At 34.2% G+C, this 72,089-nt stretch overlaps 1 protein-coding gene across 1 annotated transcript; it reads left to right on the top strand.

The window, feature by feature from the left end:
• The first annotated feature begins 14,315 nt into the window (after window positions 1-14,315).
• Window positions 14,316-64,047, top strand: Smc2 (structural maintenance of chromosomes 2). Its single transcript, XM_076843232.2, has 25 exons — window positions 14,316-14,420; window positions 15,233-15,462; window positions 16,044-16,193; window positions 18,761-18,883; window positions 20,272-20,310; window positions 21,683-21,793; window positions 21,977-22,021; window positions 22,853-23,086; window positions 23,388-23,537; window positions 31,977-32,210; window positions 33,024-33,183; window positions 33,658-33,775; window positions 34,375-34,513; window positions 35,935-36,054; window positions 37,655-37,859; window positions 40,540-40,675; window positions 42,852-42,976; window positions 44,787-44,980; window positions 45,911-46,054; window positions 49,357-49,551; window positions 51,780-51,980; window positions 53,787-53,903; window positions 58,792-58,952; window positions 61,186-61,333; window positions 62,239-64,047. The coding sequence occupies exons 2-25, from the start codon at window positions 15,295-15,297 to the stop codon at window positions 62,395-62,397; spliced, it is 3,576 nt and encodes a 1,191-aa protein (XP_076699347.1). The 5' UTR covers window positions 14,316-14,420; window positions 15,233-15,294; the 3' UTR covers window positions 62,398-64,047.
• The last annotated feature ends 8,042 nt before the right edge of the window (window positions 64,048-72,089 follow it).

Below are 72,089 nucleotides of genomic sequence, written 5' to 3'. Positions count from 1 at the left end.
CTATTTTTAGGACCCATTATAGCTTGAACATATATTCGTCATAATCCTGAAACATTTTTCCATGATACATGAAAAAAGATACATACTTTTCCATGTGTGCAACTGTACCATGAGATTAGAGGCTCTGTCTTATTGTCTTTGTTTAACCACTACTGAATAAATAGGTGCTCTGTGAATACATATTGCAGATAAAAAGGAGGGAGAGAGAGAAAGAGGAAAGGCAAGAAGGGAGTGGGGGCAGTTAGGGGGAAGCTAGGAAGGAAAGGAGGGAGGTAGTAGGAAAGTAAGGGAGGGGAACTGGAAAGTTGGAGGAAATAACCAAGTGAATGTTTGGTGTTGTATAAATAATACATCCATCTCATGTAGATTTGAAGCAACCCTTGGAAATTATGTGGAGCAAGTTTACCAATATTTTTCTATTTATAGACATAATTGCACAAAAAGCTGAAAAATTAGAATTAAGAAAAAACAGGCCAAATCCAAAACATTGTGAAACTAATTGTGGCCCCTTTGTCCTAATATAATTAGTAGCATCAGTGTAGCATTTTGAAATGTCATATTGATACCTCTGGCAAGTTCTGTTTCCTCACATGTTGAAGTCTGAACATTAGAGAAGCACGCGGAGGCAAGCATTAAAGCAGGGTTTATTTTAAAAAGGGGTGACAGACTTCACCCAGGAAGGAGAAGGGGGCCATAGCTGGTACCCTAGTATCCCAAGAGACTGGTATTCTGCCCTTTTTATAAGTCTTAGGCTTCCTTTGTTCTGCCCTCTTCTCCTTATCTCTCTCCTTCCTGCATAGTAGGCCTAAGAAATGCTCCTGGGATGGCTTTCAGATTTTGATGCATGTTGGTGCCATTTAATATGGAAACCAAAGGGTTTCATAAAAGCACCCAAATCAAGTGTTTGCTTTTAGAAAAGAAAATTCTTTAGATGCTGACAAGATATTGATGGAAATGTGGATTAGGTAGTTGGACTCAGTAGTCTGAGCTTGATAGATAAGTTGGAGCACAGTAATGAGTCTCCATTACAACAAGCACTGAACTGGGGATAGGGATATTGATAGTACTGCCTGGAATAAAAATAAAAGCAGGCAGCCAGTGATTGCCTGAGTTGATTTTCAGTACATATACCCCATCTCTTAGATATTACTGCTGGTGTTTAAGGGCAGGCTGCTCTGAAAGAAACTAGAATTGTTGAAAAAGAATCGGAGAACTTGAAGCTAGCAAGAGTTGAATACTAATGTTGATGTGATTTCATTGATACTACCTATGAATTAGTAAGGTCTGAGATGTTTGGATAACAGATGCACAAGCAAAATGCTATAAGATTGCTTAATAGTGTCCCAATGTGATTATTGATAATTTTCAATTTGTAATTTCACAATTAAAACTTGTTGAGTTCTAAGGATTTGTGGATACAGTAAGGTATAACGGAGCGCACTGGATTTAGAACTAAGGGTGGTGATCCTACTTCAATGAAGATCTTATTGCTTCAAGGGCTAGAACAACCTTCAGCTGTCAGTGCCCCCAGGATTGATGTAACTGTAGAGATTCATCTTTCCAAGGTCACATCCCTTCTGGAGGGGCCCCACATCCAATGATGGATCTATGTGGAAATGCAAATCCTGGGGCATGCAGGTCTAATCTGAGATCACTCTGCAGGGTTGATTGTCATTAGGCCTGGATTAAAGCTCAGCTTGTCCTTCTGCTCAGGCCTGCTGCCATGCTCACCTTCACAGGTGTTGATGCCAAGGGCAGTCCTTAATAAACATCCTGCATTCCAAGTTCTGTCTCGGTACCTGCTGTCAGGGAGCACAACTCACAATATGAAAACCAGAATTCTCAGTTTCATTATTGATTGCTTGTAAACAGGTGAGCAAACTTTTTGACACTTCTTCTATCAAAAGGTAGAGTCTCCATCCCCACCTGTAAAATTAGTGGGGCTTTGTTATTGATTCAATGAACAAAAAAATGTGGCAGAAAAGGATTCTATGTGGTATTCGATCTCTGAGGCTAGGGAATAAAGGGCATGTGACTTTTGCTGGGCCCTTTTGGAAACTCACTCTGGAAGACTTTTGCTACCATGTAAGAAACCCAGCTGCCATGTAGCCTGAAGCTTTCACATAGACCATGTTGTGAGACCATAAAGAGGGCTGTGCCTGAGGAGCTCCAGCTGTTCTAGCTCCCAGATGTTTGCATTATTCTGGGCCACATACCAAATATGTGAATGGAGCCTTTGAGGAACCCTCAGCATTAGCCAGCACCTGCTTTCAACTACATAAGAGACCCTAAGCAAGAATTGACTAACCAGACCAGGCAATCCTCAGGTGAGTAAAATAAATAAGTTATTTTTTAAAGCCCTTATTTTAGGGTGATTTGTTCGTGGCTTTAAATAACTGCAGCAATGATTAAATTAGTTTACTTCTTTCTGTCTCAATTTCTCTATGATATGGAAATATTTTACCAAAACCTCCTGAACTCCTCTTACTAGCATATTATGGAAATAACATTAATAGTATATGTAAACTTGCTTTATAAGCTGCAAGAGGCATTAGAGGTGCAATTTATTATAATTACTGCCATAAATCCTCATTAGCTTGAACAGATTGTATAGAATACCAAAAAGCACAGTTGCTAATCTCAAGGAATAACGATATTATCTCTCAGTTTATAATAATTTATCCTAACTACAAAATGTAAATAGAAGGGTCTAGGATGGGAATGGGAAAATGGAAAACAAGTGGATTTAAAAGCAATAATGTAATACTTATCTTTCTTGATCTATCTTTTCTGTACAGCTCATATCAAGTGGATATGAGTATATTTGTAGAAGTATATTTGTAGAAGGCATAACTTGGTCCTTTCTCATTCAAACATAGAAACTTGGTTCTTAACAATGCTCTCTTTTACACGCATTAAACATTGTCCCTACCCTCTCTTCTCTTTGTTCTCTACTTTATATATTTTGAGTATCTGTATCTCCAACTAGTATAAATGTCATTAAACAAACAGTTCAGGAATTCTTCATAGTTATGCCTTAAGAGTAACCATTACAATACTTTGTAAATAGAAGATAATCAACACATGTTTATAAAATAAACTCCAAAGAGAACAAATAAGTCTTGAAAGATATCAGAGGACCAATGATTATATATTATTAAGCTATTTTTTAATTTAATTGAATATTGAAAACTTCACTACCAATTTAACCTGATTTTTCTCTTTATTTTTTTTCTAAGTTCCAAGATTTTCCCTTGGTCTTTATTAGTGCAATCTGTCACATATTCCAGTTCCCTCTGCCCTTGTAGACACATATTGGGATTAAACTTTCTGAGCCCCTTGTGATGAACAGTTGTGGTAAATTATGAGTTTAAGTGACTGTCACTTTGGGTGGAGCATTAAAATTACAGTTTTAAGCCCTCCCAAAATTCTTGTTCTTTATGGAAGAGATTTGCAAGATTCTAAGTAGTAGTGGTTCCTTAGTCTGGCTTCCTTCATGACTATAAGCAAAATTACCTTTTCCCTCTTCTGACCTGAAACAGACATTTGGCATCAATAAGAAAAATAAACTATGATTACTTTTACAACCTTCAGATATGTTCATGCCCCCTAAAGCATAACTTTCTGAAATAGCCTTACTGATAAGGCTATTTAGTGGCCAGAATGGCCGGAACTGATGGAGAAGTTTGACAAGCTTGAGAACAATTTCTCTCCTTTCCAGCCCTTTCTCAGTAGAATCTAAATTGCTTTAGTAATTCAGCACTTAAGTTGAGATACCAAATTGTTACCATAGAAACCACAAGCCAGCACTTCTAATGACTAAATCATATGCACTCTTTAAGCTCTTCAAATTCCACAGTAAGTTCTGTTAAAATTGTGTCTCAAGTTACATTCTAGAGTTGTCATAGGTAAATTCCTCAGAGAAAAGATTTTGATGCAGACATTAGTATGTACAAAGTTTAATTGGAGTACCATCCAGAATACTTGTGATCTAGTTCAGAAAACATAATTTGTCAGAGGGGAAAGCTGAAGCATGATGCAGTCAGAACAAAGGCCTCAGTTGATGGTGTAGGGAGCTGTTAGGAGAACCTTGTATAGCTGTCCTTGTTGAAGGTAAAGGCTTAGGCTTTTGTGTCTCTGCTTTAACCAGTTATTGGATATGGGTTACCATAGGAGAGCCATGAAACTCATATAGGCAGCCTTCTTCAGTGGAGGGCAATGCCTGGGAAGGGAGTCACTGGTGAGTGACATCAGCAGCCAACACACCTGCTGCCTAGAGGACACTTATTTCTGTCCTGAGGATGATTCTGCCTAAGGGAACACGGCATCTATTATATAAGTAATATACATTTCCAAATAAAATTATGGGCAACTTTCGGTTGAAACCATTATTTCAGTTTTTGTTTGCCATGATCTGTCCACTTGAACTGCTGTTTCTGTTTCCAACTATTAAAAGCATATTTCACCTTAAGGATTCAGCTCAAACATCATCTAAGAAAATCCTCCCAGGGTGTTTCTTCTGTGGACATTCTTGACACTATACACTGATTCTGTTTTATAGGCTGCTTTCCGTGAGGACAAGACCCTCTAAGTGGGTGGCTGTGGGGCTGCTCCTCAAAACTGAGGCACAGAGAAGCTAAGATGGAAGATGGTAGGGTCAGAGAAAGGGTAACCTGAAGGATGAAGATAGGGACACTATAGGTCTCTTTTGTTTTTCTGGAGTCCCACATGGATAACACTAGGATTCTGAGTCCCAGAGTATTTTATCGCCCCATTAATGTCTTCTAAGCCAGATTCTTCCTCTATTCACAATACTTTATAGATTATTTCCCCACTATTATTCTTGAAGCTTTAGTAGTTTTTAAGAATCCTATTCTTGTCATGACATTGCTTCAGAACTTTATCAGGTCATTTCAGTTTCTTCTCAGAGCTTTTGTCTCCTGCCCTTGACTCTATCCTCATTCATGGCTGAAGTCTGCATGGTAGTCATAGTATTAGTTTTTGAGGAACCTGACCTAAGGAGAAGGCAATTTTAGGTAGTCAGAGTCTGGGTTGTCAAGTCTTACTGTTATTTTCCTACAGAGTTAACCTCGACTATTTCACTTTTCATTTTTCAGGGAAGCAATTTCTTTATTCATTCCATTAAAATTATTTGTACACAAATTTTATTTCTCATTAGACCTTTAGTTACTAGAGATAAAACGTAAATTTAGGAAAATCACAAGAAACCTTAATTTGCCCATTTGCAAATTGAGTGGCCATTAATTCTGCCAGGGCCCCTTCATCTGCAGAACTTGATAATTTTATGGGATGTCTCAATTTTATAAAGGTTGAGAATACCTTATCTCTGGTTTCCATATTAGTTTGCTGTCAGACATGCTAAAATACTTTTTTTGCTACCATCAAATAAAATAACTACTCTGACAGACCAGAATAACTCAAAGTAAAACAAAGAAATTTCACAAAGGCAATCATAAGGAACTCAGGGGCAATTTGACTTAAAGCAGCTTGAAATTTTAAGAGAAAAACAAAAATGTACTCTGTTTTCTCATTTGCTTCCTGTTTCCTCTTTAAGCAAGTGTACTCTATCTCCCCAAAGATTTCCCTCTAAACAGAAAAACACATTACACAGCTTGACCTGTAATTTAAATCCCAATTAAGCTTCCAGTTAGGATATGTCTTCATCATAAATCTGTTATGAGTCCCCTAGTGTTTTGCTAAATTCCCTTATCCTCTTAAACAGCATGATCCCAGTTTTCTTTCCCCTACACATAAATGCTGAATTATAGCTTATTTATTAGTTTCATGAATAAGACTAATTTGATTGCCATTTGCAGAGAAATTCTCACCAGGTTATTATACTCCTAGATCCCATTAACAAATAAAAAATATAGAAAATAAAAATTACCTCAAATTAGTCTTCCAAGTAGCATTGTTGGCAACAGTTCTTTGTATTAAAAAAAAAGATGCCACTAAACAGAACTACAAGAGTGCATTATAGTTATACATAATATTGGGGTTCATTTTGACCTAATCATATATGACTGACATATAATTTGCTATACTTTAGTCCCCAGTACTTCCTCTTTCCCTCCTCTCATACCTCCCTATGTTTTTCCTCAACTCTACTGGTCTTCTATTTATTTATAGTTCTTTTTAAATTTGTGCTTTACAGATATACTTAAAGGTGAACTTCACTATGATGCATGCACTCTTTCTGTTCCCCCTGCTCAGCACTGCAACTTATGCTTAATCCAATCTGTTTTAATAAATATTTGCAAATCTGCCTTTTTTTCCTATTTACTCCTAATGGACATTGGTTTTTCACTAAGCATTCACTCCTTATGAGTAGTACTTATAGTGGTTCAAATTTCATGTTTTTGCCTGAAACCTGAATACCTACTAAAAATCCAAGCTTGACTGAGAATATCTAAACATCTGTGAAATGGGTCAGCTGGGGTTTCAATGACTTGAGGGCTTCAGGAATCACATGGAGAGGACAGTTACTTCAGGTATCAAGACTGATAGCTACTCCTATACAATTATTGTATATGATTACTGTAAAAATATGCTTCATACAACAAGAGCTGATATCTACTATAATATAAGCTACATACAGCAGAAATTTGAGGTGTTGTCCACTAACATTTTAAAGACTCAATGATTTGTTGAATGGATGGACTTTTGTCCTACCTCTGCTTTATGCTTAAAGTCTAGTGTCAAGATCCAACTTATTTATCTATAATAATAACAAACTTGTATTTCATGAAGTAACTCAGGGAAAAATGTGGAATTTGGTATAGCATATGTCAATATTTTAAGCAATAAAATCATTACTATTAATAATAATCTCAAATAAGATAACTCAAGTTAAGTTTAAAATAAAACATTATTTTAGATCCTTGAAGAGCAATAAAAGGGAAACTGTTTAAAATATGTGTGCATTGTTCTTTCCCCTAAATTGTAAAATGCATTGTTCTTTTCCCCCTAACTTTTAGGCACAAAAAGCCTTGTTTTCACAAAGTCATCTGAATGGATACTCAAGTTTATACAAACATACAGAAATAGTTCTCTGTTGCAGTAGAAATATTCTAGACATGTAGCAGCAAAGAAACCACTTAATATTATAATATATTGGTTTTAGTGTAAATAGTTGTAGTCTATTTGTTTTAAAATCACATTTCTTTCTAATCATTTTTTTTAAAGCAGTGCAATTCACAAAAGCGACATTATGGAACCAGCCCAGATACCTGTCAACAGATGAATGTATAAAGAAAATGTGGTATATATACACAATGGAGTTTCATTCAGCCATAGAGAATAAAGAAATTATGCATTTTGCTGGTAAATGGATGGAATTGGAAGAACTTCATGCTAAGTGAGATAAGCCAGACTCAGTCAAGGGTTGAATGTTTTCTTTTGTCTGTAGAAGATAGACCAAAATAAGATGGTGTGTGTGCGTGTGTGTGCGTGTGTGTGTGTGTGTGTGTGTGTGCGCGCACTCTCGCATAAATCCCATGAAAATTGAAGGGAGATCAGTAGAGTAGAGGAAGGACCTTAAGGAAAAGGAAAGATGGATAGGAAAAGGGAGAAAGGGTGAAATGAAATTGTCCAAATTATTCTGTGTGCATATGTGAATATGCCACAGTGAATTTCATCTTTATATCTATAAAGCACTAATTTAAACAAACCGTAAATAAATAGCAGGAAGACCAGTAAGTTAAAGGAAGGGGACCAGGGGAAGGGACAAGGGAAGTGAAAGAGGAAATACTTGATATTAAAGTGGAATGACTTGTATTCAATGTGTTATAATTATGTCAAAATGGACCCAAATATTATATATAACTATAATGCACTAATAAAAACATCTAAAAATCACTTGTTTCTTATGTATGTATCTAGACCATACTGTGCTTATATATTATTACTTATCTTTATAAAGTATGTATTTTCCTTATAAATTGCCCATGGGAGATTGGGAGAAGGTACCTGAAAATGGCAGAAATGTCTTTGACACGTTATCTTCATCTCCTATAGATAAGATACATAAAGAGAATCAGACTTGGATTGCTGAAATCCCACCTGAACTCCACAGTGAACATCCCATAAATGCCAGTTAAGAAAAAAACAAAATCCTCAATCTCTTGGATATGTATAGATGCCATCTATTATGGTCTATAAGACCCTTGGGACTCAAAGGAAAAATCAAAGCCTTAGGGATTTCCAAGTATAGGCAGACTGGAAAGCAAAAAGTAACAGACAGCAATTTATGAATTTCCCATTGCTCACCTACCCATAGTGAAGTGGAAATCAATGTTTGGAGAGGACAGAAAGGAAAAGGGAAGGGAGTTAGTAATCAAGGTAATCCTTGAGTTTCTATTCATGTTAATATATTTGATGGAGTATGCAAGTAATTACTTAGGAATTTAAATAAACAACAAAAACTAAATAACAACAAAACGATTATCAACTTTTATCTGAAAAACAATTTCTGAAAAAAATCGGAGAATGGGTGTCTTCTGTTTTGGAAAGAAAAACCATCTCTATATTTGAATGTTCTTGTAGTCATTCATCCTTTTAATAACATTGATGGAGCACAGCTGTGTTGGGAACTGGACTTGATGCTAGGTCTCCAGATACTAGGAAGTGTTGAGTAATGATGTCAAGATGCCTGCGGTGCAGACAGGCAAAAATGAATGAGTGTGTGTATGTAATAAAGGAGCACAAAGGACATTGACAGCAACTAAGGGAATGATACCTGAATTCTAGTTTTTTCAACTTGAAACTAAAGTTGCTCCTATATAATATCAGAAGTTTGTTTGTACTTTATAGTCCAACAACAAAACAAACAACAACAACAAAACATGAAACACAAATGAAAAAAACATGACCTAAGAAAAATTACATGGTGCTGAGAACCCTCTGAAGCATAGACTTGAAGATGTATTTCATTGTACATTCTTCAGCCTTATGAATTTCACAGTAGTGATGGTATTAGACACAAACATTATTTTTCTCCAAATTGACTTCTATTGTCATGTATAACTAAAAAGAATTAATAAAAATATTTTTCTGGCAGTTGTTTTTAAAGTCTTTAATGTTAGACTAGTGAGAAATGATCACTCCCATCAATTTGCTGAACCTGAAAATATTGAATATTTCTGGAATATATTGTGCATTCTAGCATTCAGCATTTTTAAGTCTTTTTTTTTTCACTTCTATACTGTTTTTTTCTTCAACTTAATGAGAAAGTAGCAAATGAACCCACTGAGCTTATTCATATTCAACTAATATTTATTGTCTGCTATGTGAGGCACTGAAGTGTATCACAAAGATATGTCACAATAGGAATAGAGGTCAGAAGAATGTGGATAAAGGGTTAAAGAATTACAGAAGAGACTATAATTTTTTTCAGAATGGGTCAGACTTTGGGGTTAAAATAGAAATAGAAATACACATGGGTGATGTGGAAGAATGGATGAACATTTCAAAGTGCAGAATGTCCAAAGGCAGAGATAAATGTTTCAGGTGTAACAAAGTTACACCTTAGAAGGTTAAGATGGTAAAGTTTAGATGACTTCTGTGCATCTCTTGGACAAAATTTTGCTAATTCTTGCTTCATTAAATGTTATTTTCTATTCCATTTTCTGTGCAATCTAGGCTAGACTGCCTTTCACTTTTCTCTTTCTCTGGTTATTGTCTTCATATGTCTTTTACATTCTACTATAAACTGCTTGGAGACAGGTTCAAATAGTATTCCTCTATTTGTCTTTGTGTTAAGAGTGAAGCATTTATTTATCTGGTAAAAGCTGGATTAGGTGAAAAAAGTAAACAATTAGAGGAGGATCAGACATGCATACATGTTTTTTAAATAAAAAATAATTAGGAAACACTATGACAGTGTGGACAACAACATGAGAATAACACTTGAATGAGGAGCTAATAATCATTCCCATAAAAAAAAAAAAAAGGATAAGACAAAGCAAAAGAGAGAGAAAATGGTTTACTTTGGCTGTAAGCCAAGGATAGCTGGAACTGAAAGAATAAATACTATATACATAATAATATGAAGATGTTTCATGAATAGTGTACAAAAATATTTTAAGAGCTGGTACTAGACTTCTTTAGAGAAGTAATTACTGGTTTTTAGAAAAAGCTACTTTGAATATAGAATGTGAGAAGTGTAAGCAAGAATCAGCAGGAACAAAACAAAGATCATTGATACTCTATGAAAAAAATGAGAAGACCTCCTCTAATGTGGTTGATTCCACCTCCCTTTATAAACTCAATAATGCTGGAATAAATGTAACTATTGTTATGTAAACTATAAACCTAAACTACTAAAAAAAAAACAATAAAAAGGGAATTGTCAGTGACAGAAGAAAATAAAAAAATTGGAGTAGAAAACAGAAATTGACACTATGGTGGCTTTCTAAAACATTTCTCACTATGTTATGAGCCTCAGGAGCTACCAGGTGAGTACTGACATTTTTATTGCTGCTGTTGTTTTGGTGTTGAGGATTGAACCCAGAGCTTCTTGCTTTTATAGCTCAAGTACACTCTCAACAGCTAGTAGCTAGGCTTTATGTTCAAACACAAGTCCTTGAGCATTGATGAGGCAGAGGAATTGCAACCAGGCCCTAAAGAAGTGTCAGCTACTGATATTATAGATATGCTACCTATTTAGCTGAGATAAAAGGCAAAGGACTTTGTTACTTGCTTGGAGCTTCAGATAGGGAGAATATCCTCTAAAATGTACCTGTGAGAATACAAAACTTCAAAACTCTTGCAACACATCTCAATTTATAACATCTGCATAATTCAGAAATCCTGAGCTGAGAACTTATAATTTAAAAATGTTTCAGGATCTTTAAGAGCCAAAGAACCTTGGCAGAAATAAATGTACAATTTCTCAAAAGGGATTCTTTCACAGCTCAAGGCATAAGAGATTTCCATAAACAAAACAACCCCACTGAAGATCACCACATGAAGAAATAAATCACTATGAAAAAGATTCAGAAAATGTTGTAAAAGGGAGATTTAGGAATTCAAAAGCCAGGAATAACAGAACCACCTGAAAAAGAAGACTAAGTATTTAAACCTGGTTAAAGAGGCAAAATAGGCAGCTTCACAAAGACCAGAACACATAGTTTTATTGAGAATAGTATTGTCACTGAAATTAATATGCATGGTTCTAATCAGATCCCATGTGTTAGCAGATACAATCTCCTCCTTTCCTATTCCTTATTTTAAATTATGCTTCATTGTGTTTCTTTAAAAAGTTTGTCAGGTTATTTTTGAAGAACCAAAGGTCAGACAACATAGTAGTAGAAATGAAATATTCAAAATGTGATAATCATTTCACTTTAAAAATATGAACTTTCTATCATTTAGCAATTCGTCCCCTTGAATTTAAATATTCTCTCCACAAATGCAGCAACCTTTCCTTTTTCTGCAAGTTCTTTCATTTTTTTTCTTCTGGGTTAAGTTTCAGGCGGAGAGTATTGACTCCTGACCATATAAGAGCTACTTCAGCACTCTGAAATTATAAAAACGTATTCAGGGAAGAAGGGAATCCCTCCTAATGCCCTGGAGTAGAAGACCAAATTTTTCTCTGAGGTCCTGATTTATAGCTTTATCCAAGTCCTTTTTATTGCTGCTGACTCCCACATAACAACTAAGGCTCCACTAGCTGCCCAGATTTCTTGACAGTTTAACTACTGCCTGTGTTGAGGCTTCCAAAACTTTTTATCCATGATAATGAAACAAGAACTGCATCTATTTTACAGTCTGTTTCTACCCTCACTCCAGCAGGTAGCACTGGCTTTGTGCCTTTGTGTTCTTTACTTACCTGTAGATATCTGAGGATCCAGTCATAAGTCAGCTATTAGTGATTTCCTCAAGTACCTCTGTACCATATTTAGCAGAAATTCCTTAGCATATCTAGCATGTACTATATGTAAAACAAATAGATATCTCTTTATTTTAAGCAATTTTAATAGTTTTGATGGGAGCATTTAGATGTGTGCATTCTTAAAATACACAAAAGTCCTTATCCACCAAAAGTGCATTTCAGTATAAATCTTCATCCATTTGACTTAAGGAGATCAGTTACTATTAATCTATCAAAATAGTTGTAAAGGCTAATAATGTTTGTCTTGATTTATATTTTTATCTCAAAGGATAGTTTATTTCACAATATTAAAATCTACATTAGGATATGCTAGTAGGTTTAAATTCTTTATTCAGAAAAGTAATGAAAAGGTACAGAGCTGAAAGTAGATGTATAAGATTCAATAGAGCCAATATAAGTGAATAGGTGTGGAGATGCAAGAATCAGGGAGGACAAAGTGTATTAAATTGATATTAGGCCAATATCCATTGTTGACATTCTAGCACAAGTGGGTAGTACATCAAATTACATAAACGAGTTCTTTCTTTCTATTTTTTTGTAGTTGTTGGTGCATAAAACGCCTTTGTTTTGTTTATTTTTATATGGTGCTAGGGATGGAATCCAGCACCTCACACATTGGTAGGCAAGTGCTCTGCCACGGAGGCCCCAGTTCCATAAGTTCTTTTTTTAAACAAAACAAAACAAAAAAATCATAAAAATCTTATTCTACTTCTTTAAACTGAAAAACAATTTCAAAACATAGACTCATTTTGGGTAGTTTGAAACTGGTTGAGATTATTGCAAAGCCATTTCAGGGCTGAGAAGGCAATTTAATTCATGTTCTAAAATACATGGTCTAAATAAATGTGTTATCCCTCCCCCCACAAGTCCATATATGGAAATTCTGACTTCCAAAATAACAGTGGAAAGTGCACCAGTAAAAAAGACTGGAAAGCATTCCTCACCACACACTGACTACAAGCTCCTAGTTCTTGACTTCCCAAGCTTCCAGAACTGTGGGGAAATCAATTTCTGTTGTTCATAAAGTAGCTAATTTTGTTATACCAGCTCAAAAGAACTAAGGCACTCAAAAATAGTATGTTGGCCATTTTTTCTGTACCTTGCCTTGAATAGCACCATAACCATTTTTAATCTAAGCCCTTTCTAATTCGTTAGCGTCAATGTGCTCAAGTGAGTACAGCTGAAAACCATGCCTTTTGTTTTTAGTAAAGAACAGTATACACTTGTAACAGTATCATTTACCAGTAGTACTGGATTCTGTAAATATTTAAGAACACTTGCTCTGCAGCTAGACTGCCTGGGAACAAATCCATTTCTCGGTTAACAGTTGCCTAACCATTCTGCGACTGTTTACACATCTGCAAAATGAGAACAGTGTCAAGCTGGCATCTTGGTGCAGGCCTCTAATCCTAGCCATCGCGGAAGGTGCAGCAGGACCAGCCGCAACAATTGGGACCCTCAGCATCTTAGCGAAATACTGTCGAAAATGCGCCCTGGGGTTCAATTAAAACAGTTTCAGGAATTTCATAGAGTCGCTAATTCGTGTTTTTAAACGCGGAGGATCACGGCCTGACACACTGAACTCAGTAAGCGCCAGCTGTACTGAAGGACCTCCAATAAAACTTTCAGAAATGCTAGGCCTTCCATTGTTTATGATGACATAGTTTTTCAGGGTAAGGAGTTGAACAGTAGGCCTAGCACCTACTGCCACCTCATACAATTTTTCCGGGCTCAGATCGAGTCCGTGAGCACTGGATTCCCCAGGAGACATGGAAACTTCAGGTGAAAAGGCTCGCCATTCAGAAGTCAACCAGGGGCGGAGCCAGAGGCCCGAAAAGACCAGCGCCTCCGTGGCCCAACAAAGTACAGCTTCCATCTTCCCAGAAGCTGAGCAATCCGAGGAGAAACTAAGGCTTCTAACAGAATGATAACAGACGATTCACTCCCGGCGCCGCAGCTCTCAGACTTAAGCACTACAGAATCCCGCTAAACTCCGCTCGCAGAAGGCGGAGTCTGCAAGAGGCAACTTTGGAGCGGAAGGGGCCTGAGGCGGGGCGGGGCGGGAGAAGCATGAGGCCCCAGGCAGAGGCTTGGGGCTGCCCAAAGTGCGCCGGACGCCGGTGTGAATATACACCTCCTTGTCCTGTAGTTCCCGGGCTCAACGACTTTGACACGCCATGAATTCTACTGTCGAGATTCTCTTTCCTATCGCCCTGTCACTTTGATCATTCGAGTGGAGGGAAAAGGTGAAACTCCAAACTCAGGCAGATCCTAGCCGCCAGCAGAGGAAATAAGCCGCAGAGATGGGGTCCTTTGCTCGCGCCGAAATTCAAAGGCTTAAATAGTTCCGGCGCGGGTGCTGTAAAAGGCTTTGGGATAGTACCTGCTATGGTAGAGTTTGCCTCTTAGCATCCAAAGCCTGGTGCGGTTATCTCCTTTCTCCGTCTTCGTGACCCGAGGGAGCTTGGTGGCGCCCCAAGCACAGGCGGCCTGAGGCTGTGCCGAGGTAGGTGCGTATGCGCGGCCGGTTGGGCCCGGCCTGGTATCCTGGGGGAGATGGAGCAGGAGGAGGGCGAGTGGCCAGAAGGGACCACAGCGATAATTAGGGGTAAAGACTGGTTCCTATCTAGGCTTGGAATGGGGTTAGGAGGTGCAGAAAAAAGCTGTCGGGAGGAGAGAAAACCATCTGAGTAAAAGCAAGAAGCTAGAAGATGCGAGATTTATCTACCCTGTTAAAGTAAATACTTGCTGATTTTCCCGACCCTCAGAGTCAGACACTATTCGGGTATGCAGTGATGGACTTAGGCGAACATGCTACAGAACCTTGAATTGTGATTAGTTGGGTAAACAAATGCTGTTTTAATTGTTAACTGTAAGTGCTATGAAGGAAAAAGAAAGCCTAAACAGGATGGGTAGAGGTGCTCTTTTACATAGGAAGAACTCCACCCAGTAAGGTGATATTTGTGCATGATGGCAGTAAAGGGCAGAGTGAACCATGCCGCCATCAGAGAAGTATGTTGTGGGTAAAGAGAATAGGATGTGAAGGATGTGAATCAGTAGTCCTTGTTAGAAAGAATATGATGAAAGTGGAAGGCAAGCTGTAAAAGTAAGTACTAGTGGTCATTAACAGCTTAAATGGTTTAATTTCCAAGTAGAGACTAACCATCTTTTAAAGTAGGAAATGATACCTTTATCAGATAGGGTGGTTTGACAGCTGTTTTATTTCTGTTACCCTGTTATACCTGTTTTAGTTTCTCTTACACATTATAATTCTAGGTTTGCGGTTCACTTAAGTGGTGTTATTTCTGTTTTGTACAGACCTGGTTTTGTGGTTTGTTTGATGCATCACAGAAGTTTACTGGCGCAAGACGGTATTGAAAATGCATATTAAATCAATCATTCTCGAGGGATTTAAATCCTATGCTCAGAGGACTGAAGTTAATGGTTTTGACCCCCTCTTCAATGCTATCACTGGTTTAAATGGTAGTGGTAAGTCCAACATATTGGACTCCATCTGCTTTTTGCTGGGAATCTCCAACCTGTCTCAGGTAAAGTGCAAACTTTCTGATTTATGTGAATTTAAGTTTGGCAAGGGAATCCTCACGCAACTTTGGAGACTCTTGCCAATGTTTTCTTCATTTGCATTGTTTTACTTAATATGAATTACATCATATGTTAGTGAAGCCCCTTCAGGAAAGCATCATTACTCTGTTGGAAGAGAAAATGGAAACTCAGGCGTTGCTTAATGTGTTTGGTAGTAATACCCAAACTTAGGCATTTTGACTTTAAGGCAGTATCACTCCAAAAATCTCTGTTTGTCCCCTCTAGTGTTATAATGCCTTTTAAGGACATACTAATGGATTGAATGACAAGTGAAATTTATAGGCACTGTCTTCCCTTCAGTCTTGCAAGTTAACTTTTGTTAAGAATGAATTAGAAAGTTCAAAGAGTTCAATCAGGAAAGGCACTCATTGCGTTGTTGCCCATTGTCCTTCCTTTCCTTGCCAGTGTATGCTACTGCCTATCCTTATTCATGAGTGGGTTTTCCAACTGTAGGGAACCCATTTTTAGTGCTGCTTTATACAACATAGGGATTTGTAGTTGATACACTTTTTTTCTTTTGTTACAGGTTCGGGCATCTAATTTACAAGATTTAGTTTACAAAAATGGGCAGGCTGGAATTACCAAAGCCTCAGTGTCGATCACCTTTGATAATTCTGACAAAAAACAAAGTCCTTTAGGATTTGAAGTTCATGATGAAATCACAGTAACAAGGCAGGTGAGTGATTATTAAATATTTGGATACCATAAGAACTCTGGTGGTCTGATGCATTACTTGTCAGTATAACTTTGCAAAAAGTGTTGGAGACAAGCCAGGTGCAGAAATGCATGCTTGTAATACCAGTGTCTTGGGAGGCTAAGGCAAGAGGATCCCAAGTTCAAGACCAGCCTCAGCAACTTAGTGAGGCCCTAAGCAGTTTAGCAAGACCCTGTCTCAAAGTAAAAAAACGGTTGAGGATGTGGTTTAGAGGTAAAATGCCCCTAGGTTCAATCCCCATACTAGAGAAAGTGTTGGAGACAAGGTTTATGAACAAAACTGATGCATCAATACTGAATCAAGTCCTTAAGAGTAGTTTCCTTATAAGGTCATGTACTGCATAATGTCAAGTCAGTCAGTGATGAACTGCATATGTGATGGTGGTTCCATAAGATTATATCACCTAGTGATGATGTAGCTGACTTAGTTTAGTACACTCTGAAATTTGCACAGTGATGAAATTGTCTAATGATGCATTTCTCAGAAAGTATCCCCAGTCATGTGATTCTTAACGGTATTAAAATTTTGATCATGTAAGTTCCACCATTAACTAAGAGGATTGAAAGAGATCTGGAAAGTCTTTCATCCATTATAAGAATTTAACCATATCTGAATGGTAAACCATACTTCAATCCTTTCTGGCTATATACTTAAATACTCCAAAAACCTGATCTTGCTATCTTCTAAAATAACCCATTCTGGTTTTGGACCAGTCTTGTTAAAAAAAAATTATTTAAAAATCTGATGGAAATGTGAAACTGTCTTATAGTTGTGTACTTTAATCTTGATGCTTAAAAACAAAAGTTTTGTTTTTTAAAATTCCATTAACTCATTCTTTATCTTCATACTATGTCACTGGTAGATTCTCTTCTCTATTTTGATAAATACTTATGATTTTTAAAAAAATGGCTACATCTTTAAAAAAATGGCTACATTTGGATAGAATCTTACTCTGTTATAAGAATAAACTAGGATTATTCTATTTTAAATATTTTCTATATTTAAGTGATCTGTTAATCAAATGTTTTCTTAGGAGAATCTCACCAGGTCTTTCACTTGATGTTTGTTTCTACTTCCTTCACTTGCCTGTTCCCATCAAATATTAATTAGTCTCCCTCTCTCCTCAATCTTTCTTTTTGTTTTTATTATATATTTTAATGCATGATACTTCCAAATCAGTGTGCCAGAATTGGTCTAGTAAAAGCAGAATTAAGACTTCTTCCATTTCAATACTCTACTTCTGTTTTTCCCATTTGACATTGCAATGTTCATAATAAATTGTGGATTCATAAAATTTACTTGAAATCACTGTAAAATTTTTTATGTGTGCTATGTTACTGCCATTTCTGCATATATGCAGGTTTTTTTTTAGACTAATAAGAACCTTACATTTGACCCTTATTTTTTTTTTTTTTAAGATGGACAATGTTTTCAACTTGTCAAAGTTTTTTTTTTTTTTAAATTCCATTAATTCACACTTATTCTCTATCTTAGAACTATGTCACTGGTAGATACTCTCCTCTATTTTGATAAATGCCTATGATTTAAAAAAAAATTGACTACATTGGGACAGAATCTTACTTTGTTATTGGGCATTCATCAAATAATACCCCTTTTGGAATTGTTCTTAAATTTAATACTAATCTACCTAATTTTAACTGTCCTCATTCAGATGTCTTTACCAAAATTTACCTAAAGTCCTTGCCAAATTACTTAGGAGCAAGCATACTCAGTTTGTTGTTCAGATATATTAATATATGTACTATCAATCTAACAATCCTGTCAGGAAAGACATTTATTTAATATTTATTAACATTTATTCAGTATTTATTAATTTCTTGATGTGTACTGAATGTTCTTGAATACATTGGAGTATACATACAGAAAGAAATATGAGATAAAGATCTTGAATAAAGGCCTCAGTATCTAGGGGGTGAGACAATCATATCCAACATAACAATTTAAATGCTATGGTAAAGTATGAGCAAGCCAGTTTCTGGCATGTCTTGTTCTTAATGAAGCCATGTTGAAGCTCCATGGCTGTCTTTAAGTGGCCAAAATACATGTCTTAATTCCTTTTAAAATTTTGTCAGAAAATGATGCCAAACCACTTGTATAGCTTTTAAAAGTATCTGACTTCTTTTCCCTTTGAAAAGTGGAGGAAGAGGAGTTCACCTTTGAGTGTGGAAAAATTGCAGAAGGAAGACCAGGAAAAGAAAGCATGTTTTATACTTTCATGGAAGCATAAAGGTAGAAGTGATCTTAGAGACAGTTCAATGCAGGGGAGGTTAAGAGAATTGTGCATCATTACATAGGTAGTTAGCAAAATTTCCCGAATTAGAATCTAGTTGTTCTGAATATAGTTAGTAATTGTTTTGACCATGACACACTTTTCTACCATTTACTTGGGATTGACTTTGTTTATTGTTAAGGATAGAACAAATAAATGTAAAGTAATATTTGTAATTTATCATTTTAGAAGAAGTTGGGTATATACATTTATGTTTTTAAAAATGCTTCCTTTTTAGGTGGTTATTGGTGGCAGAAATAAATATTTAATCAATGGAGTAAATGCAAACAACACCAGAGTACAGGATCTCTTCTGTTCTGTTGGTTTGAATGTTAATAACCCTCACTTTCTCATCATGCAGGTATTTTGTTTGTGGTCCTTATGTCTTTCATAATGGTTTTACTATTTTTAACTTATTACAACAGATGTGTCTTTCTTTTTGGATTTATTTTTTATTTGTGTTTATTGTTTTTATTTCCATTTTTAGAATTGTTATTTACTATGTTTGGGCACCTTTTAAGAAATGCAGTTAGTTAATTGTTAGTGATGTTTTCTACCATACTATGGACATTTGAATTTTAAAGAATGTCTAGAAATTATTTTTCTTGACTTATTGTATTACTCTAAGGACAATAGCTCTAACGGTAGAAATGCTATCATTGTATATTTTTAAGTTATTGGGTTAAAGCATCTTAATATTATGATATAAAAATCTGAATAATTTTTCTGTTTAGAAACTCATGTAAATGAAAAATAAGGCTGATACTATCTTGCACTTAACATTTCACTTGAAATCTAGTTGTCTTTTGAGAGCATCCTAGCAAGGTCAGTGGCAGGACTCTAATGGAACCATGTGTTTGTCCATTTTATGTTGCTATACCAATACTATAGACTGGATAATTTATAAACAATAGAAATTTATTTGGGAAGTCCAAGAGCATGGCACAGGCCTCTGGTGAGGGCTGTGTCATCCTCCCAACATCATTTATTCCTTCATAAGAGTAGAACATAGTAGAACATAAAGTATGACATAATTATTTCTTAATACATCCTACCTCTAAACACTGGGTTGCTTAAGGGAATAAGTTTCCAACACACAAACTTTGGGGAATATATTCAAACTGTAGACCAAAATAAAAATATTTTCATTACATATTAGCTTCAAGGCTGAAAATTTACTTCTAGTGAATATGTATCCTAACAAATTCAATTCTGGGAGAACTGGATGTGCAGATTTTTGTTTTGTTTGCTTTCAGTAATGAACAAATTTAATGTTCTGGCATTGAAATAAAATATTCTATTTGAGGTGTACAGGTTTGTTGTATATTTAGTGAGGGCTATCAAAAAATCTAGAAACGTTCACAACTCTGCTAAAATCTATATACATACTTAATCTGTTGAAGAATTGTATACTCCTATAATTTTAATATTAACTATCTCAGAAATGAATTAACTGAAACTGAAACTGAATTAACTGTGTTTCAATTATTTAGTTGTATCATTTAATAACTCAGGTAATTTGTATCACTGATAATATAATATTCCACAATAGCACATTTCTAAAATTCTAGAATTATGAAGTTCCTTTAGTGTCATGCCTAACAAAAGTAACATCTTTTTATGAAAAAATACCTCCTCAATTGGTATATTGAGATATAAAGAAGCTCCCCTACAGATAAATATTGAATGCCATTAGTTCACATTTTATAATTTGTTAGTATTGTAGTAATTTTGTCATTTTATTTTCAGGGTCGAATTACAAAAGTATTGAATATGAAGCCTCCTGAGGTAAAAATACCATTTGTGGGTAGTAATTAATTATAACTATTGTTTCAATTTTCTAGGAAACAAAATTTAAAAATAGTTTTATGCATTAAAATTCTTGGAAACATTATTTAGTGATTATAAAGGAAGTTGTTTGTTGAATATTTAGCACTGTACTCAATATTAAAAGAGTTTTGACAGCATAAAGCAACCTTGCTCAATTCATCTTCCATGTCAGGATTAATACTATAGAAAAGCTTAAGAAAGAGCTAGACATGGTGGTGCATGGATGTCATCCTAGCGACTTAGGAGGAGGCTGAGGTAGGAAGATCACGAGTTCAAAGCCAGCCTCAGCAGTGGCAAGGTGCTTAGTAACTCATTGAGACCCTGTCTCTGAATAAAATACAAAATAGGGCTGGGGATGTGGCTCAGTGGTTGAGTGCCCCTGAATTTAATCCCTGGTAACCACCCCCCCCTCCCCAAAAAAAGAAAAGCTTAAGAAAAAAAGATTAATTTGCAATTAGTTCATTTTGTAGAATAGGTTATTTAGGGCACTGAGACTTAATTTTCTCTTGGAACCACCTTGAAACAGTTGGTATGAAGGAATGAATATTATATATATGAACAAAGTCTTTTCAGATTTTTTTTTTTTAATTGAGAAGAGTCAGTAAGATGGATAATTGATAATACTAGTCTGTTTGAGTACAGGGCATGCTTATTTTCCATAGATAACAGCTGAGGGGGAAAACTGCTAATTTGAAATCTACGAAATATATGTTATATAGCATGTTCCAGGAAAATTGCCATCTTATAAAATTATGATTGATTCATATTTTCCTTTTTCACTGTGCTTTTCACAGCATTGTTTTGTTTAATTCTCAATGCTGCTGTGAGACATTGTCAGTACTCTGGAGGCAAGAACTGAATCACAGAGGAAATTAAGTTATATGTAGTAGTCGTTAACACATGTGCCACAATTGGAAGGCTAATGTTATGCCATACTTCAGGCTTGTTGGCAAAGTGGCTGAAGTCTGACTTGAAAGAATTTTCAATAGAAACTTCCTAAAATGAAAGAAGAAAGGGGTGTTCTTTTTATTTTTTACTTTTTTTAAGTGTGTAATTGAAGGGAAAAGGAGGAATTATTGGCTTCAATTTCAGAAGAGAGAAACCTTGGAAACTTAGTGTATAGCAGGTTTGACTTTAGAAAAGGAGTGAGGCCAGAATAGAAGAATTGTGGTTAATAGCTACATTTTTATCTGATAGCTTATGATCTTTTTAAGCTGTTATTTTGGTAAGATGCTTAGGGAGGTCAGTCTGCAAATGATATAATTAATGTAAGTTCCAGTGAGATGCATTGTTTGGGGCTCTTATGACATTATTATAATTGTCATTCCAGATTTTATCTATGATTGAAGAAGCAGCTGGAACCAGAATGTATGAATACAAAAAAATAGCTGCCCAGAAAACTATAGAAAAAAAGGAGGCTAAGCTGAAAGAAATTAAGACGGTAATTAAATTTGTATAAAATATTTTTGGAAAAGAGTATCCTTTTGCATTTGGAGTTTCTGCTGTAAAGAGGGAAATATTTTTTTCTAATCAGTTTTCCAGTGTTCCAGTCTACTTTTCTTTTTAAAGTTTTGTTAAATGGTATTTGACATACTGAAAATACTGATATTCCTCCGTTTTTCAGATACTCGAAGAAGAGATTACTCCAACCATTCAAAAATTAAAAGAGGTATGTATTTTGTATATAAGGAGAGCCAGTTAGAATGTCTCTTACAAAAAAAAAAAAAAAAAAGAATGTCTCTTACAATTGGTAATGTATCCAAAATTAGGCAAATAGGGATGAAGTATATACTGTTTCTTGGGGATTTTCCTTGAGAAGAAATAAGGAATTTAAGTGCTCCATAACAGCCTCTGCTTGTAGGAAGTATGTATTCTGCATCTCTTAAGTCATGATTTTGGACAATAATCTTCCATTGCCTTGGAAAATGATATGCTAGATTTTAATGTTTTATTAAAGAGGAGCAAGTGTGATTTTCCTGGATAATTAAATGTAGTACTATAGTACTGTAAAGTAGAACTTACATAATCAATACTAGAAAAACTGAAAAATTATGATCTTGAAGGTATCCCCTTGATATGGATAATCTTTCTATATCTGTTAATATGAACAGGCCATTTAACCACTCAGAATTTGTTTCTTCATCTGCACATTAGGTACTTAACTATGTATCACTTGATGAATTTCTAGATTGTGTATAGAATTCTTATTACTGCCAGTTTTTGAACCATACGTCCATATTTTCTTGTTAATTCCAGTTGCCTCATGTTATATTAGAAAAATAGGTCACATGGAATTCATTAGAAATGGAATAAAGCTATCTAAAAAGTCAAGAGTTTTGATATTATTTGAAATTTCCTAAAACTAAAATGCCATGATCATTTAAGACAAAAATTTATCATATCATGTAATGGGAAATTTGAAACATGATGCTGTAGTTTGATTGTTTCCAAATTTGTTTTGAAAATTATGAATTTTGAATTATTCTGACTTCTCTTTCAGGAAAGATCTTCCTATTTGGAATATCAAAAAGTAATAAGAGAAATAGAACATTTGAGTCGTTTATACATTGCTTATCAGTTTTTACTGGCTGAAGATACTAAAGAGCGCTCAGCTGAGGAGTTAAAAGAAATGCAGGATAAAGTTGTAAGACTTCAAGAAGCATTGTCTGAAAATGATAAAAAAATAAATGCACTTAATCATGAAATAGAAGAATTGGAGAAAAGAAAAGATAAGGTCAGAACATATAAATTGTTAAATTACTCTGAAAAAAATGTACAATAACTATTTAAGATTTTTTTTTTTTTTTAATATACTATGTATTGAACCAGGGTATTTAACCACTGACCCAGATCTGCACCTCTTTTTTATTCTGAAACAGGGTCTAACTATTAGTGGCTATTTAGGATTTATTAGGCATTGTTCTTAATGTAGGATAATAAAATGGCTTATATAATAAATATTTTATATAGAAATACAAGAAAATTAAGGCATGAATATATTTTAAGTAATTTCAATTGTGCTTATTTGATTATAGGAAGTTGGAGGTATACTCCGATCTTTAGAAGATGCTCTTGCAGAGGCTCAACGGGTTAATACTAAATCTCAAAGTGCATTTGACCTCAAGAAGAAAAATCTGGCAAGTGAAGAAAACAAACACAAGGAGCTAGAAAAAAATATGATTGAGGTAAGCAAAAAAAAAAAAAAAAAGCTTTAATATAATTCTAATGTATATTTATTAATATTGCGTTAATATTTAGTGTCTCTACTGTGAGCTAAAAATAATTGTTTGAACTGGAGATATACTAGTGATAAAAATGGTTAAAATTCTCAGCCTTGTGGGTCCATTTGGGAAAATGATTATAATGAAATAAGTAAGTAAAATATATAGCACGTTATATAGCAGTAACTGATGTGGAAAAAATATCAAAGTAGACGAGAAAGTTTGGAGTTCAGGGGAAGGAGGACATAATGTGGTATTTTAAATTGGCTAGCTATTAAAGTATGAACTTGCCATTAGCCACAGTGGAGAACAGAAAGAACAGGTTTACATGAGGAAAATAAGTGAGCATAAAAGGCTTGAGATTTCCTGTTAGATATCTTGAATGGTGATGTTGATTAGGTAGTAAAATATATGAATATTAATCCAGACTAAAATACAGATTTGGGCATCATTAGTATCTAAGTGATATTTAAATTCATAAGATAGGATAAAACTATCAAAGGTATGCGTATAGATAAGAAGTTTGAACTTCAGGCAGTGCACTAATTCAGCATGTAAGTTAGGGTACATGAGGAAGAGTGAGCAAAGAATGGAGAAGATACAAAGAAAATCATGCCAGTCGATAAGTGGACCTACAGCCCAAGGGAAAAAATATTTCAAGGAGAAATGGCCCTAAGATCCTGATAGAGTGTGTTCATACTCCCACAAAATGACAGCAGAAAAATACATGCATGGATATAGAAAACTCTTGAAAAATTTTCTGAAAAGGATAAAGAAGGAGCTTACTGAAGGGTAATATAGAAATAAGCTTTTTTGGGCTTGATTTTATAAAGAATAAATTATACATTGATGGGAAAAATTTGGTAGTCAAAGCAACATTGGTGATTCAGGAGAGAGAAATTGTTGAATTCTTAAAACAAGCTCCCTCAGTAGGTGAGAGTAGGATAGAAACTGGTGTGCAGTTAGAACAGGTAGCCTTTGCAAGGGGCAGAAATAGGTCATTCCCAGACACAGGAAGAGTCAGTATGTACTATCATGCAGGCAGATGAATAAGTGTATGATAGAGCTTTTGGAAGTTCTCTTAAGAGTGATTCTGTTGTCCCAGTGAAAGTATGATTTGCCTTTCCTATGGGAAAGAATTAACTTATTTGAAAATAAAATATTTATTTTTATTGTAATATTAGGTATTGCTTCATGTAAATACAATTATCAACTTAAGAAACACAGGGATAAAAATGTAGACAAACTGTCAAAGCAGTATGAATGTGTGACATAGCATTTCTGTTTTGGCTTCCAGTAGCTGAAATCAGTTCATTATTTCCTTTTCTAATCAGGCTTATAAAGCGCTAAATATGTGGACTTGCCTTGATTTTGGCTGATTTTTCTTTAATTTTGCCAGGCCCTTAAGTTTCAGATAGATATACTGATTGTTCCTCTTTCATCTCCTTTTCTGTATCTTTATTCTTCTTGATCTCTCAATGTTAGCATGCCACAGCCTGGAGTGCAGACATCTTTACTTCTTACAGTCTCATTTTAGCCTAGACATTGTCTAAAGTTGATGCCTTCCAAATCTAAACTAGATTTAACTATTTCCCTGAACGCTGTGAAGAAGCAGGCTGTGCACTACTTATCAGCTTATCTGAGTCCTGAAAGAACACACTCGTACACAAAATACTACATGAGGTTTGTTTATTGCTTATGGATAGTCAGCAGTAGACAACAAAAGCCTAGAATTTATTGTGAACTAGTTCCCAAGGCTCAATAAAGGTTCCCCAGAGTGGATGGGATCTTATCCACCTCTCAGCCACCTTAGGAAGTAGCCTGTCCTAGGGTGATGCGTGGAACTGGGCTAAAGAATTGAAAGACATTCTATTTCTGGGGACAGATTGGAACAAAGCCCTGAATTTTCCAGCCAGTCCCTTCCCAGATCAGGACATTGCATGACCATCACATTCTTAAGAACTATAAGCCAGAAAGAGGAAAATTGAGTTAGTCTAAGGCAACCTGGAAAACCATCATGCAATCCTCCTGATCCAAATAATCAACCCCCTGAGCAAAGCTAGTCCATTTCATATGCCGATGGATCTCCCAAAATCTAGAGGAGGAGGAGGTTTGTCTCTTTGAGATGATGTGTAATACCTTGACTAATACACAGTACAACATTGTGAAGCCATAGCCAGAATACATTTCATTAGGAGACTGCAACAAGCAGGATGATCAGGCCTGGATGGAGCACTGACCCAGATTAGATCCTGGGAATCTAAGCACTGAGTTGCTGAAGAGGTCAAAGAAGGATCCTGATGATAACACTACTATCTGCAGCCCGTGGGCTTGCTTTTGGGTCTCTTCTACTTGGGCTTCTACAATATCTGAGGTCTCTATACAGATACACCAAGAGATGCTGGTACTTGAATACACTTCATTCAGCTTAATAAAAAGTTTAGATTGTCTAAAAGGCGGTTGAGATGTCTCCTTGACTGCCAAGGCTGGGAGAGAGGTGAAGGCAATATCTGCCATGGTTGAGGATAGGTTTCTTCTCATTTTCTCATGAGAATTACTTCTGTGTGTGATTCCAAAGATCTCATAAAACATAAATACCCAGATTGGTTTTATACTTCCTGGTAGGTCCCCTTGTAAGCCTGACATTCAGCTTTAGGCTGATGACTCAATACTGCATCTCATTCCTAGGGGTGATATCTAAGGGCACCCCAACCACACCCAGTGTATAGAATCCCATTGTCTGTGAGCTTTCCAGACATGCCATTGAACATCATTGGTTTGGCTAACCCCTAGACTGCCCACAGAGAAAGCTGTAGATTTGGGATATACACCCTTTATCTCCATTTTATTGTTCAGTGGCCCACATATGGATATGGGCCTCATTTATGACCTAACTGTAGCTCACTTTCCTTCATACAGAATTGTTCATGAAGCTCCTGCACATGGGATTAGCACAAGGCCAGTTCTTATTTTTGTCATTACTACTAGGATATTTAACCATTTAAGCATGCTGCTTCAAAATACCAGCCCTTTTTATTTTATTTTTTAATTAATTAATTTATTTTTTTTATTTTTTGGTATCTGGGATTGAACCCAGGGGCACTTAACCACCAAGTCACATCCCCAGCCCTTTTTATTTTGTGACAAGATCTTGGTGAATCATAGAGTGCTGCCAAGTCGCTGGCTCAAACTTGCTATCCAGCAGCCTCAGCCTCCCAAGCTGCTGGGATTGTATGCATGCACCACCATGCCTGGCCTAAAATACCAGCCCTTTAAGGTTTTGTTAGTTTGGGTTGTGACATTTTGCTACAGAGTCAGTTAAGTTAAAATGGATTATTTCTGGCTCCTTTCCATGTAACTGGTGATATATTCTCTCTTGGTAAACCAGGGTATGGAGTCTGTTGGTATACACTATGGGGTTAAGAATGCTAGTAAAGTTTACTACTTGTAGGACCAGAGGGTCACTAAGGTCTGTGACAGAAGAAGGTCTGCAATAGCATATCCAACATTCTGTTAGGTACCTGCAGTGGCCATAGCTTAGTTCTGTGCAGCTGCCTCCTGTGGAAAAAGCATTTTAACTGCCTCTCCACCCCCATTACTCCCCACGATCTTGAGTGTTTTCTGCCTGTCAGGGATTAAGCTGAGTTGGTATAGTGACATAGTTATGTGCCCCTGTCCTAAGGCTACTACCTCTAGGAGCACCATTGCCCATGTGGCTTTATCCAGACTTCAGAAGATGGTTATCTGTTAGCCTAATGGTGGTCACCAGTCCATTAGGGGAGATCACATACTATACAAACTTGATGTGTCTGATCACATTGCTCTATTCAACTGAAAGGATCAGATGTACTTGGTCCTATCCCTTATACCTATGGGATCCTGTGGAGAGGAGGCACCCCTGGGGAAGCATTGCCAATTTAGTTAGGAGCCCCTTTCTGAGGTAATATGGCAGCCTAATCCCGTAAACCACACATGATGCCTGGGACACTTACTCCTAAGTGAAAAGGGAGGGAACTGGTTAGCAACATTAATATTGAGATTTCATAGGTGCAAGAGAATGGTTGGTAAAACAGATTGGGATTTCATAGGTTTATCCAAATCAGTTGTTGCCTAGTCTCGCTCTACTCCTATTAAGCTCAGTATTTCTCAACATGCACTGCAGTGTTGTGTTTCCTAGTGCTGGAGTGCAGTATTTGTGTTCATACTGTCTTAGTCAGAAGGTCATACTAACTAGCAGGACATCCAGATGTCTATCAGTTGTTGCAAAAGTCATCTGTCCGATTAGTCAGTTGTTTCATTACTTGTGAATGACAGAGTACCTGGAAAGTCCATTAATATTCTGCGAGAGAGTGCCTGTTGTCATCTTGCTTGTGTAGTCAGGTATGTTCCTTGGTCAGACTTGACATTGGAAGGGGTATTCAAAAACATAATGTAAGTTCTTTTCAAAGATGAATGGCTATGGTAGCCTTCACTGTCCATGTGAATAAGATACATGTCTCTTCAAGCAGCAAGCTGTTGATGTAGTCCTTGTCCCCGTATAGGGGATCCTTTAATAGTCCAGTTGCCATTCTCCTGACCAGATGGCTAGGCTAATAGCAGTAGCCCATGAGTTGGTGAAAATATAGCAGGATGGTTTGGATGTTACTACTGCTTGTAGTTGGCTCATTGGCAGAATATCCAGACTTCAGTCTTAATCAGAAGAGGGCCATCTGTTGGCCTAATGGTGGTCACCATCCTGTAGATCCTTTGGGCTTTGTTTCACAGATCCTTCAGTAAACCATGTCATTCTGTTAGTAGGTTTATCTTCAAACTTAGTCCCCAGATAGCCAGAGGAGGAGCCAAAACATTCCCCTATGGGTCACTTGGTCTCTTCTGGTAAGCTTAACCATAAGCTGGTTCATGGAGATTGCTTGGCCTGATCTTGAATATACCATTTTCATTTGAAAATTGACCTTGAGCCTGCCAAATTTATTGATGGGGTTTGTAAGAACCCAAATAAGAACATGCAGTTCAGGTCTCACAGTCACATGTGGTGATTCAGCTTTAAGGTATTTATTTAAGGTGTTTAATCTGCACGAGTGCATGTTAGCAAGCAAGTTACCCATCAAAAAGGGATATATATTTGCATCATGCAAACTATATGTCTCAAAATCCAGTAGGCTAGCAAATCCCTGTGGTAATTTTCTCTTGCCACAGACCCCAGTCCGCATACATGGAGACTGAAGGTAACTTGTAATTCCATCTGGCTGGCCAGCTAAAGGTTTTAAAAGCAGCATTTGGGCCATGACATGTTGAACTACTTACAAGGCTTGCTTCCAAGAGTCCTGCTCAATATTGGCAGTTTCACTGAAGTGGTCAAAAGAATACTCATGTGATGCACCATAATCACCTAATCATAGTTGTGCTATGCCTAAGTGGCATATCAGCCATTAGGTTTTCTTCCTATATGTGCCATCAGGGTGAAAAATTCTTGTTAAATTATATTTGGGATACTTATTTGACTTATTAGTCTCCATGCCTTGAAGCCCTTTTTGACCAGTGACACTAGCTGGTGCTTTGTAATAGAGTAGTGATATTTTTGTCTGTAGCAGATTTTGAATTAACAAAGTTATGCCCTGTTTTCTACTTAGCGTGTGGTGGCACTTTTGCTAAATAGCTATTGGGCCTTTGCTAGCTTCAGAAGTGATTATGCCCCATTGTTATGACTTGAGTTCTTGACTATGAGGGAATACGTTCTCATAGGTGATGTTTTGGGTCACAAACAGCCAAAATGTCAAGGTGAATAATGTATTCAGCAATGGGAATTTGGTCACTGGCACCCAAAATGATCCACAACAAGGGCCCCACCCACAACCAATAAGCACCTTGGCTCACTAGATTCATCCCCAAATCTCCTGATATAATCAATTTAATTTTTCCCCTAAGGAGATCTGGAAATACTGTCATAAGTCTCCAGTATACAAGAAACCCTGAAAAGTTGGAATTCCCTTATCTTCTTGACGGGAGTATAAGGCCATTGTCCTCCAGTAAGCCTCTGGAGATCTTGCTTCCACTCTAAACTGTACTGTTTAGTGGTTTAGATCTATAGTGTACCTTTATCAAACCAACACTTTAGTCAGGATGTATGGAGGTTCCCAGCCTTTCTGCATATCTGTCCCCAGTATACTATCTATTTCTGTGAAGGCCTGCATTTGTTTTTGTTGTTTGTTTGTTTATTTATTTACTCCCTCTCACCTGCCTCAGGGTTCATCCGATTACCCATTTCCTGGGGTCTCTGTCACTTGGCATGAACAATTCATAAATACCCCCAAATCAGGGGATCATGTACTGAACTGCCTCATTTCTGTATTTCCCTCTGCCTTAATCCATGCAGCCAGCTTATTCCCATCTATAAGAAGTGACCTGTGTCCCACTTACTGTGCCTCCTTTCCCATAAAACATCCAGGTATATGTCCAGCTCTTAAATCTCCCCTTACTCTGCCAGCTGGCTTTCATCTCTGCTGTGAGCTGGGTTTTGAGGGGTTGGGAGTGGTATGGCCACTCTAACTTTGGCAGTAATATAGACTGGACCTTACTGAATTGTGCCAATTTTTATGAAACAGGTTTATTGTGTACCTGATTACCAACTTCTCAGTATTCAATAAATAGTCATATACTTAGTAGATATTCATAATAATTTATAGTAGATATTCTTATATAATTCATAATAGATATTCATACAGTTATATAAAGCAAATTTATTATTTACAGATGGGTAGTAATTGACAGCAGAATCCTGGGATTCATGGTGGGAAAGCTGCCAAGGGCAGATGGGAATCTCATGTGCATGCCCTACTCAACCTAGATCTAAGGGACCCTGGAAAGTAGCTTGCCTTGAGATTTATATCAGGGTGAAATTTATATCATATCACCACAAGGTGACATGAGTTGCTGGGTTAAAGCATTAAAGATATTTCATTTCTAGGCTGGAGGGTTGGAGACTAAAATAGAGCATAGGCTATTTAGGCCCTTTCCTCCCTATTTTAGGATGATGTTGTTCTAACACATTCTATGATTATTTTTGAGAGCTACATCTGAGAAAGGGAACTGAATTGGATCACCTGGAGAATTGTCCTATAAACTGCAGATTCATTTGTTCAACTAGCCACTTAACATTTTTTTTTTTTCAGATGAGTAACAAAAAGCATACAATTTAACATATCCACAATGGATATGTTATATATATAAATATGTAAATATAAATTTTCCACACCAATGTAAATGCGAATTACTGTACTTTCCATATGTCAATAAATAGCACCATAATCACCTAATCACTTAGGCCAGAAATCCTAGGGTCCCTCTGAATTTCCTTTTTTCTCTGAAGCTCCTTAATGAGTTCATCAGCAAATTCTGTTGACTCTAAAGTATGTGCAAAATACAAGCACTTTTTATCACCTCCGTCAGAGTCATGTGTATAATTAAATAGAAAGCCTGTATTATGTTTTTCATGCTATTATATACTCTTCATGCTATGATTCTTGGCTGCCTCTTAACATTCTTTTTCTCTGCTGCAACTGCAGTTCTTCAAATGCCCAAACATGTTCTCAGGGCTTACAGGTACAGTGTTCACAGCTATTTACATGATTACTTTTCTTCATTTAGTTTCTATTTAAATGTCAGCAGATTCCCTTTTTCTTAAATTAATAGTTGCCCTCAGTTTCTTTCCCTTGACTTTGCTTTATTTTTTGCCATGCCTTCCACCTTAGAATATATGCTCCCTGAGGATAGGGTCTTAGTTTGTATTTTAAATATCTTTGAACAATACTCAGTATATAGTAAACACCTAATAAATATTTGATGAACCATGAACTATTCAAGTAGCCCCAAATTCCTGGTTATTTTTAGTAAACAAGACAGCTAGACTTTTCAGTGCTATTGCTGTCTTACATCATGTCAGATGTCTGTTTAATATCACTTAAGAGAGGTTTTAATAGTTCTTTCCCCACAACTATTTAATAATTAAATTGTGTGCTCCCTTAATACTTTATAAAGTATTTTAATGTATACACTCTTACTTCTAAAATCTCTGCTTTTAACCTTAGTGTAGGATGGCTATTATTTCAACTCTAAAACTTTAAGGACTATGTTTAGTTTCAAGTAGATTATTTAAATGTGCAATCATTTTTTAGCCCATTGTTGCCTAGATTTTACTATTACATATGGGATGAAAATATTTCAGGGAGTGGAAGAGTTACATCCCCCAAACAGCAAAGTTCAGAATGGGAATTCAGTACTTAAAGTTATAATGATTATTTTCCTTGTTATTAAATTTGTTACAAAATTTAATGAAGTAAGAGTATTTGTGTATAAATATATATTCTTAAAATAAAAATATTTTGCAATTTGAAATTTTCCCTGAAGGACTCTAAAACTTTAGCAGCAAAGGAAAAAGAAGTTAAAAAGATAACAGATGGGCTGCATGACCTTCAAGAAGCAAGTAAAAAAGATGCTGAAGCTTTGGCTGCTGCACAGCAACACTTCAATGCTGTGTCTGCTGGCTTGTCTAGTAATGAAGATGGAGCAGAAGCAACTCTTGCTGGTCAAATGATGGCCTGTAAAAATGATATAAGTAAAGCTCAGACAGAGGCCAAACAGGTAAGTAAAGACATTAAGCACTTTGTAGTTATGTTAAAAAATATTGAAAATAATCAGTTCAATGTCAAGAAACCTATTTACACTATTCAATCACTTTGTGTACCTATTACAACAAAATTTAAATTTGTTGATTGTTAAATATTGATGATTTCAGATTTTCAACCTACTATAAGACATGAATTGCCATAATTGAATTTATAAGTGCAGTAAATAACTGTTCATTTTATAGCCTTGTTTGGAATATTGAAGGTTAGTCATTTCTCATTTTTTTTGGCTGTAATTTATTTGTTTTATTGACATCATAAAGTTTAAGTCTTAAGCTTTAAAAGGTAAACAAAACTGTTCTCTCTGCTGCTTTACCATTTCTGGTTCATAAAATATTATTTTTCATTGCTCAATGCAGCTCCTTTGCTGTTACTAGACAATACAGAGATACACAGATACAAATATGAACACCTAAGTGGAAAGGAAGGGAACTAGAGTTAAGATTTCTAGCTTTCTGATATGTTTTTAATTTAACCAGTTACTAACAGTATTTGTCAACTTTATTAACACTCTTGTCATATTTTATAAATATTAAAAATGTGGACTTTAATTAGAAGCTATTTAATAACTTATATTAATGATACTATCTCCAAGTAATTGAGGAGAAAATACTGGGAAGTGACTGATCTTTTGAAATACTATTTCATGACACCAAAGAGTTACATTTTCAATGCTAAGGTCTCTTGATTGAACTAGTTGAACTCCGTGGCTATTTTATTACTAGCTCACTGTGTACCTCATGTAGTCTGTTACATTTTTCTATGACAGGCCCAAATGAAGTTGAAACATGCCCAACAAGAATTAAAGAATAAACAAGCAGAAGTTAAGAAGATGGATAGTGGCTACAGGAAGGATCAAGAAGCTTTAGAAGCTGTAAAAAGACTTAAAGAAAAACTTGAAACTGAAATGAAGAAGCTAAATTATGAAGGTTTGTTTTAAAGACATGATAATCAAATTATTAGGAGGTGGTGAATGATTTAAAGGAAATAAGCAAGTAAAAAACATTTTTTACCCTATTAACAGGTATTAGTATAAGTATTTATAAATACAATCACAAAAAATCACGTATTAAAGATCCCTTTGAATTTTCAAGAACTCAGTATGGAGAATTTTTTGCTTCAGTCACTTGAAACTCAGAAATGTCATTTGTGTATTTTTATATTAGTAAGCATTCAATTCATGTGTTGTTTCTTGAAATGAAAATTGCATCATTTATTGTTGGAAATAATGTCTACTTGACATTTGATAGAAATTTGAATGTTAAGCATGCTTCTTTATTTAATATTTATCCGAAATTTATATTTTGCTTTTTAGAAAGCTTTGGAAATAGAGGTTGCTTATATTTTCCTTAACATTGAAGAGTTTCTAAAACTTTGTATTAATGTACTTATGATTTACTCAGAAAATAAGGAGGAAAGGCTTTTGGAAAAGCGCAGGCAACTGTCTCGTGATATCAGTAGATTGAAAGAAACGTATGACGCTCTCTTGGCCAGATTTCCCAATCTTCGATTTGCATACAAGTAAGAGATTTAGACCTTGTATTTTAGTACAGTAATAACAAAGATATGTTTTTATTTAAGCTGAAAGGCCACCTAAAACTTTTGTTAATACCAAGATTTTTGTATGAAAATTCTTATAAATTGCATTTTCTTTTTTGGTATTGTATCTTTAAACATTTATTAAAATGTTTCACACATCTGTAGGGGGGGAATTCTTAGGCAATTTAATGGTTACTGATTTCACTAATCTTGAATTGAAACTCAAATGAAGGGAATTTAATATAAGTTCAATGTCTTTCTGTCATTACTGTTAAATATATACATTTATATCTTATAATTTGTTTTGCTACAAGGGTTTTATTTATGAGTAGAGTAATCATATATTACAGAGTTTAGAACAGCAAAATTTTTAGTTACATTGAAAACTAGTTGAAATAGATTTTTTGATTTAAAAACAGTGGCTGGCTATCATCTGGGACATTTACATTTTTTTGTTTTGGTAAAAATATAATTTGTTTTCATTTTAGTTTAATATGCTGCTCAAAAGAGCTTTTAACTAGGAAAGTTTAAATTTTTCTATTTTGTTGCCTAAGATTAATTTTTCTCAACTTTTCTGTTAGGGATCCAGAGAAGAACTGGAACAGAAATTGTGTGAAAGGACTTGTAGCTTCTCTGATTAGTGTTAAAGATAGTTCTACAACCACAGCTTTAGAACTGGTAGCTGGAGAACGACTCTACAATGTTGTAGTGGATACAGAGGTAAATTAATTTTAATTAAAGTAAAATTTGAAATAGGTGTTTGCTTGAAGAATCACATACTGCTACAATAATTGGACTTTTTTTTTTTTTTGATGTTTTAAAATTTTCTTAGGTCAGTTATCTCTATATGATGAAATTAATGACTTTTTTTTTTTTTTTTTAAGTATTGGAGACTTGCACATGGTAGGCAAGTGTTCTACCATTGAGCTACATTCCCACCCCTTTTTATTTTTTATTTTGAAACAGGTCTCCCTAAATTGCCCAGGCTGGCCTCAAATTTGCAATCCTCTTATTTCAGCCTCCTGAATAACTAGGATTACATGCATGTGCCCCCATACCTGGCTAAGTCAGTGACTTCTTGATAAAGTTTCATGTTTACTCAGGAACTCAGAATGCACATTGCCAATTATAGTTTTAAATTTTTTTTCCCTGTGCAAATTTGTGTTGATTTAAATTTTTTAAGTGATCTAGGAATAACCTTTTTTAATGTCATCCACCCACCCCCATATCATGGTTACATTGGATTTGCCTGCATTTTTCACTTCTCTTTTTTTCTCTTTAGAATGTTCTTATTTATGTCAGTGTTTCATAATAATTATTATCAAATATAATTCATTGTGTTTTTTACATTTTATGTTTTTTGATATATTTGTAACATGTATAACATATTTTGATACATACACATAGAGCTACTATAATCAAACATACATATCTATCACCTTGCATGATTGCCTTTTTGTTTTTCCTATGGTGGTAGGAGCACCTAAAATCAATTCTCTTGCCTAGTTTTTTTACAATCAATATAATATTAACTATAGTCCTCATGTTGTATATTATATTTCTAAATCTCTACACTTACTTATCCTGTATAACTGCAAATATATACCCTTTGGCCTACAAACTACTTCTTTTCATTTCCTCCCCTCCCCATCCCTAGTAGCCTTCTATTCTACTCTAATTAGTTACATTTCTTTTTTGTTTTATTTTTATTTTAAGATTTTGCACATCTAGAAATTACAAGTGTTTTCCCATGTCTGGCTTGTAGCACTTAGCTTAAATTCTTCTAGGTTCGTTCATGTTCTTGCAAATGGCAACATTTCCTTTTTTAAGGCTGAGTAATAATTCATTTTACATATTCTTAATCTTTTCATTTGAGATAGAAGATTTAATATGTTAATTTTTCTCAACTTTTCTGTTAGGGATCCAGAGAAGAACTGGAACAGAAATTGTGTGAAAGGACTTATAGCTTCTCTGATTAGTGTGAAAGATAGTTCTGCAACCTGTTGTAGAACTTGACTAATAATTATCATCAAATATACTAAACTGTTACTTCATTATGGATTCCTAAACTTGTATTCTTTCTATTTTAATGAGTTTTTTTTTTTCATTAATTTTTTTTAAATTTCAAATTCTTGTTTTAGGTTACTGGTAAAAAGCTACTAGAAAAGGGAGAATTGAAGCGATGTTACACTATAATTCCACTCAATAAAATTACGGCCAGATGTATTGCTCCAGAAACTCTGAGGGTTGCTCAGAATCTTGTAAGTCTTATTTTATGTTATATATATATATATTCAATCTTTTTTTAACGTAGGCATCAATTTGGGAGGATATAGTCATACAGAACCACAACATTTTAATTTTGTTACCATTTAAAAAAATTAAGATAGAGAAGACTTATTATTGACTCATGTGCAATTAGATGTCAAGAAAAGTAATGAAGACACTAGAATAGAAGAAATGAAGGCTGGAACTCCCTTTGATACTTTAAAAATTAGTATTAAGTCAAGTCACATGACTATTAGGTGATAGTGAAAATTGCATTCCTAGTTTCTGAATGGGTAGAATTGAACTTTTAGAAAATTCTGAAATTCTCCAAGATGTGATCTGCTCATGATAGTAACCATTATGGAAGGCATCCATAATTCTAGATTGCTATTCAGCCCATTCAACTGCTAAAGTAGATCTGAAGTGCAATGACAGTTAATAAGAAAACAGATATGTATAAGGAAATATTTAAAAAGATGTTATGATGTATAATACTTAATTATGAAGTTAATCAATAACATTTAGCAGCAAAATTAGTTTGTTATTGAACAGACATTTGAAGTGCATGAGTTTAAAAGACAGTTCTATAAAACCTATAAATAACATTTGTAATTAAGATATTAAGTGGATATCTACTGTCCTTATTGAAATCAAGAAGTTTCCAATGAAAATTATTTGAAAATGTTGCTATATTGAAAAGTGTACTCTCAGAAGAGGAAAGATGAATGCAGAGTAATTGAAAGATAATGTTTTTTGGTTTGTACTTTCTTTATTTAAAAACAAATCAACATTGGATTAGGAAGTGAGTTTAGCCGTAGGTCAAGTTCTTATGTTAAAAGTTAATTGAGTTTTCATGTAACAGCAAAAACACTTCTCAGATCCTATATAGCCAGACCTGTTGAATGGTAGCTACTATGTAAAAGCAAATAAGTGAACACAATATTAACTAGAGCTGTCTTTGTTGTCATTTCTGCAGCTGTTAGTAAGGAATTTAAGCTTTTTTTTTTTTGAAAAGATGAGCAATCTTAACAAAGATTGTATAAAGGCAGTTGGATCAAAATAGAAGACTGACAAATCTTTCTATTCTTTTTTACTCTAATTTATTAAATATGTTTTTATTTCTATAAGTGGTCATTAGCTACTTTCATATGTTTAATTTGAATGAAAAAATATTCACTGTGTACTAACCAGATTACTAATGATGGAAAACAAAACATTATATATTGTATTGATCCAAGAGTTTAAGAAACTTGTGTTTACTTAGTGCATTTTAGATTTAGGAATTTGGTATTGGTTCCTTCTTGATAGAAATTCTCCTAATGTTTGGTAGTTTAGCTAAAGATTTTTATATAGTAATAGATCTTTCAGTGTTTAAACTTTTTTTTTTTCCTTTTTTTGACAGTACTAGAGATTGAAAAGAACCATATACTAGGCAAGCATTCTACTACTGAGCTATACCCCCAGCCCTACAGTTACTTTACTAAACTTGTATTACTTAAATCTCTATTATAGTATTTCTTACTATCTTATAGAATAATATTTGAAAGGAAAAATAGTAGGGTCTATATGGCTTATCTATTCTTTGGCTCATAGGTTGGTCCTGATAATGTTCATGTGGCTCTTTCCCTGGTTGACTACAAACCAGAACTTCAGAAAGCAATGGAATTTGTCTTTGGAACAACATTAGTTTGTGACAGTATGGATAACGCCAAAAAAGTGGCCTTTGATAAAAGGATAATGACTAGAACTGTAACTCTAGGAGGTGATGTATTTGATCCTCATGGAACATTGAGTGGAGGTAAGTTTTGTATCTTTGTTTTTATAGTTCTGTATAGTAAATAGGATGGGGCTTTCTGGCTGTCCCCCACCCTTTATTTTTAAAATAGGGAATAGTAGAATTGAGATTATTCCCAGTCTTTGATTATAACCAATTCTAGCATCTAGGTTCAACACTTAAGATCAAATATATACTTATTTCCAAAGCCTTAATTAATATAAATCCAAGGATCAAATTTAACCTTTAAATACTGACCATGTGATATTGGGAAATTATACAGTGTCATACTCCTCAGGAGCTTTTGGGTATTAATCAACTTTATAACTTATTTGTGTCAAATCTACTCCTATTTATTCTTGCTTTTTGTCTTATCAGGGTATTTCAGTCACTGGAATATTGATATTAAGATGTTCTTGCTTGCTTGCTTCTTACCTTTTGCCCATCTGCACAGAAGGAAAATGAAGTCCTTTAATTAATTTTTTAGCCTAACCACTTTCTTTAGGAAACTTGCTAACTCACATCAATGCTGCCATTGTCCTGTTAAAAGTAAAAACCTTTAACATAGTTTCTTAATGCCTAAGGCAATTCTTAGTGAATATCTTCTTGTTCTAATATTTGTCGTATCAATTTTCTATATCTGTATCAAGTGATAATACAAGAAACAGGGAATAATACTTACTCTGTATTAGACAGTGTTCATATTGTTTTCCAGTACAGTAGCAACAAGCCATATGTGATTCTATGTTAATGAAATTAACTTAAAATAATTTCCTCACTTGCACTAGTCACATTTCAAGGGCTCAGAAACCACAAACTGTTAATGGGTAATTGGACTATGCATATATTGAACATTTTTATCACTTTATAAAACCCTATTATTTGGGCTTTAAATAATTCATTTAATCTCTAATAACAGCTATAAGGTGGGCATATTACTATCATCTTCAAAATGCATTTGAAAACATTAAGACAAAGTGATTAAATAAATTGCTAATAAATAGCAAAACTTGGTTTTCTAATTCAGGAAGTTTGATTTCACAGTTTATGTTTTTTTACTTTTAACCCAGTAGGCAATATAATGCCTCTTGAGATATCAGTGAGTTATTATCTTAGTAGGCCAATTAAATGAATTCCATGTTCAAGTGTCAGATTCCTTAATGTGAGAAATAAAAAGGCTGGTGGTCTATTTTCAGAATGTAGCATTTAGCCTTAAATGTAAAATTGGGATGTAAGAATGGCAGCCAGAATGGAAATAGAGTAGGATGGAAAGTTATACAATAGCACCATAGCCTATGGATGTGGCAGAGTCCGTGTACCTGAACAGCACCTTGAGAAACAGGAAATAGAGGAAGGGGTCAGTGTAACCAACAGAGATAGAAATCTCTCTGTTGAGAAATAGTAACTTAGGTAAAGAAGTAAGAGCTGTGTACATGTCAGAATGCATTCACCTCAAGAAGACTTTCCTGCCACAATGACCAAGGGAGGTGGGAACAAATAAAGGTATAATAAAATTCCTTAAATAGCCCAGTTAGCCATTCTGAGCTCCCCAGCCTGTATAGCCCTACCATTTGCCCTCCCTTTATATTATATTATATTTTTATAATTTTATATTTGCCAGACTTAGTTTGGTAGTATACTTTTTTTTTAAAGAGAATTTTTTTTTAATATTTATTTTTTAGTTTTCAGTGGACACAAGATCTTTATTTTTTATTTTTATGTGGTGCTGAGGATCGAACCCAGCGCCCTGCCCATGCAAGACAAGCACGCTACCGCTTGAGCCACATCGCCAGCCCGGTAGTATACTTTTTTGCAGAAGTAAAGTTCACCTTGCCGAGCTACTTCTGACTATGTGTCTGATTCCTTGTGGCACTGGGTATTTCTACATCCAGTACACATTGAAATGACTTGTCTCTGTAAATGGAAGATAAACTTAGTATGTTTATTAAATATCTAAAACAGGAGAAACTTTTTAGATCTCATTTATTTAGATGTTCTTTAAAGTTCCTACTTAATAGATGGCAAGTATGTAATCCCATATCTTATTAACGTAATAGCATTACTAGTTGACCTTAGCATTCTTCCATGAAACCAACAGTTTTCTTATCAATGGAATGATTCAAGACTGATGATTATGGGCGCTTGTACACTAACGTAAATTCAGTGTACTCTTTAGCTGTGCTGTGTCAGAGCTTAGACCAGATTATGACGTGGCAACAAATAACCCCCAAATCTTAATAGCTTACAATAGTTTATTCCATAATCATATTACATTTACCCTGTGCTGTGTGTTGTTTTTATTCTGTGATTCATACTAAAAGAGAAGTAGTCCCTATCTTGAACATGCTTTTCTCATGGCAGAGGGAAAGCAAGTGGTTAATTATGTGTTGCTTTTCAAAATTTATTTTTAGAAGAGGCAAATTTCCCATTATATTGGCCAGAGCAAATCACATTACCAACTCCAATATCATTGAGGTAGAAAGTGGGCCTGGGAAGGATAGGCAGTGGTTATTTAGAATAAATAATATACCATATCTACTTAGAATTGTTTTTTATCGGTTGTATGTGTTATTCAGTTTTGGTGAAGGAATGAAATCTGTATCTTTGTAAGTTCACGAAGGATTTGCTGTTAAATTCTTTCCATTATAATTCTCTTAGGAAATACTTTATTGTTTAATAAACTATTTCATTTTGCCTCTATCAGGTGCTCGATCCCAGGCAGCTTCTATTTTAACCAAGTTTCAAGAACTCAAAGATGTTCAAGATGAGCTGAGAATTAAGGAGAGCGAGCTACAGGCTCTAGAGGAAGAATTGGCGGGTCTTAAAAACACTGCTGAAAAGTAAGACTTATGTTGTATTAAGCCATATATGTATCTCAAAGATTTGTGTGGCAGAAAATGATACAAAATTTACTTCTGTTTAAACAAATTCATAACTTTGGTTTTGTTTAAAATATTTGAATAAATTGAGAGTCAAAAGGAATGTTTTGCAAATTTTAATTAAGCAAGAGGAGGAAATAAAGGTGAAATACTGTGTTCTCCCTACTGATGTACACTGTTGGTATACTCTTGGGGTTGTTGAGGAAACCCTTAGGTATTCTGGAGTATCATAGGATACTTGAGTTCTTGATTTTATCTTACTCTAAACAGTGGAGCATGAATCAGGTGTCTGCACTAAGTTTAGCAGCATTCTGGCTGTCCCAAGATCACTAGGTTGCTGAAGGAGGAAGTAAAGTTCATGTCAAGGAGTCAGTTCTAAGATTTTAACGTTCCCTTATAGTGTTTCTTCCGTGTGAGTGTAGATAAAGGTATGCATGTATACTCAGCAGTACTTCTTTTCAGTTATAATTTAGGTGTATGCATATTTTCACTTTGTAATCTTTTTTTGTCACTTAACATTTTCACTCAATTACATATTTGTTGAATGCCTTCTATATGTACCATGTACTCTTCATAGCAGTAAATCTGATAAATCTCTCTTTATCTAGTTTTCATATAGTTGAGGAAATAAGATAAATTGGTAAAATATGTTACGTAGTTCTAAGAAGGAAAGAGGTGCTGATATTTTGATTGGATGGTCATGAAAAGCTCACTATGAACATGACTACTGAGTAAACACCTGAAGGATAATTGTGAACAGGCCCTGTGAACAGGCCCAGGAACGTCTCCACTCACTTTATAATAGTTTCATCAGAAGTACTGTAAATGTAGAAAATGCATTGTTAGAATGTTTAATTGTAAATTTTTTTAGTCTCTCTGAAGACAAAAAGGAAGTGATGAAAACATTCAGAATTCACAGTATTAAATAAATGTAAAAAAATCTAAATATATGTTCAATTTGGGGAAGGGTACATTGATAGCATTTAATTTTTGAAATTATCAAAGCTTAAAATGATACCAAGACTCTTGAGATATTGTATTATGAAAGAAATTTTCATATTCAAATTGGCCATTTCAAAATACAGTTAGTATTAAAACGGCCTCTTTCAGATGTCACAAACATGTAAAGCCCTCTTCATTTTACATTTAGTAACAAAAATTAACAAGAGAGTAAATGAACTTTTTCTGTGTGAATGATGCAACAAAATTTTTCTGTGCCATGCAGAATCCTTCTCAAGGCAATGAGTTCAGTTACATTTGGCTTGGATCTGTTAATTTTGTTCAGTTAGTTTCATTAGATCATTTGTTCTGTGACAAATGTGGCACTGAAAGAAATAAAATAGATTTAGAAAAATATAAGACTATAAGCATCAGCTAAAGCTATTCTTTCATATTGTGTTAGGAAATCAGTGTACATTTTTCTTCAAATGTCCATCTCACATTTTTTACATGTCTTGAAGTTACTTTAATTATTGGTGAGCAAGAGTTTCAATCACAAATATTCAAGATAGTGTTAATATTTTTTGAGTTGTTTCCTTTTCCCTCAAACTTCATCAATTTCTAGTGACACGGTAATCTTGTGACTCATTAACTTGAAATTTCACTACAACTGAAATAGCCAAATATCTTCCAAAGAGATGACTAAGCCGTCAGAACCAAGGTAATATTACAGGATTTGCACAAGGAAGTCCATTACAGATGACTAAGGTCAATTCCATGTTTTCACAAACTGTCTCATTACAAAAAGGGGAATATTAATATTATTACTGTTTAAAAATGGGAATAAGTAGGTAACTATATTTTTGAAACTTTATGTAATTTTAGGAATTGTCTTATTTTTGTGGTATTTTGTGGGTAGTTTTAGGTATGAATCAGCAGGTGAGATTATTTGTGAGAAAACTTATTTATTCAGAAGTTATTTTTTATTATTATTAAGACTATTTTTATAACTAGTTTAGTGACCAGATCAGACTTGAGTAGATGCCCCAAAATCTTGAAAGTCATCAACTTTTCTTGATAACTAGTTGTATCTAATATTGTTTATAATGTATGTGAGTTTATTTTAGGTGAGAACCTGATTTTGAATGCATGTCTCATATACCAGGAAAAACATTTATTACAAACTTCTTTTTCTAAGGTATCGCCAACTAAAACAACAGTGGGAGATGAAAACAGAAGAGGCAGATTTGTTACAAACCAAGCTTCAGCAAAGCTCATATCACAAACAACAAGAAGAATTAGATGCCCTTAAAAGAACAATTGGTAATATCAAAATATTTTGAGCTTAACATGTTTATGTTAAAATTCTTTACATTTTGAAGATTCAGTTATATTTAAGACACGTGTGGGAGTATTTTTTTTTTTTTTTTTCCATACCGAGGATTGAACTCAGGGGCATTCGACCACTGAGCCACATCCCCAGCCCTTTTTTGTATTTTATTTAGAGACAGGGTCTCACTGAATTGCTTAGCACTTTCACTGTTCCTGAGGCTGGCTTTGAACTTAAAATCTTCTTGCCTCAGCCTCCCAGGCCTCTGGGATTAGAGGCATGTACCACCATGCCTGGCTTATGTGGGAGCATTTCTGTAGATTAAATCCAATATGGAACTTCAGGGTCTTAGGTCATCCTCATTATATGTCACCAGAGTTCTGTCCATTTTTAGCACTGTTCATTTCCACCAGTGGCATGTGAAAGTATTCATTTCTTCAGATCATTTCTAGATTTTTAAAATTCTCTAGTCTGCTGATTGGGAAGAGATAGCACATCAGCTTTTTAATAAGTATTTAATTTTGGGATCTATTTTTGTATATTTATTGTATGTTTATTGCATTGTTGGGTTTCTCCTGTGAATTTTCTGTTTCGCTCTTTTCTTTTTCTTCTGTTAGGTTTTTTTTTTCTCATAATTACAGTTTCTTGTAAGTTATGTGCATTATAGATGTTGTTGGCTTATTATCTTTTAACATTATTTATAGTATTTTTGTCATAAAAGTTTTTAATGTTAATTGTATTCAGTTATGGCCATTCCCCTAAATAAGTGCAAACCTTCTTGCACTTTTCATCAGATTTGTATATGAAAATTTATTTTTGTCATTCCTCCTACAATATCCACATACCTGTTTCTCCATTAGTATTTTTATTCTGCAATGAAAAGTAGTATAAAATACTGTTTCGACATGGCTTCTAGAGTCATGTTTGCACCTAGGACCTAACACTTATATGTGTTTCAATTGTTACATTAACATTTCCATTCTATCTTGTTTTTGTTTGTTTTTGTTACCAGGGATTGAACCCATGGGCAGTTAACCACTGAGCCACAACTCTAACCTGTTTTTATATTTTATTTTGAGACAGGTCTTATTGAGTTGCTCAGGGCCTCGCTAAATTACTGAGGCTGGCTTTGAACTTACAATCCTCCTGCCTCAGCCACTTGAGCCATTGGGATTACAAGCATGTGCCACCAAGCCCATCTTGCTCTTTTATTTTTTTAATATTTTTTTCATACTTTATCCTAGATATGTTCTCACAGTGTTTCTCTAATGAGAGGTTCTTTGAATGTGTATAAGTGGGCATTTAAAATCACTGAAAAATACCATGGCTGTCCTATTAGTTCTGGTTTTAGGAATTAGCTATATTAAAAATATGAACTGTGGGACTAGGACATAGCTTAGTGTTAGGATGTGTGTTTTTCATGTATGAGGCCCTACACACACACAGACGTATGTGTTTGTATATGTAAATTATATGTATATGTACGCATAGATTATGTACACATATACACATGTGTATGTATGTATATATGAATTGTGATCTTTTTGGTAAGTTACTCAAAAACTTAAAAGTAGGTAAGTTGTAGGTAAAATTGATGTTGCTGATTAGAAATAATTTCATAGATCTTTAGATAATTGAAATATGGCTCTTATAGTATTTGTTTCACTATACAATCTTTAGAATATGGTTATAATAGTTAATTTTTTTAAACTCTAGCTTCTCATTTTTCAGGCCATTTATTATATTAAAAGTTGAATTTATAAGTCTGTCGATAATTGTTAATTTAACTACTTTATGATCCAGAGGAAAGTGAGGAGACCTTAAAAAACACCAAAGAAATTCAAAAAAAAGCAGAAGAAAAATATGAAGTGTTGGAGAATAAAATGAAAAATGCAGAAGCTGAAAGAGAGAGAGAACTAAAAGATGCTCAGAAAAAACTGAATTGTGCCAAAACAAAGGCAGATGCATCTAGTAAGAAAATGAAAGAAAAACAACAGGTAAGCTTTCTTGAAATGGAGCCAATCTTTTAAAGTCAACATAAAGCAGAAAATGGTAGAACATCATGGATTGATCTTATTCATTAATATTGATCCCAAAATCTAAAAGTGAGTTGTGTTATTTAGGAATTTGTAAGCCAAAGAAAACCCTGTAATTGAGTGTCTCACGTGAGTTTGGGGTGCATTAACTTACAGATTTTAGGTAAAGAACAAAGTAGCCTCTTAGTAATTGCTTCTTTCAGGAGTTTATGATACAGTGGAACTGTATCATATCAGAGATTCAGCAAGTTGATGTTTCTGTTTCATAAGTAATTACATGAATGAAAACAAAGTGTGCTGTGTTTACATTGAATTGTAGACTTGTGGTACTTCACAGTTTTTGAATAGTATCAGAGCTGGAATTTGAACCTCTCTTTTTGTCTCCTAATACTAAATCTTTCCTATCATTTCCATCCATCTCTACCTTTCAATTTTCTTAACCTAACTTAAGATTCTGTTATTAAATAGCAGCACAAAGTATTTTCTAGTGAATTGAAAGTTTATAATGGTAAAAAGAAAATTAAGAAGATGACTTTTTTGCACATTGAATAATTTTGTTTAAAAAAAACTAATTCATCTGTTAAGTAGAATTTTGTATTATTTTCCTTATATGAATAAAAAGACAAAGGAATCAATACAGTTATTTAAATCCATAAAAATTAGGGGTTTATAATTTAAATAAAAATTATAATTTGTTCCACATCTTTTAAACATGACTTCCATTTTCCCCTTTTTCTGGGGAGGCAGTTTAACATGTGCTTTTGGTAGCTGAGTTGTTGATAACTAAGCTGTGGGTTAGTTGACAATGAGACTACTGTTAATTTTTAGCCCTATATTTATTTGTCAACAGTTAATTACTTGTGTGAATACCTAAATATTGTGTTTGTTTAGGAAGTTGAAGCTATCACTTTGGAGCTGGAAGAGCTCAAGAGAGAGCATGCATCCTGTAAACAACAGCTTGAAGCTGTAAATGAAGCTATCAAATCCTATGAAGGTCAAATTGAATTAATGGCAGCTGAGGTAGCTAAAAATAAGGTAAGATTTATCAAATTGGAGAAACTGAGATACACGTTAATTTTTCTGTCTTTTCACTCTTGTCACGGTTTGAGTGTACGGCAAAAAATGGCGATTATAGATCCAAAAAGAACCTTGAAATAACATCAATAATTGTTCAAGTCTCAGTCTACTCAGAATACAAAATACACACTAGTTGGGACAAGCAGAGTTTAAAGAAAAAAATTATTAACTGTAGTAGAAGTTTGGGATGGCGGAAATTGATCACTAAGGTGTTAAGAGAATTCTTAAAAAATGAAGAAACAACAAAAAGAGGAAATAGCCCCTAGGGCTGAGGAACATATTTGATAAAGAGCCCCATTCCACTCAGAGGGCTGTGGACCAGATCTAGTTGCAGAAGGCATAGCTGTGGCCCACCGGTGGTGATATTTTCTGAGATGTCAGCAGAAGCTGTCCACAGTGAAGTGCTGCATGTATGTGGTACCTACTTGGAAATAGATTTCTAGAACACTGGCCACAAGATGGTGTCCATCCTGGAGACTTGTGAAGCCTCGTGCTTTGAGGCCAGATGCAACTGCTTTTGTTAAAAGCATGCTGGAACCAGCACAGAGTCCCTTCTTCCTACACTGTCCATATGGTAACATTTATTGATGAGGCTTAGTATGGTTGCAGATGGGAAGGGAGAAATGTTCCATTCTCAGAAGCAGGATAATGAAGGGTAGATTTTGAGTTGAGAGGATTTCAAATGTTATAAAGACAAACTGTTACCTGGAAGTCAGTATTACAACAGTTTGTATTAGAGACTGCCCTTCATGAATAATGAATATGCTCTATCATTTTTTGTGGAATATTTAATTCTGTTGATTTCTGTTTGTACTTTCCTTTTTGTAATACCACTTTCATTATCAAGGTTTCTTTCATCAGCTATAGATATTATTTTTTATAAGTAGTATATCTCATTTGAGTTTCATGTGAACTAAATGTACATGGCAGTCAACAGGGGACTTTGGTTCATTTACAAACATTTTCCCTTTTGTCAGATGCTTCTATATTTTTTATGTTTTTCCCCTTGAGATGATTGTTTTGGAAAATGCATTTTCCTCTTGGTTTTAGTCTTGGCTACATTCAATTTTTTTTTTAGCATATTTATTGCATAAATAGAACAAGAGAATAACAATTTTAACTACACTTTTTGATTATAAAATCACAATTCATCTCACTTTGTTTTGTTAGTGATTAATGTTTTCCATTTCTATTCAGTTTTCTTTTTTACTTTCAAAGTAAACTTTTTGATTTTATTTTTTTATCTCATTCTGTCCCTCCATATTTTCTGCTAACATTTCATCAGCATCATGTTGTAGAATTTTTAAAAAGGATGTATTAGTTTTCAAAGAGAAATGTGAAAATAATCCCCTCCTTTCTTGATCTAAAAACCAAAATCAAAATGTGAACATAATTCCATTAAGAGGGTATTTGTTTCTTTTTAATAGAAAAGTATAAAATGTTCTCACTTAGTTTTTAAAGGTTGTTCATTCAGGTTCTGCATTATAAATTATTTTCTTTTGCTGATAGGAGTAAATAATCACACTTGTGGGAAGCTAAGAAAAGAAAAACTACCTACCTACTAACTAATCATATTGATATAAACAAGACTGAAACTTCATTTCTGTTCAGTCTTAAGTGATAGATTTCCTTTGTATTTTTCTACCATTGTAAAAAAGATTGGCAGTCAAATCTGCAGTATATTCTTTACACTCCAGATGGAAAATAATCTTTGTAAACATGTTTTTGTCAAGTGTAGTTTTAGTTAATAACCCTTTGTCTTTATTTCTTTTAGTTAGCAGAGTTTTATTCACTTCCTTTTTTTGTTCTTGAAATGTTTTTAAAAAGCTAAAATCTTTTTTTTTTTAATTTACTTTTTTTTAGTTATAGATAAACACAATATCTTTATTTTTATGTGGTGCTGAGGATCGAACCCAGTGCCTCATGCATGGTAGGCAAGTGCTCTACCTCTGAACCACAACCCCAGCCGGCTAAAATATCTTTTGAGGTTTAAGGTGAATGCCAGAATTTGCCTTCCTGTGAAAGACTTCTAATGGTACAATTTAGGCAGGAAATTAAATCATATTGGGATCATTTAAGAGCCTGACATGGAGCATTTTTTGTTGCTCAAAATTATCTGGTTTTCTGATAAGTATGCCTAAAAAATACCTGAAACTTTTACTGGTGTTTGTAAACTACTTTAAGGAGGTCTGTTCTTCCTTAGAGTTTTTTGGCAGTTCGTTCTATTTACTTGTTTTTGCCCTTTGTTTTTCCTCCAACCTAAATATAAATTGAACTAGGAGTTTTCTGCTGTTGGTGTTGTTTTGTTTTCTTGTTGTTTCAAATACACATTTGTGTGAGTTTGGAATTATATCTTTACCCAAAAGGATATTCAAGATCTAGGAGGAAGCAATGGTATTTGTGAATATTGGTACAGTAAATCCCAAGGACAGTTAGCATTTCAGAAGTTAAGCAGCCCCAACTTTGGGAAGCATGATAATAGTGAAAGTCAGGTCAAGACATTTTTTCCCTGGGTGTGGGTGGCCCACGCCTATAATCCCATCGATTTGGGATGCTGAAGCAGCAGGATCCTGAGTTCAAAGTCAGCCTCAGCAACTCAGTGAGACCCTTTGTTTCTAAATAAAATACAAAAAAGGGCTGGGGATGTGGCTCAGTGGTTAAATGCTCCTGAGTTCAATAAATCTTATCCAAAAAAAAAAGGTTTTTTTGTGCCATAGGTCTCTTCCTTCCAAAACAGCTTTGCTTTCTCTTCCATTTCTCTGTTTTGACCCCTGCGTTAGAATCAAATGCTGTGACTTTCTGTTACCTTTGGTAAGATCCAAATGCTTTATATTACAGAATAGAGAAGGAGCAAGACCCAGCCTCCCTCTCTTTTCTCTGATCTTTGCCCTTCCTGTCATCTGGGATTCTGTTACATTATCTTCTTGTAAACTAGCCAGAATATTACTTTTTTGAGAGACCTCACAGGTCAGCTTCCAGTAGTCCCTCCTTCCACCCAATTAATTCCATCTACACTGTATTCATCAAAAACTATTATTTTCTGTATGAACATTGTTCCCCAGCAGGTTTTACTTCCAGTGGTAATCATCCCTTTGTCCTGTGTGTCAATTCATTGTCATCTTAATGGGGATATAAAATGTAGAATATTAGATGACCATCTGATTGTAATCACATTGATTTCTTGCTAGAAGTCTGTCAGACAAGCTTTTAGTAAAATAAAAACATTTACTTTATTCTTTAATTTTTTTTCTTTCTTTTAGGAGTCAGTAAATAAAGCTCAAGAAGAGTTGACCAAGCAAAAAGAGGTGATAACAGCTCAAGACCATGTAATTAAAGCTAAATATGCAGAGGTGGCAAAACATAAGGAGCAAAACAATGATTCTCACCTTAAAATTAAGGAATTAGATCATAATATCAGCAAACATAAAAGGGAAGCAGAAGATGCTGCGGCAAAGGCATGTTTGTGTTTATTTTTATCATTAATAATCAAGTTTTTGTTTCTGGGTCATTGAAAAAATTCTAGTAGACTGCTTAGTGAAAAACTTTATATAAAAGGCAGAACAATAGCCTAACATAATTTGAGCACACACTATTTTAACTGCTTCTCGACAGTACTTACTTTCAACAAATGTCACAAATGTTTTATTTTTAAATTTAATTTCAGGTATTTGTTCCCCTCAATAAGATGTATTTATTTAATGTTTAATGGTTTCCCATGTGAATAACTGCTTTTATCCCTAAATATTGATAGAACTAACTATTAATGTACTGGAATGATAAATATTTCATTAACTTTATTTCAAATTCAACTTAAAAAATTCAGTGAAATAAATATATATACACACACACATGGACACATATATAGGCATTGTTAAAAGACTTAATTGCCTTTCACATGGTCTTATAAAAGGATGTTTTTTTCAATTTATTAAAAAGTCTGATGTTTTACAAAAACAGTTATTTTGAGATTATTCCACAGTTTTTTGGTCACTTTTAAAACTTTCTTTCTGTGTTACAGTACCTTAAAGAAGAAAACAAAATTTTGCAGAAATTTGTTGTTTAGTTGAAAGGCTACATCCATATGGTCTTAACTATTCATCCATTATATTTTCCTATGAGTGTATAATACCCTGCTGCTTTTTTCACACGTGGGATCTTTTTAAGCATCCTGAAAGTACAAAAACTTTAACTTCAAAAGAATCATCAAGAACATACAAAATAGTCTTTCCACCCTCTGAAAGAATTATAGATGCCCATATAAGTTCACTTCTTGGCTTAAAAAAAATCATAATCTTCCACTTCATTACTGTTGATTTCTTTTTAGCATAATAGTTAGTGGTAGTGGAATCACTGAGATATTACCAATACCAATATTACTACTAATGGTTTTTGGTAATTAAAAATGTTAGTATTTGTGATTGCTGGGGTTTTTTTGTTTGTTTGTTTGTTTTGGTTGTTGTTGTTTTGTTTCTGTTTTGCTATTTAGGGGATAAAAGGAGGTATTTGCCAGTGGTGCTGCTAAAATCTTTGAAACATATTTTCTTTGAAAAACATTTAGGCATGCCTGTTAATAACAGCTACTATACTGGGCACTGAAGATACAAGAATGAGTAACACCTATGGAATACTTTCACAGGACTTAAAAGTCAGCACAGATGGTAGACTTTTGTAAATGATAATTTTGCTTTGGGGCCTAAGGATAAGCATATACCCGTGAAATTAGTGATGGTTGACAAGTTGATAAGGATTAGATTCTACCATTTAGCATGAATCTTAATTCTTATAGAAGAAAGCCTTTAATAACTATAATTTGAAATTTTTTTCATTGTATTATATGAAGAGGTATTAATACTGTGAAGTATTATACTGAAGCTAGCAGGAATAATAGAGAGTCAACATTAGGGCAATTTTTTTTCCTCAGACTTTAATCTTGATAAAATTATTACATAGTCAGAATTAGGCTTCCATGATTTTACTAAACCTGTGACTTAAGCATTTTACATGAATTTTAGCTCATCACAAGTTGTTTTTTGAAGCAATAGATTCATTTTGGTAAAATCTGAAAGAGTCTCTCTAAAGGAGCCTGATCTAACTTACCTTTTGTTTTAATGGAGATATTTTGTGTATGTACTTTAAGGATCTTAATCCAAAAATCTTAATTGCTTCAAAATCCAAAATCTGACATTATTCCACATCTTATGTAATGTGTCAGTCAAAACAAAGGCACATTAAAAATACATAAAATTAACCTTCAGATTATATAAGGTATGTATGGAACATAAATGAATTTTTTTTTTTAAAGACTGGGGTTCCTTCCCCAAAATATCTCATTATGTATATATAAAAATATTCCAAATTATTTTTAAAAACTCACTTCTGGTCTTAAGCATTTTGGATAAATGATTCTCAGTCTGTACCTTGTAAAAATTTCTGTGAGTTGACTCCTCTTCTAATGCTAAAGTAATAGGAAGATCTCTTTCTATAAGATCTGTTGTTTCTTGACCCTGTGCTCTAGGTAAAGATATTCAGTCTTATTTCTGTCAATGGTGAACCTCAATTTTTCAGATGATTATTGTATTTTTTTCTCCCGAATATTTGATTTTAAGTTAGTAAATATTTATGAAACTGGTTTATAAATGTTTTTTAAACAATCATAGATCTTTCTGTTTTCATATGTGGCTAGGTATCCAAAATGTTGAAAGATTATGACTGGATTAATTCAGAGAAACACCTCTTTGGCCAACCTAATAGTGCCTATGATTTCAAAACTAATAACCCCAAAGAAGCTGGTCAGAGACTTCAGAAGTTGCAAGAAATGAAGGAGAAACTAGGAAGAAATGTCAATATGAGAGCTATGAATGTACTGACAGAAGCTGAAGAGCGAGTAAGTCAATTTCCTATGGATATCTGAGCATATTAGAATGAAGTAGCATTGATGGCTCTGTATGACCTCTATGAAGTTATTTCATCCAACTTTTGCTTAATGCCCTACGTACTTTGTTTTCTATTTCCCTTTTTTCCCCTTTTCTTCATTTCTGATGACTTTATTTTTTTTTACCAGTTGTTTTTCTGTTCTGCTGTTCCTTGCATGATATTTCCATTGTTTTTTGCTCTTTGCTGTAAACATGTAAGTAAAAAACACTTATAGATCCCATTAATTCCTTAGTTCTGGCATAACCACTATTTTACTACTCTCTAAATCGAGCAGCATCTTCTAGGTCGTAATGCTCTTGATTACTTAATAGTTATCCATTTCTCCTACCCTGATAAAACTCTAGAAAGGGAACTTTAATGTCTCCTAGTAATGAACTTGGAAAGTCTTGCCATGAGAAAAACCCTGTGGGAACCACAGTCCCCACTCTTTGGGACACCGTAGGAAGAGGCAATCTTAGAAATTTTGTGTTAATGTCTCATACTTTCCTTAATTCTACAAAATTCTGTCTACATTTTATATTAAAGTAAATTGAGAGATCTGCAGAAGTGATAGTGTGTATGAGCTTGGTTACTCCTAAGAAATTTTGTTATAAGTCTTTAAAAAAATATATTAGTGACATTTCTGTATACAAGCAATCTGTTATTTTACATACCAAATAGGATAATAGTGCAGGCGCTGTGATCTTCTCTATAAAATGCTGGTTTTCATTTTTCTACATTATAGCTTTAAAAGTGTGGTATATTTGTGGAAAGAAATATTTTATCTAAATATGAGCTGCACACTATTGTAGAATTTACATACTTTTTGAAAACAATGATACCTAGACCCCCCCCTTTTTTTTTTTTTTTGTAAGAATTCATCAGGTCTTTTCTCCTTATCAGAGATGATGGCTTTTTTGTTTTTTCTTGTGGTTTTTTGGTCTGTTCATGTAAGAAATTACATGGACATATGCAAAAAAAAAAGATATAAAAATACAAAGAGGAGGTTGGCCAGTAAGGACTGGGACAGTGAGAAAGAACAAGACTGGCTGGAATTACAAAAGAGAATATGGAGTTTCCTTGAAATGTGCAGCTTAGAGGAAAAATGAGTTAGGAAGCATTTTAGAGTGTTTTAAGGCTGTTCATGATATAACTATTCCACTGCAGCCTCCCTCAAAGGAAGAGATGGTGTTTGAATTAAAAGTCCAGGCACCCATAATGTAAATATAGGAGAGAGCATTCTAGGAAAAAAACAAAAACAATGAAGAGAATAAGTTTATCATGTTCAAGAACCTGAAAAAAAAAAAAAATAAACATATGGCTAGACTCTGGGGAAGAGTCTGATGCTTTAAAGTCAGAGATAAATAGTAGCCAGATTCTATTATTGTGAAGAATTAAAATTTTACTTATGTTATTTCTAAGACTTTTCCTTTTTATTCAGAACATTTACTGAGTTTACATATGACACATTTTCCTTTTTTGCTTTGATTGCTAGGAAGATAATATAATACTAATGGTTAAAATATTTTGAGAAATATTCCTAAAAATTCTCACTTCTAATAATTGAATTTTACTATAAACATTTGGGTGATATATTTACTTTATTCATAATTTGGTTTGCATTATAATTCTTAGTATATTGTACCTTTTGGTAAATAGGATTGTATGTATTATATTTAAAATAATGAAACCTCTTATTCCTGAGTGAATTTCAGAATATGGAGGAAAGTTTGTATTTGCCAAATATGCTTAAAAATTATGCTTTTTAATCTCACAGTATAATGACTTGATGAAGAAGAAGAGAATTGTAGAAAATGACAAATCCAAAATCCTTGCAACTATAGAAGACCTTGACCAAAAGAAAAACCAAGCTCTAAATATTGCTTGGCAAAAGGTATTTGAGCCCTAAAATTCTTTCTTTCATTCTGTATGAGTCAAGGGTCATCATTGGGTATATGTTCTAAGAGGAATTTGATATGACTAATTGTGTTTAAATGAGGCCTATGCTTACGCCTTAATAACGTAATAGACTTTAAATTCATTTTATCTTTTTGAACTTGACTGTTTTTGTCACTCCATCAAGTCGTGTACTATGGTTCTTAAGCTGTATTAAATCCTGATTTTCTAGCTTTCTCTATTTCTTACTATTATCCTCATTTACCAGGACAGTATTACTTTTGAAGGAGATTCTATTCATTTTCTTTACCTCTTAGGAGTCTGTAGGCTTTTAACACATGGAGGAAACCTTGGATGCTATTCAATTTCTGTTGTACTCCACTCAGCTTCTGCTTGAAACTAGAAATAGTCAATATCTATTTCACATGGTCGAAGCTCTACTTATTGAAACCAGAAACCCTTTCCAAGGATGTTTCCAATTCTACCATCTTCAGCTTCTCTTGTTCAGACTAACAAAAGTCAAATATTAGTTCTTAAACATTTCCATAGCAGTTTTTTAAAGAATATATTTTCAGTTGACATAATTACAATACGTAGTGATCAGACCCAGGTAATTGACATATCCATTACCTGTGACATTTAATATTTCTTTTTGTTGGAACATTCAAAATCCTATATACTAGCAATTTTAAAATAATTGCTGTCAATCATAGTTATCCTGCTGTATATAGAACATTAGAATTAATTTCATCCTGCTGTACTCCTTATACCCGTTAACAATCTTCTCTTCATCCCTCCTTACCCATATCCTTCTAGGTTTCTAGTAACCACTATTCTAGTCTTTCCTTCTCTGAGATCAGATTTAGCTTTCATATAAAAGCCAGAACTATATTTGTCTTTCTGGGCCTATTTCATTTCACTTAACATGTCCTCCTATTCCTTAGATGACAGAATTTTATTCCTTTTTAATGGCTGAATTAATATTCCATTTATTCATCAATACATACCTTGGTTGATTTCTACCTAAAAGTTTATCAATTTTGTTTATTGATTTTTGTGGTTTTTTTTTTGTTTGTTTTTTTTGTTTTTTTTTTTAGTTTCTTTTTTATTTTTAGAAGCTGCCATTTTTGTTATTTCTTTCCTATACTAATTTGGGGTTTTCTTTGTTCTTGCATTTCTGGTTCCTTACAGCACATCATTATGTTGTTGGAATTTGTATTTGTTTGTTTTTGATGTAGGTACTTCCTGTGTAAACTTCCTTCTGAATACTGCTTTTAGTAATTGGTATGTGTTTATATTTTTCATTTTTCTTAAGAATTTTTTTGGGGTGTATTCCTTTAATTTCTTCATTGACCCATTAGTCATTCCTGAAATTCTTTCATTTGTATTTGTACTATTTCTAAAGTTTCCCCAGTCATTGATTTCTAGTTTTATTGTATGTGGTTGGAGAAGATAACAAATCCAAAAATCACAGCATGCTAAGACTTGTTTTGTGACCTAACATATGGTCTGTCCTGGAGAATGTTCTTTATAATGATGAAAAGAATATGTTTTCTGCAGTTATTGGATGAAATTTCTATAACTCTCTGTTAGTTTCAATCAGTCTATGGTATGATTTAACTCTGATGTTTCTTTGTTGATTTTTTTTTTTTTTTTTTTTTTTTTGGTCTGGATGATTGGTACATTGATGAAAGTACAGTGTGGAAGTCCCCATCTATTATTATATTAGTCTCTGTTTTAGATCCAATCAATAAGTGTTGCCTTATATAATTGGGTGCTCCAGTGTGGAGTGCTTGTATACTTACAATTGTTATTTCCTCATGTGAAATTGATTCCCTTGTCATTATATAGTAACCTTGTCTCTCTTTACAGTTTTTGATTTGAAGTCTATGTTTTCTGTTAGAAGTATACCTATTCCCACTTTCTTTTTGTTTTGATTTGTATGGTATATCCTTTTCCTTCCCTCTGTTTTCAATCTGTGTGTCTTTACTGGTGAAGTAAGTTTCTTCAAGGCATCATATTATTGGGTCTAGTTTTGTTTTTGTTTTTTAATCCATCAGCCAGTCAGTATTTTAATTGGGAAATTCATTTAAAAATTCAAGGTATTATTGATAAATGACATTATACTCCTGTTAATATTTTTATGTTCATTTGTACATCCTCTGTTAATTTATTGTTCATCTTTGTGGTTCGGTGGTTTTCTGTTGGGTAAGATTTTTGTTTTTGTTTTTTTAATCACATTATCTACTCTGTTAAGTTTTAAAATTTTGTGTTTTCATGATTGTACTTCCCATTCTTTCACTTCCAGTGTCGAACTCTAAAGCATTTCTTGTAGGTCTGTTTTGGTGATGAATTTCCTCTGTTTTGTCTCGAAAAGTATTATATCTATTATAACCTTCATTTCTGTTGAGTAGCTTTGTTGGGTATAATGTCCTTGGTTGACAAATTTTTCTTTTAGGACTTTGAATAAATCATCTCATTCTCTTCAGGTGTATAAGGTTTTTTTTTTTTTTCAACAGAGAAATCTGCTTTTCATTCAATGACTTGATTTTTTTCCTCTTACTGCTTTTAGAGTTCTCTCTTTATCTTATGCTTTTAAGAGGACCTATTCTGGTGAAATCTATTAGTAGTCCTTTGAGCTTACTGGTTTTGGATGTCCCTGTCTTGGAATGTTTCAGCAGCTATTCTGTTAAGCAGGTTTTCAGTGTCTTTTCCTTTCTTTTTTCCTATGGTTGCTCACTTAATGGTGTCCCATAAATCTCATAAAGTTTCTTCTTTTTTGTCTTACTAGATTCTTTGATGAGACCTATCTTTAAGCTCAGAAATTTTTTCTTCTGCTTGGTCTAGCCTGCTTTTTATACTCTAAACTATATGTTGTGTTTATTGAGTTCTCCAAGATTTATTTTATGCTTCTTTTATGATCTTTTTACTGAAATTTTCTATTTGTTTAATGAATTATCTTCCTAATTTTGTTGTATTGTCTGTATTCTGTAGTATCTCATTAAATTTTCTTAAAAATCATTTTGAAGCCTTTTTCAACTAGTTCTTGGATTTCCTTTTCTTTTGGATCCATTGCTGGACAGTTATTATGTTCCTTTGGGGCCATCATGTTAGCTTATGATTTTTTATGCTTTCTGTGTCTGTGCATTGATATTTGTGCATCTGGTGGATCAATTAATTGCCTATACCAGTTTATTGGCAGATTTCACAGTGTCAGACTTTATCTTAGCAATGTTTCTAGGAAGTCAGTAGGATAGGGTGTATTGAATTTGGTTTCACATGAGTGTCTTGGTCTGTTGTTTGTGTACTTCCTTCAGTTGAAGTCAGTGTAAGTGTTGTCTGTCGGTGTCCAGTAACCTAAGCTACAGGAGTTGTGGGATTGCATTCACAACTGGGATACAACCCATCTAGGTAAGATAGATTTTTCTGGTGACTGGGCACAGTGTGTCCTGCGGTAGGTATAAGCATCAGTTTCTGCAGGATGTTTAGGGTTGCTCTGGTGGGCAGTTTTAGTCAAGGCACAGCTGGTACAGCAGCAGAGATATGGCACCTGTCATTTTCTGAGGATCAATGAGGTGGGCATAGGTTGGTGAAGTACAGTATGCCCAACAGCAAATAGGACACTTTTTAGTAGCTCATACTGGTGGGTCCAGATGGGGGACCCTTCAGTGTCCGTTGGCTGCATGGCTGACTTTATAGGGAATCTGGGTGGCAACCTGTGCATCTTTTTCCTGGGACTGAAGGATGTTGGGTAATCTGACTGGTTTGCAGGATTGGTAAGGGCGGCTGCCTGTTTCACAAGTGGCCTCTTTCTACTATCAACTTCTACTGTGTAGGATGTTACTTAGATGAGCAGTTGCTCTTTAGATGTTGTTCCTTAGTTAAAGCTGTATTCAGAAGTGCTGCTTGTCACCAAGAGACTTCCTAATTATGTTTACATTTCAATTTTGTGTATATATAGTTGAATTTGGAGATCTCCCTGGAGAACATGACTGTCAAATTCTGAAGATTTATTTTTGCAGGAGGGGAATATGGGTTTATATGTATGTATACCATCAAATTTGCTTTAACAGTTATTAAGTCATGTCTTTGAAGACAGGTGGCCAAATTCCCAAATCATTGATTAGGTGTGTATGCACAAAATTTTCCTGTTACAAACTAGAATTCTGTCCCTAAATTCCTGTATATAGTATCTTACTGTAGCAAGATAGGGGAATACCAAGTAGCTTTCTCATCTTTTTTTTCTTTTGGAATATAGTGCTATTCCTGGCCCATCACACCTATCCTTTTTGACTATGAGATAAGGGATATAGAAAAGAATCCTTTAACATCTTCAACTGATCTGGTCCTCAATTTTATTTCTTCTTTTCTCCAAGACCTCATCTTGCTTTACATAGGTATTTAGTTGGTGACCCTTGACCCATCTTACCCTATTAATCAACAGGAGGAAAAAATTTACAAGGGAATATTTTTTTGTTGTGTGTTTGCTTCTCCAACTTTTGTATTTTTCCCCCATGTGAAATAATTGTGTTTTTCTTGAGGATTCTTGTAATATGTTCTATAAAAGCATGAAAACTTTGGAATAGAAGAAGAAATGTAGCCTCTGATTTCCTCCCTGAAAGTTACGGTATGTCTTAGTAAATTGTTTTAGTTCAGGTCCAGATATTTCTGTCTTTATGGGCCAGCCAGTCTCTGCCATAGTGCTAACAACCATAGACAGTTTCTAAATGAATGGACATGGGCAGATGTCACATGAGATAGTTAGCCAATCTCTAAATTAAAATAACATATAACAAAATGGACCTGATGAATATCATGTACATATACAAGTAATTAATCCTTCTTAGAAAGCATTCTGATGTTTTAATATGACTTTTTTAATCCAGGTAAACAAAGACTTTGGATCTATTTTTTCTACTCTTTTGCCTGGTGCAAATGCTATGCTTGCACCACCAGAGGGACAAACTGTTTTGGATGGTCTCGAGTTCAAGGTTGCTTTAGGAAATACCTGGAAAGAAAACCTAACTGAGCTTAGTGGTGGTCAGAGGTGAGTAACCCTTTACAATATTATAATAGCCCATTCTCTTTATTTTATTGTAATCCTTCATTTCATTACCTTCCAATTTTATTTGAATTTTGATTTGCTTAACTACCTTTATATAGAGAACTTAAGAAGCTTAACATAAGATCATTAATTTGGTTGGACTGATTGATTAAATTAGTAGGCAGTAAAGGAGAAGAAAGAATAGGCAACTAGAAAACTAAATAACATGAAAAACAACTTTTCAAACATGGGAAAAATGAATAAATACTTAAGGACTATGAAACATGAAAGAGGAAGCTGCAGTACTAAGCCTTGTGCTTACCCTGACTTTTTCCTTGGTGGCAGTTTCTGGGTATCAGAAGCAAGGAGGGGAACCCAGTAGAGCTCAGTATTCTTACTAAATTGAGGAGATATCAATTAGAATTTTGGGAAGTCCAAGACAATACACCTTAGCATTAAGTTTAGACTGTCCCTGAAACGAAGGCCACTATAGACAGACCCTAAGAAACTTGACAACGACCTTGAAAGGATCAATCGGATCTGCATGTTATTTAATTGTTTGTCAGAACAAAGTCCAGTTCTTATTTATAGGAAGACGATAAAATTAACTCACTATTCAACCTCAAGGTTTCCTTGAAAATCAAGGAAATGTGATTCTAACCTAGAGAAAAATCATCAGTAGAAACAGACCCAGGAATGACAGAAAGTATGTATCTATGAGACAAGTTAGATTATTATTTTTTTCTTATGTTCTTGAGAAACAGAAAGAGGCTATTAAAAGGAATCAAGATAAATATCTGTATATACAAACATACCTGAAATGAAAAATTTACTGCATGGGATTAACAGCAGATTAGACACTGTAAAAGAAAGATAAGCAAACCTGAAGGCATAACAACAGAATTTATTCAACCTAACTAAGAAATTTTAAAAAACTGAAAGAAAGGGCTAGGATATGACTCAGTAATAGAGTGCTTGCCCGGCATAGGCAAGGCCCTAGATTTGATCCTTTGCACTGTAAAAAGATAAATAAATCAAAAGGGAAAAAACAGTAACCTGTGGAGAGATGCCTGATGTACATATAACCGAAATTCTAAAAAGAAATGAAGACGGAAACGTGTGTGATATATATATAATATATATATATATATATATATATATATATATATATGTATGTATGTATGTATATATATATATATATGTATGTATGTATATATATATATATATATGTATGTATGTATATATACATATATATATATTTGAAGAAATTAAGGCCCCAAGGCTTCCATATGTGATGAATTCTGAAAGCCACACATCTGTGAACACAGAGCCATACACACAGTGGAACAGCAAAACATATATAAAGTTGCTGAAAACTCATGATTAGGAGAAAAATTTATAAGCAGCCAGTGGAGAAGACAAATTATTTGTGAATAATAAAGATAAGGATACAATGATTTTAGATTTCTAAAACTATGCAAAACAGAAATTTAGAACATCTATGAAGTGCTGAAAGAAAATGCCAACCTATATAATTATTATAAAAGAAAAATTCTTCACACTGAAGACAATTTAAATACTTTTTCAGACAAAAGCTGAAATAATTTGGTACAACAGACTATGCTAATGCTTATCAGAAGTTCTTGAGCAAAAGGAAAGTGATATTAGATGGAGCCTTCTGTCTATGCAAAGTAATGAAGATATTGGGGAAAAGATGAAATGTGGAATTGAAGGAAGTTTCTCTGAACTTAACAGTGACTCAGAAGATCAGCATACTGATAGAAACTTAGTTTGTTTTATCTGACTTTCTGCCTGCAAACAGTCAAATAATTAAAACCTCCTGCATGGGAGGATTAGAGGAACTCTAGACAGGGGAAAGGAGAGGGAAGGGAAGGAAGGGGGAAAGGGAGTAAAAAAGACGGTGGAATGAGATGGACATCATTACCCTAAGTACATGTATGAAGACACATATGGTGTGAATATACTTTGTATACAACCAAAGATGAAAAATTGTGCTATGTGTAATATGAATTGTAATGCATTCTGCTGTCATATGTAACGAATTTGAGTGAAAAAAATTTTAAAAAGAAATAAATGTTGAGTTTGAATCTTAAAGATTTTTTTGTATGACTTTTCAGATAAATCTATATTACTATTACTAGATTGCAGATTTCTTTCTTTTTTGTTAAAAAGTAGTCAAATGTTTATGTCTTTTCTTCTACCAATCTTCTCTTAGGTCTTTAGTGGCTTTATCATTAATATTGTCTATGCTCCTCTTCAAACCCGCTCCAATTTATATCTTGGATGAGGTAGATGCAGCCTTGGATCTTTCTCATACCCAGAATATTGGACAGATGCTTCGTACTCATTTCACGCATTCTCAGGTAACAACCAGGAAAAAAAAAAAATGTATCAATAATAGTTTGAGTATTTGGTTTTCTAAATTCTTGAGTAAGTATCCAATGTTAGTGAGATGTTTAAGTTTGAAGGATACTGAAAGTATTATATGTCTGTTTAAATAAGTTTGAGTTCAATGGTCATGGAAGAAAAAAAAGTTTTGGGGTCCCTATAAAGAAAGAACCAGACATTAAAATTGTTGATTGTAGCATAAAGGAATTTAGAATTGATTCTTGATGTAATTATTATCTGTTTCTAGCTGACATAGGATACACAATCTGAACAGAAATCTTAGTATACCCTTAACAGAAAAATCAGAAAATTGTATGGTATTCAGTGGGGTAACTTTTGTTTTTTTCTGCCTGAAATCTGAAGAAAAGTCCCTTGAAGCTAAGAATAGTTTATTTTTATTGTACTATTGCTATAGGAACTGTGTCTGCCAAATACAGTTGCATAAATTATGCATTGTACAACGCTGGGGGCTTCATTTATCATTGTTTGTCATAGATTATTTATGGTGGCATTTTGGGGACATAAAACTGGTGTCTTAATTATATACAGTTCACATTTGGGTTAGAGATGGGGCTGTGGAAACTTGTAGCCTTGTTATTATATATATTAAGATTTTACTAAGGCAGTTAGATCTAGGAGCAGAACAAAAGCAGCAACAAGCTGTCAACCATGGGAAGTAGTAAAGTTGAGCAGCGAAGTATTCAGGGTAACATTGAGACTTCTAAAATCAAATGTGGAAACTAGTCTAATATCGATATTTTTTTCTTGGCATGTAAGGGCATGCATTTTCTTGGAGTCAAGTATTGGGATGAACTCTTTCAGGAATATTACAATAATTTTTTAATGCTGGCTTTTTTTTTTTTTTTCTTTTTCCCTTAAGTTCATTGTAGTGTCCCTAAAAGAAGGTATGTTCAACAATGCAAATGTTCTTTTCAAAACCAAGTTTGTGGATGGTGTTTCTACAGTAGCCAGATTTACTCAAAGTCAAAATGGAAGGATTCCCAAGGAAACAAAATCCAAAGCAAAAGGACCCAAATGAGCATATGATGGAAGTTTAAAATGCAAACCTGCACCTTGACCTGTTTTTCAAACATAATCTTTTAAGAACTTGGGATATAATTTGTTTATATAATGTTATTTTGTTACTTAACTCATATTTTTTCTTCCTTTTTATTATCACTTATAAATGAGCAGATTTCTCTTTTTCACAATTAACATAACTCTGGTCCAATTAGTGTGGTTGTGATTTTATATCTATCAACAAATGCTTGTTCTTAGTGCAAGTTTTTTAAATATGTTTGTATTAGGGAGCCTGAGAATACCTAGCTGGTAGTAAATTCTATATGTAAAAGCAAAAATATAAAGAAAAAGATGAAGTTAAATTACAGGATAAATATAGCTGACAGTCAGCTTTTAATTAGTTTAATTACTAAACCAGTATTAGTGTATTTTCTATTGCTGATAAAAATCATTTAGGTAAGGAAAAATTGTAAAGCAAGTAGCTGAACAACAAAAGGAACACAAAGCTATTATGCATGCACCAAGCTATTTGAGGATAGTCTCTTGTGGACACAAGGCCAGATGCTGGGATAGGAGACAAATCTTGAAATGATTTCCCATTTTAATGATGTTGAAATATCATGTTTTTTATGTACAATAATTGGTTTCTGCAATCATAAGTAGGGTTTTTTTTTAAGCTTTATGAGTATTTAAATGGAGTTTGGAAAGAGGTGTGTCGAATGGTGCTTTCTGTGGGTTTATGTGCAGTCTCCCAGTATATTTTCAAAGATTATTGGCACTCTTTAATATTCTAATCAAGGACCTGTTGGTGAATGAGAGTCTAAGACCCAGTGGACTAAATCAAATTGATCTTTCTCTTGAGTCTGACAACTATGAATAAATAGATCTATTTCTCCTACTAAATTACTCAAGAGCTTGGTGATTATCATAATTCTTGGTGCCTTTTGCTTTCCATTTCAAAGAGGTGAGGCTAAATTCCTTTAGAATTGGAAAAAGGAAGTTATTACACACTATAAGACTACTATCTTTTTTTTTTATTATGTTTTGTACAATGCCAAAACAGTGTCTCTACTATGAATCCTACATGTTTTGATGTGATCTAATCTTATTGTGGATGAATTATTTGGGGCCATATCCTTTCCTGATACTTGAGCCTTAATTCTTTAGTTATTATCATCCTTTCCCTGATAATAGGCTCATATTTCCTGACCCCGGATTTAACATTGCTCATTCTTCATTCTCTATACATATCTCAGATGTTTTAATAATATCCAAATAATTGATATTTGGGGACAGATTGGAAAGGATTTGATCTGGAGAGAGTTCTGTCTACTGTGGAAGGGAAAGGAGATAAAGCTATAAATACTGAGTTACAGAAGGTCCAGTATCACAGGTAACAGACCTAGAGTTTGTTTCCTTTCACAAAAGTATTCTAATCTGTTGACCAAAATAGCAGTATCCATTCCCACTATCACCAAAAAGTATACCAGCAAAATTAGTATTATTTATTTTAATATTTCTGATTAAACAATTATAAAATGGTACCTGATTGCTATTTTAGCTAGCATTTTAACAATAACGTGGGGTTAAACATTTTGCCATTATGTACTGATTTTCCTTTCCTGTGGTACAATTTTCTGCTTGTGTACTTTTCTGGTTTTTGTCTTGTATATATTCTCACTATGAAGATTCTCAAATATATTAAATTTTTGTGAGTAATGTTGTTCTTTAATTAGAGGGAAGACATTAAGGGAAATGGGGACATTTATTTTGTACAACTACAATTGATCAAACACTTTTCATTTGTATACATTTTCATATTTATTCACAATAACAGATAAAAACTGTTCTCAGTATTATATAATTGAGAAAAGTTGAACTTGCTCATGGTGATAACAATAAGAGGCAGAGCCAAAGTGTGGATGTGACAGTTAGTTCCCAAAACCTGTGGATATACTATTTGAGTATCCCTTATCTGAAATACTTTGTACCAGAAGTGTTTCTGATTTTGGAGTATTTCATAGTCTACTGGTTGAGCATCCTTAGTCCCCAAATCCAAAATGCTACAAAATCTGAAATTTTTTAATAATATAAATAAAGATTAATTGACAACTAAGTATATGTGGTGCTGAGAATCAGTCCCTTTCCTGCACACATGCCAAGCAAACACTGTACCACTGAGCCACAACCTCAGCTCAAAATCTGAAATTTTTTTGAGAATCATTTAGTTCTCAAAAGGTTTTAGATTTTTAAGTTTAGGATGCTTGACTTTGTTGACATCTTGAACATTTACATTTATTGTTCAGACCTAGATATCCCTCTGTGAGCAATATGTAAAAATATGTAAGTATTTTCAAGAACTTGAAACATTTAAAGAAAGCAATTCTTATTGCTGCCATTTTAGTATATTTCAGGAAAGCTAACAGCAAATGCAAAGCAAGACTTTAAAATTCCTCTTCCAATATGGTGGAGTGATCTATTAAGCCAACACATCAACAGATAATAAGAGATTATGGACAAAATAACCAAAAAACAACTATGTGGTACTTAAAGCTCTGGGTACTTAAGCAAAAGTTAGAAGATTATAGATGGGAGAGAAAATTTGGAGGCACAAGCTAAATTTAATGTTTTAGCACCTTTGACCTAATTGATCCTGGCTGGATTGCCATGATGCAGCTGTGGGACATTTAAATGATAATAGAAAATGTACTGTCTTTCCTTACTGAACTAAAGGACAAGCACAGATGATGATGGTAAATGAACTTGGCCTAAGCGATTGACTCCTGAACTATGAGGTTTTGCCTACTTCAGTGGTTCTGTAGTGTTGGTCAGAGGGATTAAAATGATTAAATCTTTTAAATATGCTAAATATTCTTAATCCATACTATTTCATACTCATTGTTTGCCTGCTTACACAATGGGGCATAATTTGTCCCTACTCTATATTTTTGTCTTTGTATGAATTGCATACAGGGGAGAACTTTGAGCTATAAAAGAGAATAGATGTGACTAGGTTTACAACATCTTACTTAAACAGAATCCATTATTGTCCTTCAGGTTTAAGCAAATTTTCCAAAGAAGTACTCACCCACCCCCATAATAGATTGATTTTATTTTTTTTTATAAATACACGACAGCAGTGGAATGCATTACAATTCTTGACATTACAATAGATGACATTTTGTAACATCTACTAAGAGTACAGCTGCTTTTAAGGCAGGTAGGATCATTAATTCTTATTCCACACCAAACTCACTGCTTTTAACCATAGTGTAGCAAATAAGGTTTGTGATTTTTGTTGGGTGAAGTAACAGCATGTTCTGATGACATTTTTACCTAAGAAAATGAAAGGCACTGAAGAAAAGATACTTTGTTCATCAGGATAGTCATCACAGCTGCAAGTAGTGAGACTTCAAATTATGTCCTATGGGGTTGAGAAGAGCCAGGTGACGTGAGTTTCTGGCTCCTACAAGAGTTGTTTTATGCTATCACCAGAATAGTTTGTAGGAAATGTATGACCCTAAAAATATTCAAATAATGTTTGAAAGTTAAAAATACTACTTTAGACTAGATTGGTATAGTATATAGTCCACCTGTGTGTCTGTTTTTTTTTTCCTGTCTTACAGTGCCAACAAAAATGGAAATAGGCCAGATATTGGTTGTTACTCTAGTCATGAGAGAAATCCATGGGAATGATGGCTTTCTATTTAGATAATTGGAGTGTGGTGCAGGGTGTTCTAAAGATGATGTTACTAAAAGTAAAAAGTAGTCATGAAAGTTAACTCAATTTTAATTTATTCTGTATCTATATAGGTCTTATGATTTGCCAACTATTTATAATAATATGTATTCTCCAATACATACCCTTCCCACTCCTGTACCCTAATCTCCAATAGGGAAAGGACGGTCACAGTCTCCTTTAAGTGTAAACTCAAAATTTTAATTTATTCTATATCTAGGTAGGTCTTATGAATTGCCACCTATTGTCAATTGTGTTAGCACTTTAAAGGAGACTGTGACTGCCCTTTCTCTGTTGGAGATTAGGGTACAGGAGTGGGAAGGGTATGTCTTGGAGAAGAAAGGGAACAAATACTTGTAATACATTATAGTAATTAATATATAAATGCATTAAATGCATATATCAATAAGTGCAAAAAGGGCTGAAAAACCACAAAGATAGAGGCTGGGGTTGTGGCTCCGTGGTAGAGGGCTTGCCTTGCATGTATGAGGCACTGGATTTGATCCCTCAGCACTATATAAATAAATAAATAAAGGCATTGTGTTATGTACAACTAAAAAAAAAATTTTAAAACCACAGAGGTACAGCTATTTTGGGGGGATGGCGGGGAGGGGGGGCATGGGTCCCGAACTCTGAAGCACTCAACCACTGAGCCACATCTCCAGCCTTATTTGTATTTTATTTAGCAATAGGATCTTACTAAGTTGTTTAATGCCTCACTAAGATGCTGAGGCTGGCTTTGAACTTTCAATTCTCCTGCCTCAGCCTCCCTAGCCACTGGGATTACAAGCATTTGTCATCACACCAGGCCAGAGCATTTTCTTTGAAGAGATTTCATAAATTGGTCTTGATTGACAGGTGAGTTTGGTGATTTATTAGATTATGCAGTTATAACACTGTTAGAACTGTATTATAATTATTGGTTCATGCATTCATTGAATAGAGGTACTTGCTACCTTATATGTTAGATTAAAAATGTGAGAATTTTAAGACGAATGGACAAAGTATTCTGAAAGATTGACAGTCTAGTTCAGGAAATTCTGACTTCACAAATTTGGGGATAGGAACCTTTTGATTTGTAGATCTTAGTCTAATTTCTAAATACAGTTTGATTTCAGAAAATATATATTGAATTCTTCAAAAATTCTTTTTGTATCCCTGAATAGTAACTTTTTGTTCCTTTAACTAATTTCAGCCTCATAATACCAATACAGAACTTGTCATTATAGCTTAAAAAAAAACAACAACAAAAAAACACTGTTACTAGATACTGACACAGTGTGTCAGTAACATTTTAAAGAGAGGACACATGAGGATTCTTAAAAGAACAGCTACTTGATGGGACCCATATGGGTCCTCTTGCAGCCCTGGATACAAAGAGTAATACAGATATCATCTACTGACAGTAGATGAGTTTGCTGATGAGAAGATGTTGTGATAGTATGGAGAGATAATACCTTTTAAGCTCTAAAAATTACAAATTAGTATGCCTGTCATTTTACAGATACTTTATCCTCACTTAATCCTAGCAACAATCATGTAAAGTAGCAGGACTATTCCAATTTTATAATATGTGCTACAACAGAGGCAGGTGAAATAACTTGGTCAGGAATGACAGGCAGAATAGAGAAAAGGGGTTTTTTTTTTAAATTAGATTTCATTATAAGAACTATTTTAAGTGCATCATAGTGTTGTGGTCAGTTTTCTTGTAACATGTTAGAATTAACAAGTTGTGCATAAGAGCATGCAGATGGCATTGTATAATTTATGAAATGTGTTAAAACTTTGCTAGGAAATAATTCTAACAAGACTAAAAATCTTTTAACATTTAAAGAGTCATTTCACTTAGGAAGAAAAACTAAGAGATCCTTACACTTTGTAGTAGAAATGCCAAACAATTGCATTTATTCATAAATAGGTTAAATGAATCATCCATCAGGCAGAACACTTAAAAGTCCTTGTTATGTCAGGGAGTAGTGAAGTTATTTAATGCATGACAAGAACTCAAACTACAGGATAATTCACAGCCATCCAAGTAGAAATAATCTAATAAGAAAGACTATTAATTATTCCTTACTGGTTTTTTTTTTGTTGTTGTTGTTGTTTGTTTTCTTAAAAGTCATGACCCTAATTTCTCAGTAATGATTTAATACTCAATATTTTTGTGAGGTTTAGGAAAACTCCTAAACACTTTGAGACTGAAGTTTCAATAAAATTGAAGTACACTTACTTCATCCTTTTTATCCCACTTGTAACAACTAAAATCCCCAGAAAAAAATTCATAATGCTGCTAGTGAAAACACTGAAAAGTAAATAATAGCATATTTGGTAAGGAAATTAAAAAATGAAGAATAACCAGTAGTCTTGAATTTTCTCTTTTGTTCTCCCATGTCTCTCACCTTAGGTTTTAGGGTAGCACAAATCAGTGTGAACAGAACACTGTCCAAGGGGAAAAAATATATTTATTTTTCTGGTCAGAGGAAGAGGAAAAGGGGCAGAAGATATTCAATTTAAAAAAAAATTTGCCATCCCAACCCAATGCAGGCTCCAGAAATGAAGTTGTACTTGGATAGGAATGATAGCAGTGGTAGCCATATTGGTACCTAAAACCATGAGATAAAATCCTTCTCTGATCAGAAGAACTTGGAAAAGACATTACTGTGGTGCAAAAAGTGTAAAAAATTCCAGTATTTTTTTTTCTTTTCTCTCATTACTTTGCTGCTATGTAGACTGTCACAGAAATTTTTGGCAGTATGAGACACTTCAGCTTACTAGCCCAAAGACTGTGAAAAAGAATCTTGGAAATAATATGGAAAATATCAGACAGGAGCAATCTATAATAAGAGCAACCTGTAAATCTTATATAAGGTCATTTGCTCAACCATAGCTGCCCAAACCTAGCACTGGCCTGAGGTGCTTTTCTTTTTTTTTTAAAAAAAAAATTAATTTGTTTTAATTAGTTACACATGACAGGGCAATGATCTTGACATATCATACATTTGAATCAGATGGGATATAATTTCTCATTTTTCTGAGTGTACAGGTTGCAGAATTGCATTGGTTATCCAGTCACATATATACACACAGCAATAATAATGTCTATTTTATCCTGCTGTCCTTCCTTTCCCCCTTCCCCTCCTCTCCCCTCCCATCACTTCTCTACCCAATCTAATGTGACACATTTTTTTCCCTCACATCATCATATATGTATTTTGTATAATGATAAGGGTCTCCTTCCATCTTCCATGCAATTCCCCTTCTCCCTCCTTTTCCCTCCCACCTCTCTTCCCTATCTAGAGGTAATTTTCTCATGCTCTTCCTCCCTACCTCCTTTTGAGTCACCCCCCTTATATCAGAGAAGACATTCCGCATTTGTTTTTTTGGGATTGGCTAACTTCACTTAGCATAATCTGCTCTAATGTCATCCATTTCCCTGCATATGCCCAAGTTCCTTAATAAGACACCTATAGCACAAGAATTAAAACCAAGAATCAACAAATGGGACGAATTCAAACTAAAAAGTTTTTTTTCTCAGCAAGAGAAATAATATGTGAGGTGAATAGGGAGCCTACATCCTGGGAACGAACTTTTACCCCTCACACATCAGATAGAGCTCTAATCTCTAGAGTATACAAAGAACTCAAAAAGTTAAACACCAAAAAAACAAATAACCCAATCAACAAATGAGCCAAGGACCTGAACAGACACTTCTCAGAAGAGGATATACAATCAATCAATCAAAAATGCTCACCATCTCTAGCAATCAGAGAAATGCAAATTAAAACTACTCTGAGGTGCTTTTCTACTGTTAGATCCTTGATAGGCACAAATAGTACTTCATACATTTTAGAAACTAAATTGACATCTAAATTACAGCCCACAGAAGCCAAACTAACACTTAGAACTGAATCCAATGACATAGCTGCTAAAAACAAAATGCCAGCATTCTCTGAGGAATATGATAAAACCTAAATCTTAGTATTTATTAAGTTTGGGATACAATGGAACTTATGTAATATATCCCCCCAAAAAATCTTAAAGATACTGGAAAATTCAGATGCTAACTCAGATGTCCCACTTGTTGTAATTATCAAACACGTGGAAGCAGGAATTTTAACTGATTATAACTGCATTTCATAAAGTAAAAGCAAGTATTTTTCATTAAATGAGAAGATTGAAATTCTCAGCAAAGATGTAGAAACTATAATAGGGGAAGGAAAGGAAGACAAAATGAAGTTAAAGGAAAAAATATAATAAAAAGTTTAAAAATCATTTGCAAAATTGATATAACAGAGAAAAGAAGTAAGTTAAAGACAGATCAGTGGAAAATTTCCAATCTCAAAGAAAAAATGATTGGTGGAAAAAACTGAACAAAACCTTATGGACCTATGGGATAATATTAAAATATTAATCTTAACACCAGCAGAAGCTCAGAATGAGATTAAAGCAGAGAATTTTATCTTAAATAGTGGCTTAAAATTTCCAAAATTGCTGAAAAACATAATTCAACAGATAGAAGGAATATTTGGCAAAATTTTAAACAAGATAAGTACAAAGAAAATTACATTCTGATAGATAATGAGAAAAATCTTAAAATCGGCCAGATGAAAGTGACATGTTACATGTTACTCATATCAATTTGAGTGATCTTGGATTTCTCCTTAGAAATTAGGGTGGCAAAAAAAAAAAATGTGAAACAATACAATGCTGAGAAAAAAAGAAATTCCTACCCAGAATTCCCTCTGCAGAGAAAATAATATTCAGAAATGAGGGACACAAAGACATTCTAAGATAAAGAGAATTCATCTTCAGCAGACATTTCATGAAAGAACAAAGTTGTATAAGCAAGATGATATGAAAAGGAAACTTGGAACTTCAGAAGGATGAACAAAAAATAAATACATAAATGTAATATCCTTTTCTTTTGTTCTTGAAAATATGTGTAACTATGGAAAACAAAATTTATAAAATTGTTTGATGGGGTTTTCATTGGGGTTTCCCCCACTACTCTCCATATATATATATATATATATATATATATATATATATATATATATTTTTTTTTTTTTTTTTTTTTTTTTTGAGACAAGGTCTTGCCAAGTTGCCTTGACTGGCCTTAAATTTGATCTTAGTTATACAAATGTTCTCCAAAGCACTCTCCACCCCACTTAGTCAGCCTTCAACCTGTCATAGCCATGACCAAAATTATAAGTCATATGGACATATAAATAAGCATGTTTAATATGGATAGTGTTACATTTGATAGGAAAAATGGACTTAAGACTTTATTTTGAAGAATTTGTGAAGCACCCCTGGGTTCAGACCCAATACCACAAAAATACACAAAATATTTAAAAAATACCACAAAAATAGTTTTAAAAAGACTGAAAATTGTGTTAGTCAAAGAAGAGCTCTAAATTTCATTTGGAAAGAAGTATGGAGATTCCTTGGAAATCTGAGAATGGAACCACCTTTTAACCCAGCTATTCCTCTCCTTGGACTATTCCCAAAGGACTTAAAAACAGCATACTATAGGGACACAGCCACATCAATGTTTATAGCAGCACAATTCACAATAGCTAAACTGTGGAGCCAACCTAGATGTCCTTTAGTGGATGAATGAATAAAAAAAAAAAATGTGGCAATAGACACAATGGAATTTTACTCAGCATTAAAAAAGAATAAAATCATGGCATTTGCAGGTAAACAGATGGTGTTGGAGAAGATAATGCTAAGTTAGCCAATCCCCCACAAAACAAATGATGAATGTTTTCTCTGAAATAAGGAAGTTGACTCATGGTGGGGTAGGGAGGGAGAACATGGGAAGATTAGATGAATTCTAGATAGGGAAGAGGGGTGGGAGGGAAAAGGAGGGGGCAGGGGATTAGCAAGGATGGTGCAATGTGATGGACATCATTATACAAAGTATATGTATGAAGACTTGAATTGGGTGTCAACATACGTTTGTATAC

This window comes from Callospermophilus lateralis, chromosome 2, assembly GCF_048772815.1.
Source record: "Callospermophilus lateralis isolate mCalLat2 chromosome 2, mCalLat2.hap1, whole genome shotgun sequence".
In the NCBI taxonomy this organism is placed as follows: Eukaryota; Metazoa; Chordata; class Mammalia; order Rodentia; family Sciuridae; genus Callospermophilus; species Callospermophilus lateralis.
This window is presented reverse-complemented; position numbering and strand designations above follow the sequence as displayed.

Coding starts and splice junctions, on each gene's coding strand:
- Smc2 (XM_076843232.2), top strand. CDS start 15,295: ATGCATATTAAATCAATCATTCTCGAGGGATTTAAATCCTATGCTCAG. Junction 34,514..35,934: donor ATGTTGTAGTGGATACAGAG/GTAAATTAATTT, acceptor TTCTTGTTTTAG/GTTACTGGTAAAAAGCTACT. Junction 61,334..62,238: donor CTCATTTCACGCATTCTCAG/GTAACAACCAGG, acceptor TTTTCCCTTAAG/TTCATTGTAGTGTCCCTAAA.